General features: G+C 54.2%; 4 protein-coding genes across 10 annotated transcripts; 2 read left to right on the forward strand and 2 right to left on the reverse strand.

Moving 5' to 3' along the window:
• The first annotated feature begins 539 nt into the window (after positions 1 to 539).
• SET (SET nuclear proto-oncogene) lies at positions 540 to 7,747 on the forward strand. 2 transcript variants are annotated; one of them, XM_080819813.1, is made up of 8 exons: positions 540 to 1,005; positions 2,561 to 2,618; positions 3,307 to 3,449; positions 3,806 to 3,909; positions 4,015 to 4,128; positions 4,898 to 5,068; positions 5,157 to 5,303; positions 5,918 to 7,747. In XM_080819813.1, exons 1-8 carry the CDS (start codon positions 933 to 935, stop codon positions 5,939 to 5,941), a joined length of 834 nt encoding a protein of 277 aa, XP_080675939.1. In that variant the 5' UTR covers positions 540 to 932; the 3' UTR covers positions 5,942 to 7,747. The 2 variants fall into 2 exon arrangements, with proteins under 2 accessions (XP_080675939.1, XP_080675940.1); XM_080819814.1 differs by having other exon boundaries at positions 570 to 1,005; positions 5,157 to 5,262; positions 5,918 to 6,833.
• Positions 7,748 to 11,922: 4,175 nt separating this feature from the next.
• On the forward strand, positions 11,923 to 22,776 carry PKN3 (protein kinase N3). Its single transcript, XM_080820048.1, is given in 22 exon segments — positions 11,923 to 12,144; positions 14,308 to 14,548; positions 14,742 to 14,887; positions 15,366 to 15,505; positions 15,507 to 15,678; positions 15,894 to 16,077; positions 17,218 to 17,364; positions 17,448 to 17,557; positions 17,664 to 17,807; positions 18,196 to 18,271; positions 18,356 to 18,518; positions 18,712 to 18,814; positions 18,923 to 18,990; positions 19,280 to 19,343; positions 19,494 to 19,585; positions 19,872 to 20,048; positions 20,964 to 21,026; positions 21,117 to 21,193; positions 21,609 to 21,751; positions 21,838 to 21,945; positions 22,124 to 22,204; positions 22,308 to 22,776. Coding segments are annotated over 22 exon segments (2,922 nt in total). The 5' UTR covers positions 11,923 to 11,934; the 3' UTR covers positions 22,521 to 22,776.
• Positions 22,716 to 26,101, reverse strand: ZDHHC12 (zDHHC palmitoyltransferase 12). Of its 5 annotated transcripts, none has more exons than XM_080820050.1 (5): positions 25,973 to 26,101; positions 24,389 to 24,525; positions 23,934 to 24,011; positions 23,570 to 23,736; positions 22,716 to 23,381 (listed from the first exon to the last, which is right to left on the reverse strand). In XM_080820050.1, the coding sequence occupies exons 1-5, from the start codon at positions 26,070 to 26,072 to the stop codon at positions 23,051 to 23,053; spliced, it is 813 nt and encodes a 270-aa protein (XP_080676176.1). In that variant the 5' UTR covers positions 26,073 to 26,101; the 3' UTR covers positions 22,716 to 23,050. The 5 variants fall into 5 exon arrangements, with proteins under 5 accessions (XP_080676176.1, XP_080676177.1, XP_080676178.1 ...); XM_080820051.1 differs by having other exon boundaries at positions 22,717 to 23,381; positions 23,570 to 23,733; XM_080820052.1 differs by having other exon boundaries at positions 22,720 to 23,412.
• Positions 26,102 to 29,464: 3,363 nt separating this feature from the next.
• Positions 29,465 to 59,755, reverse strand: ZER1 (zyg-11 related cell cycle regulator). 2 transcript variants are annotated; one of them, XM_080819553.1, is made up of 16 exons: positions 59,627 to 59,755; positions 47,983 to 48,235; positions 45,476 to 45,626; positions 44,833 to 45,269; positions 44,352 to 44,528; positions 43,416 to 43,530; positions 43,103 to 43,249; positions 42,591 to 42,758; positions 38,388 to 38,603; positions 37,659 to 37,700; positions 37,378 to 37,497; positions 36,262 to 36,377; positions 35,753 to 35,941; positions 34,253 to 34,350; positions 32,405 to 32,507; positions 29,465 to 31,148 (listed from the first exon to the last, which is right to left on the reverse strand). In XM_080819553.1, the coding sequence occupies exons 2-16, from the start codon at positions 48,138 to 48,140 to the stop codon at positions 31,091 to 31,093; spliced, it is 2,295 nt and encodes a 764-aa protein (XP_080675679.1). In that variant the 5' UTR covers positions 48,141 to 48,235; positions 59,627 to 59,755; the 3' UTR covers positions 29,465 to 31,090. The 2 variants fall into 2 exon arrangements, with proteins under 2 accessions (XP_080675679.1, XP_080675678.1); XM_080819552.1 differs by having other exon boundaries at positions 42,585 to 42,758.
• Between the last annotated feature and the right edge of the window lie 1,193 nt (positions 59,756 to 60,948).

A 60,948-nucleotide genomic window follows, 5' to 3' on the forward strand; every position in this document is an offset into this window, starting at 1 on the left:
CGGGGTTTGCAGACAAGCTTGAGCGAATCCCAAGGGCAGCTTCCCCGTCTGGAAAATAGGATGGAGATGCCGTCTTCCTTCACCCACCAAGAGTGATGCCCCAGCAGTGTCCCAGGGCGCCGAGCCCGGGGTGCGTGTATTTCTGGGCCCCGGTGTGAAGCTAGGCTACAAGGCCTGCACTTCTGGGGGGCTGCAACACCCCAGTCCCCCGCGCTCCGCGCCACCCGGCGGAGAAGGGAAGCCGCTCCGCCACCACGTGATACGCCCGCCGGGGGGCCTGCGCGCAGCCCGGCGAGGCCCCGCCTCTCAGGCCGCCGCGCGCCCGTAGCGCGCAAATGTCCCGGGTCGGGCTGGAGAAGGGGAAAGCGGGGGAGGGGAGCGCGGCGCGGGGGGCCGGCCCCGTACGTCGCGGCGTTCCTTCCTCCCGCCTCTCGACCAGGCCCTGTGTCTCCTCGCCGTGGCTCCGCCCCCTCGTCCCGGCGCTCCAGCCAATGGCGGGGCGGCGCGAGCCTCTCCGGCCGGGGGCGGGGCGTGCGCGCGGGGCCTGGCGCGCCTGCGCCCTGCCGCCCGCCCCTCGCCGTGAGGAGGAGGTGGTGGAGGAGGCGGCTCGGGGAGAGCGAGCAGCGAGCTGGACCGCGGAGCGTGAGTGAGGGAGCCGAGCCGCCTGCCCGCCCGCCGCCGCCTCCCCTCCGTAAGCAGGAGCCCGGGCCGGGGCCCGGCACGCCGCCCCAGCCCCTCCCTCGCCGTCAGGCCGCGAGGGCAGCGCGCGCGAGCCAGGGGGAGGGAGAGCGAGCGAGCGAGCGAGCGCCGGGAGGAGGCGGCCGGACCGAGCGAGCGCCCGCGCGTGTGGCGTGAGGGGAAGCCGCTGCCCGCCCCCTTCGCCTTCCCTTCTCTCCCCCTCCCCGCTCCCCCCCCGACCGCGGAGCAGCACCATGTCGGCGCCGGCGGCCAAAGTCAGTAAAAAGGAGCTCAACTCCAACCACGACGGGGCCGACGAGACCTCAGGTGAGGAGCAGGCGAGGCGGGGGCCGGCCCGCGCCGCCATCTTCGCCGCCCGCCCGGCCCGGAGGCCGCCGGCGGGGCCCGGGGCGCGCGGGGGGCCCTGGGCCGACGGGCCGGCGCGCGCCTCGGCGCCCTTTTTTGTGCGCGCGGGGCCGGGGCCAGGGTGGCGCCGCGGCGGCGGACGGCGCTGCGAGGCGGGGGCGCTGCGGCCTGCTCGGCGCGGGCGGAGGAGACCCCCCCTTCCTCTCCCCCCTCCCTCGCTCTCCTCCCCCTCCCTCCCTCCCGAGAAGCCTCTCTTTATTGTGCTCCGCCATGATGCCTCGCTCCCATCAGCCGCCGCCGCCGCCACATGGTGCGGCCGGACGCGGCCCCACGGCCGGGCCTCCGCGCGGCTCCCCCTTCGCGCCCGGCCTGCGGGCGGCGCCCCCGCACCCGCACCCGGAGGCCGGCCCCGGCGCGGCCCTCCGCCTGGAGCTGGGGCGGGGTGGGGGCGCGGGGGAGCACGCGGCCGGCCGCGCACTGGGCCTGGGCCGCCCGGGAGGATGCTCTCGCCGGCCCCGGGCACACTTCCCACGTGGGGTAGCCACCCCGTCGCGGCAGAGCGCTGTGAAACCTGGCCCGGCGGCCAGCGTGTCGGAGGGGCTTTACAATGGCTCTCAGCAAACCTCCCAGCCTTGGCCGTAAAGGCTTTCTCGGCAGGGGGGCTGCAAAACCCGGGATGGTTACCGGAAATGAACCGCGCGATCGGGCCCCTTCACGCCCACTTAGCTTTGTAGGTTCTGCAGTCTTCGCCGGACAAAAGGCACCTCTTCTATAGCACACCCCTTTTCCTCCTCTGCCTTCTGTGGCTCATAGTTCTCAGACTTCATGCTTGTTCCCTCTGAGTGTGCTCCAGAATCGTGTGGGGCCGCATCTGAGATAAGCCCGCTTGAAATTGGGTTGGGGAGGGGAGAGAAAGGTCAGGGTGGAATCCCAGGGTTCCTATTCTAAGAAGGTAAAGTCCAGTGTTTACGATGGTCGGGTAGATTCAAGGGCCTTACCTGTCAGGCGTGTCTGATGTCTTAATTGTAATCGATGCGGAGCGGTATTTTCAACTTTGTGTAAGAAGTGATTCTACCAGTAAGATAGGTGGTGTCCCCATTTTCGCTATGGTCTTGGGTTAGTTTCCGTATTGGCGTTAACAGCTGGCATCCTTTCTGTTAGCAGGTATACAGTGTGATAAGTAACAGTAAGAATTTTTGAATAAGGCTTATTCCTTATCTTTCATAATAGAAACTTCGGTAACTGGTCTCGTTCTTGGAAGGGAAGTCTTGGAAAAGTGCTGCAGATATTTTGAGTAGCCTAGCAGATTGCATTTGTGAATAGTCTTTTAATTAAAAAGCAATTTGTCAGCTACAGGCATGAACACGTGGAGAGCATGCCTTGTAGTAGGCAGTTTGTTTTTGCAAAACTGCTTTATTGATATGTCACATCACAGACTCTGTTGACCTCAGGAAAACTGATTTTATATTTTAACTGGTATTGAGTCCTGTATATCTTTTTTTTTTTTTTTTTGCAGAAAAAGAACAGCAAGAAGCAATTGAACATATTGATGAAGTACAAAATGAAATAGACAGGTAAAGTTTTTTGTAGTTTACTTTGCAGAAGTAAAAGTTTTCTGAGATGCCGCTTACAGTCTGGTAATCATTGAAACTATGGTCAAATAAATCTGTATCCACTGCCTAAGTGGAGATAGTTATAACTTGGTTGGAAATATTTTGAAAGTTCAGTGTTAATTTCCTGTGAAATAGTTGTATGTGGACCAAAAAGTTTTTGAAGAAAGTACATTGACCTCCTAAAGCCTGGGTTTGCTTTCAAAGGCTACAAGTTATCTGAATTGCAGTGTCTGGACTTCTGATAGTTCAGCATTATGGCATCAGTGTTGCTCCCACTTGGGTTATAACTTTGTTACTTTACTGGCAACTTTTTTTTTTTTTTTTTTTTGTAAACAGTCTGCTTGAGGTTGAAACAGTTGAAGTTAGCCTGGTGATAGAGTTGGTGATGTAAATATACAATGTTGCCAAAATGCTCAGTTTGGGCACTTTGAGAACTGTTAATTATTGAGAATGTGTGTTGGGGAAGCCCATCCAATTGCCATCTTAGTTTTGACTTGTGTCTCTAACAACAAAAATATAGGTGTTTTGGTTATTATAAATAAGTACTTTGTATTCTTCTAAAGCTAATAAGTAAATATTCTGGAGTTTCAGCAGTTTTTGTGTTTGTCAGTAACCATCATCATCAACATGGTTTTTTCATTTGCTTCAGACTTAATGAACAAGCCAGTGAGGAGATTTTGAAAGTAGAACAGAAATATAACAAACTCCGCCAACCATTTTTTCAGAAGAGGTCGGAATTGATCGCCAAAATCCCCAATTTTTGGGTAACAACATTTGTCAACCATCCACAAGGTAAGTTGTATCAGAACATTTATTCTAGGGTATGGGATGTCTGTGCTTGTTAGAGTGGAGGGACTTGGCTGGAGAACTTAGCTGAACATGTTGGTTTCACAAAGAGATTAAAACACTCGAGAGGGGAGGCTTCCTTTTAATGCTTTCTCTATTTTAGAAGAGACTGTGTTATGATTTGAGATTCTCTTTAATTACTTGGTAAAAGATAGTGACGGCTCTGACACTGATCTGTCTGGTTTGCATTTAATGGGTTTATGAAATCAAAGATGCTCCTTTGGAAAATTTTTAAAGGCATCACTTGAATTGTTTGTTAATATTTGTTTAATACTCATTTGACCTATAATTTGGTCACCTAGTGTCTGCACTGCTTGGGGAGGAGGATGAAGAGGCGCTGCATTATTTGACAAGAGTTGAAGTGACAGAATTTGAAGATATTAAATCAGGTTACAGAATAGATTTTGTAAGTATCAGTAACTCTTCTTATTTGCCAGTGTGGAAATGAATTGGAGCTTTGGTTTGAAGACCTATTTGTATTGATTTCCAGTTCTCCCATCTTTTATTACAGTATTTTGATGAAAACCCTTACTTCGAAAATAAAGTTCTCTCCAAAGAATTTCATCTGAATGAGAGTGGTGATCCATCTTCAAAGTCCACTGAAATCAAATGGAAATCTGGAAAGGTATTTGAGGAATTGTTGGGTGAAGGTATCATTTTATGTATTTTGGTTTAGTTAAACCACTTAACCAATACTGCTGCTTTGGTAACGTGTGTGATACAAATCCTTAATATAAAAAAAGAAAGAAAGAAAGAAAAAACCTCTAGTGTGTAAAAGCCGAATACCATGGCTTGGAGCTGTTGTTACAAATTCTAGTGCAAGTCTTTAAAAAGAAACAGGCTACATTGTTTTGATTTTCATATTGGTGGTTGAGCTTTTTCAAATGGCTTGCTACTTCCCAAGCTGCATTTATGTCTGCATTTAAGTGGTGAACCCATTTCAAAAATTTTTAAAAGATTTTGTTTATATCAGAGAGGGTGGGGGGGAAAGGGCGAAGCAGACTCCTTGCTGAGCTGAGAGCCCTATTCGGGGTTCAGTCCCAGGATGCTGAGCCACCCAGGCGTGCCCTCCCCCCTCCCGTGTTAAGTTATTATACTGTGTTACGGTAGTGGTTGTCATAGTGGACCTAATTTTGTTAAAAAGCCAAATTTATATGGTACCTTTTCAGGAAAAGCTTATATAAACTTAACAAGTCTTTGCAGACATAGAATTCTAGGATTTCTTTTATTTACCTGCTATATGTTTTATAATTTGTTTTAGATAGCAAGTGCAGATAACATACAAGTATTACCCGCACCCCCCACCCTGCTTTTGGGTTAAAATCTTAATTTATAGGGAATTTAGGTGTTGTGGAGAACCTGTCTCAAAAGTTCTTCTATCTTCATTTATTTAGGATTTGACGAAACGTTCAAGTCAAACACAGAATAAAGCCAGCAGGAAGAGACAGCATGAGGAACCAGAGAGCTTCTTCACCTGGTTCACTGACCATTCTGATGCAGGCGCAGATGAGTTAGGAGAGGTCATCAAAGATGATATTTGGCCAAATCCATTACAGTACTACTTGGTGAGTTGAAAATGCGCTTTTTTCCCAAGTTGTATTTGTCTCCTTTGTTTGAAAATTAGTTCCTTAGGTAACTCTTGGTTTTTTTAAGGTTCCCGATATGGATGATGAAGAAGGGGAAGGAGAAGAAGATGATGATGATGATGAAGAAGAAGAAGGATTGGAAGATATTGATGAAGAAGGAGATGAGGATGAAGGTGAAGAAGATGAAGATGATGATGAGGGGGAGGAAGGAGAGGTAAAAGAAAATTTGGTTAAGTCCAAAAAACGATCATCTCAAAGAATTTACCTTGTCACTTTGTGGGTTTAAATGTATTGTATAATAGAACTGGCCAACTGATTATGGAAGGATTTGTAGGTGAGATAAGCTATTTTGTTGTCTGGGTTGGAAGAAGATTTTAATGAGGTCCTTGTATCCGTGATGTAACTATAACTAGTTCTGCCTATGTGGTTAGTATTCCATCCTGTCCTTCCCTGGCCAGTACTTAATGAAGGTGATATGGATAGTGCAGCTGGTCAAATTCTGAGAAATCTAAGTAACAGATTCGCATGTTTTGGGCAAACATTAAAATTCTGAGTGCAATTGAGATAGATTGGTTTTTGTTTTTATTATTTGATGTGAAAGAGGTGAGTGATTTTAGTGAGTGCTGAAAAGTTAACTAATTTATCTGAAACAACATCACTGTTTTTTTCAGTTGAGATTTGATAAAGACTGATTCGTAGGTTCGTAAAATTACGAGTACTGGTAATGTGGCAGTAGGTTCTGTGGAAGTCCGTAAGTGTTTGTGTGAATGTTGAGGAATGACTTTAGAATTAACCCTGAAGATTGACTGCCCACTTTTTTTCTTACAGGAGGATGAAGGAGAAGATGACTGATGGAACACTGATGGATTCCAACCTTCCTTTTTTAATTTTCTTCAGTCCCTGGGAGCAAGTTGCCGTCTTTTTTTTTTTTTCCTTTTTCTTTTTCTTTTCTCCTCTCGTGCTCATTCGCCCTGTTTTTTGAAGTCTCCTTTTTCTCTCCCTTTATACCATGGTTCTCAGCTTATTTTGGGGGGAAATACCTTGAGCAGAATACAGTGGGAAAAGAATCTCTACCCCTTTTTGTTCCAAATTCATTTTTGTCCCTTCCTGTCTCAACAAAAACAAAAACTTTATGGAATCAACACCACCGTGCTCTGTGGGAAAAAAGAAAAACCTTCTGCTCCCTTAGCTCTGCTGGAAGCTGGAGGGTGCTAGGCCCCTGTGTAGTAGTGCATAGAATTCTAGCTTTTTTCCTCCTTTCTCTGTATATTGGGCTCAGAGATTACACTGTGTCTCTATGTGAATATGGACAGTTAGCATTTACCAACATGTACCTGTCTACTTTCTCTTGTTTAAAAAAAAGAAAAAAAAACTTAAAAAAATGGGGTTATAGAAGGTCAGCAAAGGGTGGGTTTGAGATGTTTGGGTGGGTTAAGTGGGCATTTTGACAACATGGCTTCTCCTTTGGCATGTTTAATTGTGATGTTTAACGGACATCCTTGCAGTTTAAGATGACACTTTTAAAATAAAACTCTCTCCTAATGATGACTTGAGCCCTGCCACTCGATGGGAGAATCAGCAGAACTTGTAGGATCTTATTTGGAATTGACATTCTCTATTGTAATTTTGTTCCTGTTTATTTTTAAATTTTCTTTTTGTTTCACTGGAAAGGAAAGATGATGCTCAGTTTTAAACGTTAAAAGTGTACAAGTTGCTTTGTTACAATAAAACTAAATGTGTACACAAAGGATTTGATGCTTTTCTCTCAGAACAGGTGTATTTAATATGATTTTCCAAGTTTGACTTGTATAACGTATTGTCAAACTTTGTCACCCTGACTCCGTATTTTTTGATACACACTTTACAGGGTGACCTCAGGGCTGTGTGGACTGAGAAAGGGATCTGAATCAATGTATTAATGTCTCCAAAGCCAGGAACCATCGTGGGTACAGTTTGCCGTCAGTTTCTGAAATCTTCCACATCAATCGGGATACCAGATTGCTCAGAACTCAATTCCGATTATGTTGTGCCCTTGATTTGTGTCTCAAATTGGCATTTTTAAAAATGGGCCTTTATTTACCTGGATATAATAATAGTGCCTGCCACCACCATCAGACAGACCTGGTGCTCTAATGCCAAGTTACACACAGGGCAGTTACTGGCGCGTCTTCGTTGGTACTATGAAGTGTGGCCGAGAAGACAGACTCTCAGAGTAAGAAGTCCGTATTGGTGGTAAGAAACTCAGGAGTACTTTTGTCTCAAAGTACTAGCTATTTAGCATATAGCTCTCAAGCGAGGCCTGTCTGTGTGAATCCGGGTGAGATGACAGGCCCTGCTCTGCTAAATGCCGTTGTGCATAGGATACCATTTTGGGAAGCTACCTAATACATAAGCTTTTTAATGCTGTAAATTATAGTAGCTAAAATTAAATGCCACTTAACTTTTTCAGAGATGAATTAATGGACAGCCTGGTCAAATTCAAAGCTTTTTGATGTATAAAACTTTATAAATGGAACTATTCCATCGATAGGCAAAGTGTAATGAAAACCTGTCTAGATGGATAGTATGTAATTTCTGCACAGGTCATGTTTAGTAATACATTACTGTATACCGGTCAGGAATCTTGCTCCAATAAAGGAACATAAAGATTTTTTTTGACTGGGGTCATTCTCCTTGTTTTGTAGAGACATGTTAACTTGCTTTTGGATTGAGATAATAAGGACGTTTTTTCGTGTGACTTGCATTCATAGTGACTGGGGAAGGGGGGAACCACTCTTCAAATTGTACAGTATAGCAGAGAGAGCATCTGTACAAAAGGATAGATATAAAGGTCATGGAAAAGAAACTTGTTTGGAATGTAGTTCCTGAAGGGATTGAGTATTTTCCTATCGAAGTCTCAACATTTAAAGGACTCTTGGCTAGCCAAAAACAAGTAGTCGCTTGAATTACTCATTAAGTAGGCCTGTAATACTTGTTTCTCAAAGTTACAGCTTACTAAAACTGACAAATGGTGAGTTTGGAGCGCTATCAAGTTATAGGTCACAATTTAATCTTAAAATATTCCTTTCCTTTTGAGCAGGTGATTTAAGAAAATAGCCCTTAAAAGATAATTTCCTCCCTTAAGGCACTTGGGTGTCTCAGTGGGTTAAACCTCTGCCTTCCACTCAGGTCATGAACTCAGGGTCCTGGGATGGAGCTACACATAAGGCTCTGCTCAGCGGGAAGCCTGCTTCCCCCTCTCTTCTCTGCCTGCCTCTCTGCCTACTTGTGATCTCTTTCTCTGTCAAATAAATAAAATCTTTTTTCAAAAAAGATTATTTCCTCCCAACTATTGAGACTGCCCCATCCCTGCAAATCTGTGAAGGATCCTAGGCTGTGAGGCAGGCAGATGGCAATGTTAGTGTACTAGAAAGTGCTACAGAGTAGCAAGGGCGCTTTGTGCCCCATTGCAAGAGGAGTTCTCTGGCTGGCCCTTAGGCAGGTGTGTATCGGAAAGTGCCAAATTAGTGGCTTAAAACTCCTTTGGTACGACGACATTTCAGAAGAAAAAGGGCAAGTGTTGGCTGTTGAGGTGCTTTCTTTGGGAAGAGGACATCTTCCAAAGCTGTGCCAGACTCTGCTAAACTCTGAACTGGGGCACAGAGGATAATGTATCTATCTGGTAATGTATCCTTAGGTTTCATTTCAAACCTGAAGGAATATGTTATTTTAGACCATCCGCGCAGTTGAGGTGGTTTCTCCAAGGATCTTCTGATTTCTGAAAGACTGAACTGTTCCCTGACCTCTGTGATAGGCCCTGCAGTTTGACCCGGCTCTGGCTCTAGGATGTAGAGTTGTAAATGTCCGCAGAATCCTGCCGGTCTCGTTAGGTTGCCATTGGTTTTACACATGGCCTGTTTCACTTGTGTTAGCTGTCAGGCTGCCAAAAGTTAGATTTTTTGACTTGATGGATTTTGGGGGCCTTTTGGGCTTCAGAGGATTCCTAGCCAATTGTGTTTCTGAACTAATTTGGTAATTTTTATCATTACTGCTTTATAACAACTGGTTTCAGGGTTTCATTTGGTTCTAGAAACATAGGTTTAGTTTTTCTGACTTTTCCGTTAGGTTTTGGTATGAAGTCTTTCTGGCCATTTCAAGAATGGAATTCTGTTGCAAAGGGTGAAAACTCTCAGGGTTTCTGAAGATCAAGACAAGTTCTTTAGGAGATAAATGAATAGCCATTCCAATTGTTAAAAGAGGACATCTTACCCTTTGGAAGAGTACACCCCCCCAACCCCAGCAGTGACCATTCCCTTTTGAACATGTATCTGTGTTCACGAAGACTTACAAGTGTGATTAGAGCAAGAATAATGAGTGGAAGGTGTTGTCAAGTTGATTAGTTGGTGACATTGTGTACTCCTACTACCCAAGGGAGGCAAATCTAAACATAGATGGATTGACGTTTTCAATACCGGGGAGGAAAAAGTATAGAAAAGAAAACATTTTTAATGTACCCTGCTAGGGAGTTTTACATTTATTTTGGGTTGATGTTTATATAGTTTTTAACAGCCAGTTAGCTGGAGAGTTGTTTGTACCATTCACTCTCCACTGGATATTGAATGTGAAGTGAACTTCAATTTTCTCAAGAATTAGTTTCATGAAGTGCCATCAGACAGAATGAAGCTATCGGGTCTGACTCCTCCGTCAGCCTAGGATTTGGTTTCCTTGTGGGTTTGCCCAGCCTGAGGTTCATGCATTCTGCTACTTCTGACCACCTTTCCTTTATTGACCAGTTAGGCAGTGAAACACACGGCAACGTTGGAAAATCATTTTGAGTTTGTTCACATAATTCAGCTTTCTTCGCTGTAAAAGTAGATAAATGATGGGAGAGAGACACCTGCTGAAAAGAGGAGGTTGGGGCGCCTGGGCGGCTCAGTTGTTAAGCGTCTGCCTTCAGCTCAGGTGGTGATCCCAGGGTCTTGGGATCGAGCCCTGCATCGGGCTCTCTGCTCAGCGGGAAGCCTGCTTCTCCCTCTCCCACTCCCCCTGCTTGTGTTCCCTCTCTCTCTCTGTCAAATAAATAAAATCTTAAAAAATAAAAGAGGAGCTTAGCTTTCCCTCAATCCTATGACCTACAGTCAGGAACTGATAAGACTTTTTTGCTTTGAAATTATCCTTAATTAACATTCAGCTCAGTGCAACTTAATAATAACCCATTTAAAAGAGCCTACTATGTGCTGTTGTCTAAGCCCTCGGTAACTCTGATGTGCCCATGTGTAAAAGTGTCTCGACTTGCCTCTATGAAGTGTGGGCATGCCTCCCACTAAAACGAGTTGCCTTTGCATATGTTGGTGTCATTGGTTAATTTCCCATTGCAGGACAACCCAGGATTGTCCATGGCTTGTCAGTATCTCCTCGCTGCTGGGGAGGTGGAGAGAATGAAGAGGAACTCACATTTTCTTCAGTAAAAGCACTGGAGGGCGCCTATTCCAAGTCAGCAAATCAGCCATTCAATATTTGACCCCTACTCCCAGCCCCGTGGACCAGGCTCCGTCCAGTGAAGTCCTAGTCATAGTGCTGGTTAGCACAGGATCCTAGAATTCCCACACAGGCAAGCCACTGCCAGGTCGGTGGGTGCCCACGGGTTGGCTTTCCTGAAATTGGGGGTATTTCCTAAGATGTAAATGTGTCTTCTGTTTGAATGGGTTCTTTAGGGCAAGGGAAGAATGGTGGCTCTGGTTGACCCAGAAAGCTCCACTTTGGTTGAGTGGTGGGGGCCTGAGAGACGTTTGGTTTTATTTATTTATTTTTAAAGATTTTATTTATTCTTTAGAGAGAGAGCACAAGCAGGGGGAGAGGCAGAAGCAGACTCCCCTCTGAGCAGGGAGCCCAGCGTGGGGCTGGATTCCAGAACCCTGCGGTCATGACGGGAGCCAAAGGCAAATGCTTAACCATCTGAGCCACCCGGGTGCCCCGACATGTTTGGTATCTTCACCTGTCATTTGTAATTTGGCGTGATTTGGATGAAGCTTTACTTTTTTGAGACGCATACATTCTTTTTTTTTTTTTTTTAAGATTTTATTTATTTATTTGACAGAGATCACAAGTAAGCGGAGAGGCAAGCAGAGAGAGAGGAGGGGAAGGGAGCAGAGAGCCCGATATGGGACTCGATCCCAGAACCCTGGGATCACGACCTGAGCCGAACGCAGAGGCTTTAACTCACTGAGCCACCCAGGCGCCCGAGACGCATACATTCTTAGAGTAGTGACTCTACACAGGGCCAAGACTTCGTGGGGCGACAGGTTTAGGATTAGCCCGTTTGACACAAGGACCTAAGACGATGAGAAACTTTCCGGGCGGGAAGCAGGTGGTGGCGGGGCTCGGAGGTACGGGCTGAGCCTGCGGGGCTGAGCCTGCGGGGACCGGGCGGGCCTCACAGCAGGGTCCTGCGGCCGGCAGGCGGCGCTATCGCCGCCCGGCCACCCCTCAGGGCAGCTAGAGAACCCCGGCCGGGGAAATGTCCCTTCCTGCCCTTCTATCCCGGGGCGGGGGTCCGCGTCACACCGAGCGGGAACCGCGGCCTCAGGAAAGGGACGCTGGGCCCCAAAGTCCGCGGGCCGTGGGAGCCGGGGAGGCGCGGGGGCCCGGGGCTGGGGAGTAGGGTCCCGGGCGCTGACCTCTCGCGCCGAGAGGCGGCGCTGATCCCAGGTCCCGCGAGGGCCAGCGGACCTCGGGAGGGGGCGCCCGATCCCGCGGCACCGGCTCCGCTTCCCGGGAAGTTTCAAGTTTGAAAGTCCTGGCGGAGGGGCCGGGGCTTCCGGAACGGCAGTGGTCGAGAGGAGGGGCCGTGCGGCCGGAGCGGCGCCATGGAGGAGGGGGCGCCGCGGCAGGTGAACGGCGCCGGGAGAGGCCGGGCTGCGGGCGCGGGCCGAGGGGCTCGGGAAGTCTCATGCACGCCGCGGGCGCCCCGAGCTCCGGCCGCGGCCCCGAGACCCGACCCCCAGCCCCTGCCCGGTCCATCCTCAGCCCCGGCCCCGGGCTTCGCTACACCTCGCAGGGCAGAGCTGAGCATGGGGGTGAGTCGTTCAGGTCCCCTGAGAACGTCCCTAAATCACCCCCAAGTGACTCAGAGCCTCCAGTCAGGCCAGCGCATGAGCACGTCCGAATCCGCAGTCAGGGCCACCGGGATGGGCCCCAAAGTTTCCTAAAATCGGTTCTTCCCCATGGGACCGTAAGACCATGGGAATCTGTCTGGAAAGCAAAGGGGGGCCGTAGGGGCACATTGGGACCAGTCCTGGGGGGAGAGGAACGTGTGCGCGCGCAGGGGGAAGAGGCGCGGGGCGGGGGCCAGTCTCTGCGCACTTGTGGGGGTCCTTCCCGGATCACAAAGGCATGTGGGGATTGGACACGAAAATGCGGGGTTCTGGCCCAACATCTGGGAGGCAACCTTGGGTCCACAGAGGGTTCTAGTCCAAAGGGCATGGGCGGGGCAGGGGGGGCGCCGGCAGTAGGGGCTGGTGGACACAGCAGCCAAAGCTGTGTGTTTGTGTGTCAGTGGGCGGGGAGGGGGGGCGGTCCACCCAGAGCAAATGGGGTGGGGTCCCAGCTGTAGAGCTGAGAGGCGGCCTGTGTCCTTGGCAGGATGCCAGAGCAGACAGGACCATGGGGAATGCCAAGGGTAAAGTGTCCCCCACAAGACTCCTGGAGAACCCCCACCCAGTGTCTTAGGCAGCCTTAAGCACTCCCTCCGCCCCCTCCCACCCCCTTCCTCCGGAGGTCCCTGGCCTGTTTCAGCCGTGGCTTGTACACATTTTCCTATTTCCTGTGAACCTCCGCCCAACAGCGGCAGCTGGGTGACTCAGGACCCCGGTGGCCGGGCCCCCCGCTCCATGGGATCTTTGTTTGCTCAGGCCTTTGGCTCTGGCCCTCTGGCCTAGGGCCCTCAAAGGATTTCCTGAGTCCCGCCCCTGCCCTCTGACAGCCAGGCCAGCAGGCCAGCGGAGGCCTGGGGTCGGGTGGGGGGTGTCCCTGAGGCTGGGGTGGCTCCCCTAGCACTGGGCGCAAGAGATGGAGACCCGAGAGGTAAGGTGGAGGCCCCAAAGGAGTCCACGGGGAGTGGGGGGCATCGTGGGTCACCCTGGGCTGAGGTCAGCTTTGGCACTGGTTGGTTCCAAATGTTGGCTTCTGAGAAGGAGCCTTTCCTCTTCCTTGCTCCCACCTGGGGTGAAGTGTGAGAAAGCTTCTACTTCCTCTTAGTAGCTGAGCTGGGAATGGCCTCCGGAGCCCTCCTCTGCCCCTCTCTGTGCCTCTGCTTTGCTACCTGCTGGAACATTCCTGGCTCCTACTCAGGCCTCTGGCTGCCCTCTGTGTGTGACCTTGGGTGGTTCCCTAACCTCCTTTCTGGCCCCAGATCTCAGCTGGAATTGCAGCCTTAGAGAGGGCAGCCCGACGGGTTGGTGGGCAGAGGGTGGCCTCCCCTTCCTGGTTGCTGTGACCTCGGGCAAGTTACTCAGCCTCTCTGTGTCTCAGCTTCCCCATCTGTAAAATGGGGATAACAACTATACCTACCTCATGGGGTTGTTGTGAGGATTCGCAAATTAATGTCTGCAAAGCTCGGAACAGACCCCGACACCATGTACTGTTGTCCCTTGAACAACCCAGGGGTCCGGGGCACTGACCGGCCCCCCGCTCCCCGGGCAGTTGAAAATGCACGTATAACTTTTGACTCCCCCAGAACTTAACTCCTTATAGCCTACTGGCGACCAGAAGCCTTACCAATAACATCAACAGTTGACTAATACCTGTAACGTGCATCACGTGTACCCTGCACTGTATTCTTACAATAAAGGAAGCTAGAAAAAGAGGAAATGTTATTAAGAAAATCCTAAGGAAGAGAAAATACATTTACAGCTCTGGGCTGTATGTATCGAAAACAATTTGCTTGTAAGTGGACCCATGAGGTTCAAACCCGTGTCGTTCAAGAGCTGACTGTACGCAGGATGAATTTTTCCCTTTCCCTCTCCTCTCTCGTAGCAGAGGGCGGGAGCACGGGTAGGGGGCACAGCTTCGGGGTTTGCATCTGGCCCGGGGATACTAGCCGGAAGGTCAGAGATGCCTCCCGAGATCAGGGGCTCCATCCTGGCACACCAGGATGGCACCAGGCACACCTCCGTTTGGGGGGACCCGCGGCCGCTGGTGGCTGGGATGGGAGGGGGCGTTACTGCTCTGCCATTCCACAGCCTGGAGCCGACCAGCGACCCCCTGAGGATGAGAAAGAGGTGATCCGCCGGGCCATCCAGAAGGAGCTGAAAATCAAGGAGGGTGTAGAGAACCTGCGGAGGGTAGCCACGGACCGCCGCCACCTGGGCCACGTGCAGCAGCTCCTGCGTTCCTCCAACCGCCGCCTGGAGCAGCTGCACGGAGAGCTGAGGGCGCTGCACGCGCGCATCGTGCTGCCGGACCCCGGGCCGGGCCTGGCGGGTGAGTGGGGAGTCGGACCCTCGGGGGCGGGAGGTGCTTTGCCCACCCAGCTCCTTGACCTCGGCCCTGACCCCTCTCAGATCTCAGGTGTCGCCCTGGCCAGGAGGGCTGGGGAGGGGTGGAGAGAGTGAGGCCCCAGGGCAGGGGACTCTCGGGTCTGGGTCAGGGCTTAATGCCCCCACGCTGTGCACAGAGCCTGTGACCCCGGGCCCGCCGCCCCCAGCGGAGCAGCCCAGGGCTCGGCACCTAGAGGCTCTCCGGAGGCAGCTGCAGGTGGAGCTGAAGGTGAAACAGGGGGCGGAGAACATGACGCGCACGTGTGCCACCGGCACGCCAAAGGTAAGGCTCCTGGGGTCTGGGGGGGAGAGGTGTGGCTCTCAGATTGTTAGGGGAGGGGCTGCCCCAGCCCCTATTCTGAGAGGGAATGGAGCCGGGCCAGTGACCCTCTAAGGGAGACACAGTCTTAGCCATTAGTCTGATGGGGGAGGCATAGCCCTCAAATCTCAGGCAGGTATAGCTTGAAGTCCTAATCTAACAGAGGAGGCCCAACTCGGTCTAATGGGGAAACCCCAGGCCATGTTCCCAGTGTAGGAGGGAAGGCCCAGTCCTGGCCCCGACTCCTAGTGGGGAGCCCAGTCCTGATGTGATGGGGGAAGCTTGACCCCAGCTCTTGTCTGATGGAGGAGGCCTCCATCTGATGGCGGAGGCTCTGCCCCAGACCGAGGCTAACAAGAGAGGCTTGGCTTCAGCTTTGGTCCCACAGGGGAGGCCCCGGGCTGGCCCTGGATCAGTGGGGGCATATGTCGTGACCCTACAGGAGAGGAAGCTCCTGGCAGCGGCCCAGCAGATGCTGCGGGACAGCCAGCTGAAGGTGGCCCTGCTAAGGATGAAGATCAGCAGCCTGGAGGCCAGTGGGTCTCCGGAACCAGGTGAGGCTTGGAGAGGCGGGGCTGGGCAGGGTTGAGTGGGGCGTGGGCCCGAGGGCTGACCCCCTCCTCCCAGGTCCCGAGCTGCTGGCAGAGGAGCTGAGACACCGGCTGCGCATTGAGGCCGCTGTGGCCGAGGGTGCCAAGAATGTGGTGAAGCTGCTGGGTGGCCGGCGAACGCACGACCGGAAGGCACTGGCCGAGGTCAGACCGGGGTGCCCTCCCTTTGTGACCGCTCCTCTCTGAGTGTCTGCTTGTCCCCACGCCACCCTCTGCACCGTGGTCGGGCTGTGCCGGGCAGCAGTTAGGAAACCGGACACACGTTCTGTCTGGCCTTCGTTGCGGGCAGGTGGCCTGAGCCCCTGGCCCTGGCCACCGCGTTCATGGGCCTGTCCACCCTGCGTGTTTCTGCTCCGCAGGCTCAGGCCCAGCTCCAGGAGTCCTCCCAGAAGCTGGACCTCCTGCGGCTGGCCTTGGAACAGCTGCTGGAGGAACTTCCTCCCGCTCACCCTCTGCGTGGCCGAGTGGCGAGGGAGCTGCGGACCGCTGTGTCTGGGAAGCCCCAGCCCTTGGGGGTGCTTGTGAAGCCCACAGCCGTGACAGGTAGCCAGGAGTCCCTCCCACATCAGGGCTCCCCTTTTCCTCCAGCGAGGGCCCTGAAACACAGAAGGGGTAGAACTCTGGAGAAAGAGTTTCAATCCGGGTCCCACCACCCCCTAGCTGCGTGAGCTTGGGCAATGGACTTCTGCTCTCTGGACTCTTAGGTTTTGTTTTTGTTTTTGTTTTTTTTTAAAGATATTATTTATTTATTTGACAGAGAGAGAGATCACAAGTAGGCAGAGAGGCAGGCAGGGAGAGAGAAAGAGGCTCCCGGCTGAGCAGAGAGCCTGATGCGGGGCTTGATCCCAAGACCCTGAGACCATGACCTGAGCCGAAGGCAGAGGCTTTAATCCACTGAGCCACCTGGGTGCCCCTGGACCCTCAGTTTATGCTTCTCTGTCAAATGGGGATGACAGCTCCTACTTCATGGGGTTGCTGTGAAAGTCAGCGAGTTGTCGCATGGGAAGCGCTAGGCACAGTGTCGGCATTGTCCACACACTATTGGCGAAGCTGTTATTTACGTGAGTAACCATGACAGTGGTTAAAGCACCCATGTTCCGGGAGCTCATAGCCCTGGCGGCGGTGGTACCCAGTCCTGGGCAGTTTGGACTACTAGAAAGTTGTTTTTTATCCCTGAGCTGGATTTGTCTGAATTGTAGCTGAATTCTAATCAACAAATAATCCAAGCATACTGCCTTTGGAAACCCTGAACTTCCTACCCAGGACACAGGGCCAGCCAGAGAGCCCAGTACCTTCCCTGCTCAGAGCTGGTTCAGGGTTAGATAGGCCACATCCCATTGTGAATAGAGCTGAGAAGGGGAAGTACAGGGGCTGCATGGGCTCCCTCAACTGGCTTTGGGAATTCAAGGAATGCTTCCTGGAGGAGGTGGTATCTACACTTAGCCTTGAAGGACTTCTGGGAATTGGTCAAGTAGACGAGATGGGCAAGGCAGGACAGGGCATGGCTTGTTAAAAGGCCTAGAATTCATTTGGGTGCTTGGGGCCACCTTATATCCTGTCTCCTGGCTAAGCCCCCCCCCCCCGCTTAAGGTGGGAAAGATCTGGGTTCAGCCATCTTGGGGAGACCTGGGTGTGGCAGAGGGAGAATGACACTTCACGGTGTTCCCCGCACTCTCCCCACAGGGACGCTGGAGGTCCGCCTCCTGGGCTGTGAGCAGCTGCTGACAGCTGTGCCTGGACGGTCCCCCGCGGCCGCGCTGGCTGGGAGCCCCTCCCAGGGCTGGCTCCGGGGCAGGGCCAAGCCGCAGCGTGGTGGAGGAGACCTGGCCAGTGAGTAGGGGGCCACAGGGAGCTGGGGACAGCAGACAACCTCCACTCCTCGCCTGCCCTGAGCTCCCTGTCCGGCCCTGCAGGTGAGGTGCTGGCCGTGCTGAAGGTGGACAATCGTGTCGTGGGCCAGACTGGCTGGGGGCCGGTGGCCAAGCAGTCCTGGGACCAGACGTTTATTGTCCCCCTGGAGCGGGTGAGCCGTGGGGCAGGCAGGTGTGACCTCGGGCCATGGGGCAGAAGGCCAGCCAAGTAGGGGCACATGCCGTGCTCCACTCCTCAACCTGGCCTCCCCGACGTAGGCCCGGGAGCTGGAGATCGGGGTGCGCTGGCGGGACTGGCGGCAGCTGTGCGGCGTGGCCTTCCTGCGGCTGGAGGACTTCCTGGACAATGCCTGTCACCAGCTCTCCCTCAGTCTGGTGCCCCAGGGACTGCTCTTTGCCCAGGTGCCCCTACCCTGCCCTCTGACCTGACTAGAAGGGCCTTCAAGACTAGGTGACCCATCAGAGTGGAAATTGGGGCCCCGAGGGAGGTGGTCTCCAGGAACTAAGGATTCCCAGCCCCTGTCTGAGGACTGCAGGGGAGTCTAGAGGCCCGCATCTTGGTCCTGACTGCCTAGCCTCACATGCGACCCTGGACAAGTGCCTCTCTTCTCTGGACCTCAGTTTCCCCACTGGTACCAACGCAGACACTGAATCCCTCTTTCTGGGCCCCTTTGGCTCTTGCATCACTGATACTGGGGGCTCAGGCTGGGATCCTGGAGATCAGGAGGTTCCCTGGTGGCAGGTGGGGTGGGAGAAGACCGGTCTCCAGCCCTGCCCTCTGTCCCTGCAGGTGACTTTCTGTGACCCTGTCATTGAGAGGAGGCCCCGGCTGCAGAGGCAGAAACGCATTTTCTCCAAACGCCGAGGTGTGGATGGGGAAAGGGTTGTGCATTTAGGGGGCAGGGCAGGGGCCGTTGGGGGCCCTGGGCTGAGCCCCGCTTTTGTCCCAGGTCAGGACTTCCTGAGGGCTTCACAGATGAACCTCAGCATGGCGGCCTGGGGACGCTTGGTCATGAGCCTGCTGCCTCCCTGCAGCTCCCCAAGCACGATCAGCCCCCCCAAAGCGTGCCCCGAGACCCCGTCCACACCCCGGGCTGACCCTGCCTCGCCCAGGTGAGAAGCCGCCCCACCTCCGGGGCCTGCTTCTCTGCCGCATCCACCTCTCTCCAGGTGCAAATGCTGTCTCTCCGTTCCCGTCACTCCCCCTCCGACCCTCCATCTGTCTGTCTCTGGCGTTGCTGTGCATCCGTCCCCACCGCTCTTCCATCGGCCTGTGCCCCACCACGTGTCTGCTCTCTCCATGTAGTCATTTCCCACCCAAGAAGAGCCCCTTGGGAGAAGAGACAAGGCCCCCGCCCAAGCCCCCACGCCTCTACCTGCCCCGGGAGCCGACCCCCGAGGAGATCCCGGTGAGGGGGTGCTGATGGCCCCGGGGGGCTGCTGGGTCAGGGGTGGTGGGGCTGGGGGGAAAGAGGGCGGGAAGCCCGGCTCTGTTCTGAGCCCCTCTGCCCTCACAGCGCACCAAACGTCCCCACATGGAGCCTAGGACACGTCTCGGGCCGCCGCCTCCTGCCTCAGCCACCAGGTACCCCCGTCGGGGTCACTTTTATGCTTAAATTTTGTACCTACTCACTTGGGGTGTCCATTCAGACACCATCTGATGCTCCTTGCTGTCAGGTTCTTACTCACTAAAGCCATATTACTGAGCTCCAGCTGCATTCCAGACTCTAGGAAACCGCTGTCCCCGGAACCCCCTACCCCCACCCCCAGGCTGTCCAGCCTCATTGGTGGGGACAGCCCAGGACTGGACATGGAGGGTTTGGAGCAGCTCTTCATGGAGGCCCAGCTCTTGTCCTGTGTCCTCTCTCTTGCAGGAGAGCCCCCCGGCTTCAGGACTTTCGCTGCTTGGCCGTGCTGGGCCGGGGACACTTTGGGAAGGTAGTGGGCCGAGGAGGGGACCATGGGAGGAGGTGGGCAGGCCCCAGCACCTGAGCTGGGAGGACGCTGTGATCCATGGGGCCGTGGGTGGGGGAAGCAAAGGCTGCCCTGTGCCGTCCACCTGGAGCCTGAGCTCTCTCTGGTCCCCAGGTCCTCCTGGTCCAGTTCAAGGGCACGGGGAAATATTACGCCATCAAAGCGCTCAAGAAGCAGGAGGTGCTGAGCCGGGATGAGATGGAGAGGTGTGTAGTCAGGCCCGTGGGCGTCCGGCCCTGGAGGGGATCCTGGATGGCTGGCCTGGGCCGGGGGCACCAGAAGGCGCTAAGTGCTCCTGGGGCCAGTCAGTCCTGGCTTCTCTTTCTAGCACCCACAGCAGTTAACTGGGTGCCCTTGGGCAGGTCCTGTCTTCTCTTGGCCTGATATGTAGAAACCATCATTCTACCACCTGACACTTGGAAACGCCAGAGGGCCAGGGCTCAGTCAGCAGGGGTCTTCCTTCCCTCCAAACACCCCCTCCCCCCATCACAGCCTTTATTGCGAGAAACGCATCCTGGAGGCCGTGGGCCGCACGGGGCACCCCTTCCTGCTCTCCCTCCTTGCCTGCTTCCAGACCTCCAGCCACGCCTGCTTCGTGACCGAGTTTGCAGCTGGTGGCGACCTCATGATGCAGATCCATGAGGATGTCTTCCCTGAGCCCCAGGCCCGGTGGGTGCCCACCCTTCTTGTCTGCCTCTCCCAGCAAGCCTTTCCTGGTCCACTCTGCCCCGCTCCCTTCACCCTGCTTCCCCCAGGGTGCCCAGCAGCAGAACAGTGTGGAGTCGGGGAAGCCTTGGTTCAAACCCTGGTTGTCGCTCTCGTCAGCTCTCACAGCACCTCTGACCTTGGGCCTCAGTTTATGGAGCTGTGAATGGGGCACATGAGAACTAGGTCATAGGCTTGTTGGGTAGATGAACCCAATGTTTATAAAGTATGGAGCACGGGAACCTGTGACTAGTAAGGGACTGGCAGCTGGAGTTATTTCTGTTTTCTTTTTTTCTTAAAGATTTTATTTATTTGTCAAAGTGAGAGAGAGAGCGCACAAGTAGGGGAAGCAGCAGGGAGAGGGAGAAGCAGACTCCCCGCTGAGCAGGGAGCCCGATGCGGGGCTCGATCCCAGGACCCTGAGATCATGACCTGAGCTGAAGGCAGACACTTAACCGACTGAGCCACCCAGGCACCCCTGGAATTATTTCTTGAGTAGCAGAGTGCTGGTTCTGGAGTATGGGTCTGCCACTAGCTGTGTGACCCCAGGGGCATCCCTGATCTGAGTCTCAGATCCTCCTTTGAAAAACAGATGTGATGAGTATCAGCGGTGCATGGCTGGGAGGATGTGGCAGAGTAAGGCGTGAGGACATGTGGCATCATTCCTGGCACAATCTCAGAGCCCAGAGCGGGCAGCAACCTTGGGGCCACTGTCTGGAGAAGCACCTACTCTCCCCGCCCCCTCCCCCTGGCATCTGACTCTGGCTGGGACATTCAGGGCTGCCTGGGTTGGGGCCATCCTGGTGTCTCCCCACCCTGCCCACCGCAGTCTTGGGCCTGAACTCCCTCCGCCACCCCCGCCCCCCATGCCACTCACAGGTTCTACCTGGCCTGTGTGGTCCTCGGGCTGCAGTTCTTACATGAGAAGAAGATCATTTACAGGTAACTTGCCGCAGAGGTGTGGGGGCGGGGGCCACTGCCCTCCTCCTGCAATGCTCCAGGGCCCCTTTGATCTGCCCCCCTTACCCTCAGGGACCTGAAGTTGGATAACCTGCTGCTGGATGCCCAGGGTTTCCTGAAGATCGCAGACTTTGGGCTGTGTAAGGAAGGTGGGTCCCTGCTGCCCAGGATTCACTGTCCTCCAGCGCTGCTCCCCCAGCCCAGGCCAGCAGGGTTGTGGCCCCCCATCCCCACCCCGGCCCTCATTCCAGGGACCAGCCGGAGACACCGGTTTTTCCTTCCCAGCCTGAGAGGCTCTTGAAGAGCCCCAGCCTGCCCTCAGCCAGAGGGAGAGGGCACCAGGTTCTCCTTTTCCTTCGTGACCTTGGCATATGAACTTGACTGAGGCTCCGCTTTCTCCTGTCAGATGGCGTAAAAACTGCTCCCCCTCCTAGGGTATGGGGCAGGGCTTGGCATGGGTCTCGGTACCTGGGGTCATGAGGGTTGGCTGTTGATTCTTGCGCCCACTGAGGCTGTGTGGATGAGACATGTCGGGCCAGCACCAGTGTGGATGCTGGTTTGCAGGGATCGGCTTTGGAGACCGGACGAGCACATTCTGCGGCACCCCAGAGTTCCTGGCCCCGGAGGTGCTGACCCAGGAGGCCTACACACGGGCCGTGGACTGGTGGGGCTTGGGTGTGCTGCTCTATGAGATGCTGGTGGGTGAGGTAAGCACTGGACCTGGGCTGCTGGGGCTGCTAGGTGGGGGCGGGGGGTGTATTTAGGCACCCTGGTGAGCCCCCTTTCCCTCTAGTGCCCATTCCCCGGAGACACGGAAGAGGAGGTGTTTGACTGCATCGTCAATGCGGATGCCCCATATCCCCGCTTTCTGTCGGTGCAAGGTCTCGAGCTCATTCAGAAGGTGATCACCCCTGGGGGGCTGGGCAGGGCTGGGCTGGACAGTGGCCATGGCTCACGGCTGCCCCGTCACCACCCATTCTCTTGGGGGTCCCGCGGCCCAGCTCACTTGGGGAACATGGGCAGGTAGGCAGTGCCTGGGGCCAAGTGCCCTCTGTGAGCCCCCCCGTCGTCTGGCCCAGCTCCTGCAGAAGTGCCCGGAGCAGCGCCTGGGGGCAGGTGAGCAGGACGCGGAGGAGATCAAAACCCAGCCCTTCTTCAGGGTGAGTGGTGCCCGGTGCCGGGTGCCTGGCACAGGGGGAAGGCTGGCGTGGCCGCGCGGGCCGCCGTTCGTCGTCTCAGGCAGCTCTCCCCTTGCCCCCCCAGACCACGGACTGGCAGGCCCTGCTCGCCCGCACCGTCCAGCCCCCGTTCCTGCCCACACTCTGCGGCCCTACAGACCTGCGCTACTTCGAGGGCGAGTTCACGGGGCTGCCGCCAGCCCTGACCCCGCCCGACCCCCGCTGCCCCCTGACCGCCCGCCAGCAGGCCGCCTTCCGAGACTTCGACTTTGTGTCCGAGAGATTCCTGGGGCCCTGAGGGCCTCTCGGGTGCGTCCGCCCTGTCTCCCCAGCTGCGTGCCCTGCCCTGGAGGCCTGGGCCTCCCTGGGTTATTTGTGGGTCTTGGGCCTTGAAGTGGCAGCTGTGGGGCTGCTGTGGGGGGCTGTCCGCTCCCTGCCACCGCCACCCCCCCCCCGCCCAGGAGACCTGGACCAGAAAGGGCAGCACAACAAAGAGCAGTTGGTTTTTTTAATACTTGACTTGCTTTATAGATTATTAAACTTATAAAACTGTGCACCGGAGGCATCCTGGCGTGGGGGGCAGGGCAGAGGTCTCCGAAGCCCGGGTCTCTGGTGCCTGAGGCCCCCCCCCCCCCACGTCCTGTGCCTCCATTCTTCCTTTACAGGGCACCTGCCCACTGACACAGGGTTCTGTCGTTCGGCTCCGCTCCGAGGCCTCGGAGGAGTGGGCAGGAGCCAAGGACCTCAGGGCCCTCTGAGGGCCGGCCCCAGCGGGCTGCGTCCCCTCTGGTTTTCAGGCACAAGATGGCGGCCTTGCCTCCCGTGACCCTAAACAGCCTGGCTTCTGCCTTCCTCCTCCTCCTCCTCTCCCTCGGCCCAGAGGGTCTCCCAGGACCCTGAGGGCCACCCGCAGAAGAAGTGGGCCAGGTTGCGGGTCAGGCCGCGGTCGAAGGGGTTGCTGGGGCGCTGGCGGAGATAGGCAATGCGGTGCGAGGAGATGAACTCCCAGGTGGTGGTGTTGCTGGCCACCAGGTAGAGGTGCGAGGCGAGGAGCAGGCTGGCCACCAAGGAGAAGAGGGAGAGCAGCAGGAAGGTGGCGAACAGCAGCCCGCTGGAGCGCAGCCAGAGCCCCCAAGGCCGGAAGAAATGGAGGCCAGACCTGCAGGGCAGGAGACAGATGGGGAGTAAGGCTGGGGGAAGGCAGGGGTACCCCCAGGGAGCCCCGGTGGGCAGGCTGCGTGGGAGGAGGTCCGAGGGCACGGAGAGGGAGTCCCGGCTCTCCCCCCACCTTGCGGACGGATGCTGCGGCCCTCCATCCCCCGTAGCCAGGGCAGTAGTGGAACCCACCAGGCCAGGTAGAGGCCCCACAGAAGCACCACCAGCTGCAGCGCCAAGTAGGCCACGAAGAGCGGGTGGTTGCGCTCCCCCACGCAGTTCTCCATCCAGGGGCAGTGGTGGTCGTAGCGGCGCACGCAGCGCCGGCACTCGCGGCAGTGCCGGGCCCGCAGGGGCTGCTGTGGGCAGGGAGGGAGGCAGGCTCAAGGCCAGCTCCCCTCTGGGCCCAAGACGGAGGGGAGTGGTGAAGTCAGGAGGCTGGGGCCTCCATCAGGGAGGCCTTCCTGGAGGGGGGAGGCCAAGGCACAGGGGGCAGGAGGTCAGGGAGTCTCCACCTTGCCCCCACGCCCTCCCGTGGAGGTCCCTGGTCACCCACCAGCACCAGGCAGTATCTGCAGCGCCGTAGGGGGATGGCTTGGGGAACCATGGCCGTCTGCTCCTCCTTCACCTCCTCCTGAAAGTGGGAGAGGGGTATGAGATCGGGTCCCCTTGGGAGGCAGAAGGTACCGGTCGACATTTCCCTTGGGGGCTAGCTTAGCTCCGGGTCTGCGCAGTTGGGGGCCCATCCCCTGTGTCTTGGAGGGGGTCTGGAGGGGCAGAATGCTCTCTCTGAGTGAAGCGAAGCTGTGTGACCTCTACCCGTTGTTTTCCCTCGCTGGGCCTTGGTGATTTCCTCTTTGTAGGATGGGGTTCTAGGGCTGCTAAGAGGATTCACTGAGGCACCTCCAGCAGAGCCGCTCTGCACAGATCCTGGCATGAGACTGTTACAGAGGCCTCGCGTGTCCTGTTGCGGGGAGAGAGGGTTCAGGCCCCCAGGGGCCCCCTGGTTACCTGGGGCTGGGGCTGGACATTCACATATCCCGGGTCCATGAGCGACACAGCCAGGTAGAGCAGCAGGGAACCCAGCACGAGGAGCAGGAAGGTAAGGGGCAGGAGCAGCTCCCCCTGCTCTTCCCACTGCCGCAGAGCTGGAGAGGCCAGAGGAGGACAGTGAGGCTGAGGCCCGAGCTGAACAGGAGAAGGCTGCGTGTTGGGGGGTGTAGTTGAAGGTGGGGAGTCTGTCCCTGGCTGAACAAAAGCCTGGAGATGGGGTTTAATGAGCGGTCAAGTCTGCAAGTGTTGCCACTGCATAGGGTACAGGAGGGAGAAGTTGCGGTGGGGCGGGGGGGGAGGCAGTTCATCTGCCTTTTATCTGGAAGGCGAAGGGCAGTAGGGAGCCATGGAAGCTTATAGGGTCAGAACTGTTTCTGAAAACCCTCCTGCTGGAGAAAGATGGATGAGGGAGCAGGAGGAAGCCTGGAGGCAGAGAGCTTATCCAGGAGGGAGAGGAGGGTAGCCAGACAAGGGCACTGGCAGGAAGAGTGCAGACAAAAGGATGGACAGATAAGGGGGAAGGGGGTGAAGGGGCCAGACTTGACTAGATGCGTGGGAGAGGGAGGAGGGGTCCCTGCTGTCAGCTCCATGATGGGGAGACCAGCCAGGTCTGATATGCCCATGAGATAGAGACAGAGGAGGGGCTGGCCAGGGACGGTCCAACTCATGGGGGTGAATGAGGATTTGGGGGGGAGCAGGGGTGAGGAGTGAGGTGCATGGGACATGTAGATGACAGTGTGTGGACAGCTCAGGGGTCCCTTGGTTATGAAAAGGAGCAGAGAAGGAAAGGTGGGTTGGGGGGCTCCTTTTTGATGGGGAGACTGAGCACAGTTTTAGGCTTAAGGGTGAGGACCATGGAGGAGGCTTGAGAAGGTCTTGGGAGGAAAGTGACAACAGCCCTAGTCCAGGGGCTGAGGCTGGAGTAAGGAAGGGGGAGTGGGGCTACCCTAGCTGGCAGGGAGGGAGGGTGGGTAAGAACTTGGGTTGGAAGTAGCCTGGCAGATAAAGAGGGAAAGGATGTTAGCGGGATTAGGGACCTCAGGGCAAGAAGTGAGGGCGGCGAAGTGAGGGGCGGGCCACTCCCCTCGGTGTCTTCTTGACCTACAGCGTGGGGAGCGTGGACTTGGGCAGCTAGTGGCCACGGAAACGGGTGGGGTGCCAGTTCTTGATCTACTTGATCCTCGGAATCTTACGGAGGGACGGTTGGGAGTCAGTTCCTGGGAAGGACCGGGTGGGTCCCGGGATCAGGGGAGATGGGGGCTCAGGTCGGACGTCAGATCTGGAGGGGACCGGATGGGTCCTGGGATGCACAGGGCATCTGGCAGGGATCAGGAAGATGCCGGGATTATTAGGGATCAACTGGGTATTAGGCAGAAGGCAGGTGGCTCTTGGAATGATAGATGGGGAAGAGGCTCAGGAGCTAGCGGAAATGGGGTGAATCCCAGGATTTCTGGGGCTTCAGCTGGAGACCCAGTGAAACCCAAACGTCTGGGGAACCACGCGGGATTGGGTGGGTCCGGGGTCGCGCGGGGTCCGGCTCACCGGTATCGTGCAGGAAGAGCACCAGCGTGATCCCCCAGGTCAGCACAGTGTGCCCGGTCCGCACCAGGACCCCTGGGCTGAGAAGCGCCCACGGCGCCATCTCCTCGGCCCGGGGCCCCACCCGGAAGAAGCGCCCGGAGGGGCGGGCCCTTCGAAGGAGAGGGGCCGCGGCCACCCGGGGATTGGCGGATCTTGGAGGTAGGCGGGGCCTTATTGGGCCGGGGAGGCTGTCTATTGGATAGCAGCTGCGGCCGCGTAGGCCCTCGAGCCAACAGGTGCCTGAAGAGGCTGAGGGCGGGGCCGGCGCGCGCGCAGCTGGTAACTCCCTCAGCCCCAGCCCCCACCAGCCAGGTAACTTTTGAAAGCCGAAGAGCAGGCGCGAGTCTCGACCCCACCCCCTTGGGCTCCCATCCAGCCATCCCCAACCCCACGGCGTCGCGCATGCGTATAGTTCTCCGGGCGCTTCCATGTTCAAGGTGTTTGGTGTGACTCCAGGTTGTGGACATGTGCCGGTTTCTAGGGTGTGATGCCTGAGGTCTCTAGGGGGGCAGGACTCGCCCTCGGATGCTTCGTGGTGACACCCTTACCTCCTCGCTATTCATTTTTAGATACTGCGAACAGGATGAGAGCAAAGTGGTCGTCCCGGGTGCAGATCCTGGGTACGAGGGGCTCAAGTGGAGTCAGTCAGAAATACCAGCACTGCCCCTTCCTATCTGTGTGAGCTCGGGCAAGTTACTGAACCACTCTGAGCTCTGTTTTCTGTCTATATAGTGAAGACTGATGATACCATCCCCCTGACAGGGGGTTGGGAGGATTAAATAATGCAAGGACAGTGTCTAGTACGGGACTGTCATCTTCCCCACTGTAAGCCAACACCTCACCCTGCCCGAAGGACTTGCCCAACTTGAGGCTTCGGGATATTCTAAAATGAAACCTCATCATCATTCACTGTTCACATTCCTTTAACTGTGTCCCCAGGGCACTCCCCATTCAGCTCTGCCTTTCCACCCACACTTCCCACTGATAGCAACATCCACCTTCTTTCTCCAACAGATTGGCCCTTCAGGCCCCTTCAGTACACTCTTCTCGCGTCTGTTGTTTTGTCAGCTCAGCATACCCTTTTCTGTTGGGAAACTGACTTTTCCCCACCCCATGTGGCTCTGGAGGAAATCTGTCCCTCACTCTACCGGGTGGCAGGAGACAAGATGTGGTCATGTGACTCTACAGGGCCAAACCCGGGTCCCCATATCAATGTCTCCGGTGATTGGTCCTAGGTGGTGGACATGTGACTCAGCAGAGCCAATTAGAACAGTCTATAAGAGTACTGTATAAATGCTGAGAGGGAAAGGGGCTCTCTGGATCTCAAGCATAAGGAATAGGAAGTAAGGGCAACTGGCAGCTGTCTTTACACCACGAGGAGGGAGACTGTGCCAAGAGAGAATGAAGCCAACTTATAGAGTCACAGAGATAAGCAACACTGAAAGAAGGAGTGAGAGAGTCTTAGCAATGTTGTCTCCGCCCCTAGACCCAGCTATTCCTGAAGCTGATATTAATCTCTAGGTTCCCTTAATGAATTTCCTCCCACCTCTGACCAGCCTGGCTGGGTATTTGAGTTGAGTGACTGTCACTTGCAACTCAATCTTGGTTACTGCAATGGGTGGCTTAGTGTGCTGAATGGAAACACTTAAATCACGCCAAAGCTTCCATGAGTCATGCCCTGTGCTGGTGTGAAAGATAGACAAAGTCAAACACTAGTTAAAGTGGTAAGGACAGATTTTCATCAGTAACATGCTATTGCAATGTAAATTGAATGCAACTCTCATTTGTACAGAGGTGACTGGGTGTTTTAAAGGAACCAGGAGGGAGTGGAAAAAGAGAACAGCGGTGGCTTGAACAGACTCAGGGAAGTGAAAAATTTTAAAGGGTTGGTCAATGTAAATGCTGAGGAGGCCAGCTGTGTATGCGAGCTGGCAATAGCTGAAGTTAGGTGCCTGTCCTCCCACAGGGACTAGGAGATGGAGGCCTGATCCTCCCTGAGCACTGCTCTTTGAAGGAATGGCTTTCAGGTCTCCTGAGTTGCAGAAGACGCAAATACATTTCAAAGGGACAGAGGAAGGATTCCCAACCGTAAGCCCTTTTTAGCAAATCCTAAGACAGGGTGGTGTGGGGGGGGGGGTGAGGTGGGGCTCGGGTCAGGTGGTGGCTGAAACAGTAAGTTCTTTTGGCAGCTTGGAGGCAGGCCCTTTAAGGGGGTCTGGGGTCATTCTAGGGCTGCGACCTTGAGCTGTGAGAAACTACCTTAGTGGTTTAGTGTTTTAAGGTAGGGGAGGGAGATGGACAAAATCACTTGTGGTAAGAGCCGGTAGTAGGGCTCTTAGAGGCCCAGGTTGAGGTGTAGTTGAAAACAGGGCTCAGGGGAGCCTGACTAGAGTCTGGCCAAGGAGTGAGTCTTTGTCTCTGGGCACTGGCCACACACGTGGCCTTTGACTGGCCACCAGCATCTAGACTGTTCTTTGGGGAACAGCTCTCCTCAATTGGGTGCAGCCTTGCTGGTGCCTCAGGAGCACGGAGGGCACTGTCAGCAGTTCCACAAGGTCAAAGCCGGATGCCCAGCTGCTTCTCCAGGTCCTCCTGCTCATGCCCTTGTTCCTTCGCTCTGCTGTGGCTGCAGGGCCGGCTTCGTGGCTCTCCCTGTAAGGCCCCTGTAGCAGGCCCCTCTGTCTGCGGTGCTCTTTCTGTGGCTGTCACAGCCAGGTCGGGCAGCACCCCCCCCACACCCCTTTTTAAAAGATTTATTTATTTATTTTAGAGGAGGGAGGGGCAGAGGGAGAGGGGGAGAGAGAGAATCCCCATCAAGTGGGGATCCCAACCCAGGGCTCGATCCCACGGCTCTTGAGATCATAACCTGAGCTGAAATCAAGAGTCGGACACTTAACCGACTGAGCCCCCCGGCACCCCGCGGCAGCCTTGTCTTTCGCTGGATTCGGCTCACACGTCTCCTCTCGTGAGAAGCCTCCGTGCCTGCTTGGGGACACCATGTTGTCTCTTACCTCCACGCTGAAGGTGCTCTTTCCCTCGCTGAACCATGGCTGCCCAGCTAACCCGTCTCCCCGGGCCCTCCCCTCCACTCCTGCCAGCGCACGGGAGGCGCCCTCTCTGTGCCCCCTGCTCGCTGCACACGGGGTCGTAATCTCACACAGAACATCGTCTCTACCATCAGCCTGGACCACCCTGGGCAGAGGGCCTGCTGCCAGCTGCATCCCGGTGTCCGGGCATGGGGGTGTGGGGAGAATGGGAGGCGGCTCGGACTTCAGGCCAATCCGCCACCTGTGTCCAGGCTGCAGTTCACTGGCCCTCCAGGCTGGGCACGCAAATTGGCCCGAGGCACCCTCCCTGCTGCAGGTCCCCTCATTCACGGCCAAGTGCCCAAACTGGTTCCAGCCCCTCTCCTGACCCCATCCCTTCTGCAAAAAAAGACACCCTGTTCCTTCCACTTTGCACAAAAATGTATTTCTGTGACATCCCAAAGTACAGACATTTACCCAGGCCCCAGGTGGTAAAGCAACGCGATGTGAACTCTGCCCAGGGTCTGGGCAGGGAAGGGAGGGGCAGGTGTGGCCTGTCCGCCACGTTCAGGAAGCGCAGGGCAGCCACCCCCTTCCCGGGGCTGGCAGGGACAGACTTTTGGGGGAAAAGGCCTGGTGCCTCTCCCCTAGGCTGCTCATCCAGCCTGTTCTGCCTTGAGGCAGAAATGCTAGGAGAATCCAAAAACAGGCCCAGGAAGGAGGAAGGAAAAAAGGTCATCCCCTCGGGGATGCCTGCAGAGCTGGCCCTGCTCCCCCAGAGCCTTGTTCTGGAAAGGCCTCCTCGCCGCCGCCTGTCTCCAGAGAGCAATGCAGAGTTACATCAAGGGAGGACCACAAGATATTTCAAGATACATTTGCAGCTCACACTTCTCTGAAACACAGCACAGAGGTTCCCAAGGTAAAGCCTGGGGGCAGGGAGGAGGGGCTCAGAAGGGCCACGTGGGGCCACTGCAGGCTGTGCCCAGTGCTGGTCTGGAAGCAGCTACCTGTTGGCTGCGGGTCCGGCTGGAGTGGGGACCGCCTGCCTCACCGAGAGGCATGTGGGGTCCTCCGGGCAGCGGGGCATGTGTGTGTGTGTGTGTGTGTGTGTGTGTGGTGGGGGGTAAAAGAGGCCGGCTCAGTTCTGCTGGTGGGGTGCCTGGGCACCTTGGGTGCTGCGGGCAGGGGAAGGGGTGGGGAGTGAGGAGCAAGCCCCAGGCCCCAGCGGTGCTGGCTCCCAGGGCTGGGGCGGGGGCTGAATATGTTTGGCAGAAGGGGCAGTGGAATCTGCCTGAGTTCTGACCAGCCCTGGGCTGGGGCCTTCAGTAGCCTGGGACCTGGTGGGAGACCAGCAGGCAGCCTCTATAGCAGCGTGGCCTCAGGCAGGTCTGGCCAGAGAACTGGCAGGGGGCCATCGGGAGCCCCACTCCTGAGGGTCCCCGGGGGCTGGGGCCGCCTAAGCACTCACTTCCTTGCCCCGGATGCCCGACGGCTGGGAGCACCAAGGCATTCGGGAGACCCAGTGGGGCTAGTTTTCCTCCCAAACCCCATCAGCCACACCCAGGAGCCCAGATGGGGTTCTCAGCCTTTGGTGGCTGCGTTAGGGTGCGGGAGTGGGCTTTTAGAAGCCCGCTGCCTCTCCTAATGGGAAGCGAGGCCAGGGTCTGAGGTCACTGGGAAAGGACCGGACTCTCATGACGTTTGAGGCATTGAGTCTTAGAGGGGTGGGAGTGAGTGGCAGCAATGAAGGCCTGGAGTTGGGGCTTGAGAGCGGCCGAGGGAGCTGCGGGGACTCAAGGAGTGTTCTTTTGTTTTTGTACAGAAATCATACACACAAAACTTCACACTTCCTAACCAAAAAAAATAATATATATATATATATATAATATATATATATCTCACTAATGTTAAGGAAAAGCGTCGGTTGTGCAAAAGTCCCCGTGTCCCTTCATCCAGCACGAGGCTACCCGGAGATGGTCGCCCGCTGGGCTGCTTGAGAGCTTCCTCCCCTCCTTGTGGTCCAGAGCAGTGGCGGCCGTGGGGGCGGAGGCCTCTATCTGGACGTGTCCATGTTCTCCTCTTTAAAGTTACTGCAGTGCCCAATCACCTTGCTGGAGACCATGGGAGAGAGGATCAGAGGGCGGCCTTGGGTCAGGTGGGGTTGGCTCCTCCCGGCAGGGGAGGCCACTGGATTTGGCAGCCAGTGTCAGCAGTGATGCTGATGTGAGCGAGGAGGTGTGCTCGGGGGTTGGGGAGCGGGGGGTGGGGGGGCTGGCATGTGCTGAGTGCCCAGAAAATGGCACCTGAGCACACCAATACGATCAGCCCCCTGGTCCCCCTCCTTCCTCCCTAGGCCCCTCCCCTTCCCTACCTCTCAACCCTGGGGTCTCTCTGGTTAGGGGCTCCCCTGAATTGGCTCACACCTGACCTTCCCAACCCTCTCTGCTCCTTTCTTGAGCACCACCTGCCTTCTTCACTTTCTCCCTGCCTACTGGGGCGGCAGACTCGTGGTCCCCAAATTGCCTGCGGGCCAGATTCCCCCAGAGAGCCTGAGCCCACGGCCGTCTGGGTGGGGCCAGGGCAGCTGTGCCAGCACGAGGGCCCTTGACACCCTCCAGCAGCCAGGGGGCCAGTGCCGCGGTCTCAGGAACCGCCACTGGTGCTCAGAGCCCCAGTCTCGTGCCCCCTCTGGACTGACCCTTGAGAACCGCTGGCCCACTGCAATCAGGTGTCACTGGGGACCTCGGATGGCCTTCCTGTTCGACACTACGCCTTTGGGTTGGTAGGGAGCAGGGGGTGGTACTCACTGCAGCCTCCATGTGCTAAAGAGGAGCCTACTGCCTCTTAGGAAATAGGGGGTGTCCAGAGTGGGCCGGGAGTGGGATAGGCGGAGTGACTTCTCAGCTCCCTCTTAGTGTCACTCACACCTGCTTCAGACAGGCTGGCTGGCTCAGATATGCATCTCAGGTCTTACAGAGATGTTCAAAGGGACTGTGGTAGACGTTCAAAGGGACTGGCGGCTCTACCATGTGCATGGCCTTCACACCTTCACGTGTGCAAACCCATTCGCACTCGCCGGCCAGTTCTCTCGAATATTCTTTACCACGTGGTGTCCTCTCTTGTTGGAAGGTCTTTGGCAAAAAATGATGAATTCTGACCTGACTTGCTAAGGGCCAGGGAGGAGAGGGTGGAATTTGTTGGGAGTAAGAGATGAAGCTTACAGAGGAGGGCAGTGACGCCCTGTGCAGGCTGGACAATCTAGTTTCTGGCCACACTTTGGCCAAAATGACACTCAGGGAGGGCCCTGACACCGTTCCCCTGCTCCCCCACACCGAGGCTGCAAGCAGAAACACTGCCCATCTCTTACCGGGCCATTTCCTTTGTCTCCTGCCGGGCAGTGGCCATCTTGATCATGTCCCTCAGCAGGGGCAGCCCCCCTTCTTTGATCAGCAGGGGGCAGTACTTGTCAGCTGCGGGAGGGGCAGACAGCAGGTGATCAGCTCAGACTTCCAGCAGCCCGTGGCCCAGAACCCACCCTTGCTGTGAGGGTCACCCTCCTTGAGGGGTGGGGGGAGTAGAGACGCAGGCCTGGGGGCAGGCGCTGCTGCTCCCGGGAGCCAGCCGACTCGGGGAGCAAGGGGTGAGTCCTTGGAAAAGGCTACTTTGGGACGCGGCCATGACTCTTTCCACAGCTCACCCCATGGGAAATAACACCCAAACCAGTGGCTTCTTTTCTCAGAGATTTTATAGAAATAAAGATTCCTAAGCCCTGCCTTTGGGTATTCTGAGTCAACTGACACAGGAACCTGTATTTATTTGTATTTTTAACAATAAACTACCAGCTGATGCTGGTGGTCAGCCAGGCTGGAAACAGCATTCCTTCCTATGATTGGGTGGTTCACAGTCTATAGCAATGAATATTCTAGGAGCACCTGGGTGGCTCAGTGGGTTAAAGCCTCAGGTCATGATCCCAGGGTCCTGGGATCGAGCCCCACATTGGGCTCTCTGCTCGGCAAGAAGCCTGCTTCCTCCTCTCTCTCTGCCTGCCTCTGTGTCTACTTGTGATTTCTGCCAAATAAATAAATAAAATTTAAAAAAAAAAAAAGAATATTCTAGTGCTTAGGATCCTAGGGCTTTAGGCTCCATGGAGAACACAGGCACTTGAGTGGACCCTCCCCACCCCTCTACCCCTACCCCCTCCAAGCGGCTCTGTGTAGTCAGAGTCACTTTTATGCTCTGCTTTTATAGATGAAAGAATGGAGGTTCAGAGGGAGGAAACAATTCATCCAAAGTCACTCTGGAAGTTTGTCTGAAGGAGTCCCAGCTCAGGGCTCTTCCCTCTGGACTACACTGCCTCTCCAAGGTCAGGGGCTACCTCAAGTAGTAATGAAAACGGCTGAGCATTATCGAAGAGCTGGTATGGACCAAGCACTGTTCCAAGCGCTTTTCATGCCTTACTTCACAGCAATCCTATTTTTGTTCCATTTTAAAGAAGAGATCATTGAGGCACAGACAGGTTGAGAAACCTGCCCCAAATAACACAGCCACAGCAAGTGGGAGAGCCAGGGTTCAAAGCCAGATGTCGGCCCCCAGAGCCCGCACTCCGATCCACTCTGCTAGTTAACAGCATTGAGCTAGTTAACAGGATCCAGGCACTGGCCTGGGCACTTCATGCTGGTTCTCTTTTCACATCAATCTTATGAGGTAGGCATTATCGCTGTCCCCATTCCACAGGGGAGGAAACTGAGGCCCAGACAGCTTAAATAACCAGGGTCAAACCTGGTGTCATCAAGGTCTCTTCCCCCCAAAGCCACCCAGCAGATGGGACACTCTCCGAGGAATCAAGTCAGAATCGTTTTAAATTTCTCTCCCGTTCCTGTGGGAGTCTGTTTCCTCGGCTCTTAGTTCTTTGTTTGGGTTGGTCTTACTCTATCCCGCAGAAGGCACGGAGATTTTTGACTCTTCACTTCTGGGGAAGCAGGAAGCATTAAGCAGGCTATCTGGGAACTCTAGATGGCCCGTCGGGCCTGCCAGACTCATTTCTGGTGATGAGGCAGGGCCAGCCATTATGCTGGGTGTCCCACAGATGCTGGAAAGTGGAGGGCTGTGCTCCCGGGTACAGACTCTGCACCCTAGTTACAAGCTCCCGGGGCCAAGCGTGCTTGAAGCCCAGTGAGCAGCCCCGTGTCTGAACAAAGGGCGAGTGGATACTCACGGTAGACAGACACGAGGTTGTACAGGGCCCAGGTGGCCCAGTGCTGGCTGACAGGGGAGATGCCCTGGGGAAGGAGGCGAAGAATTGGCTCAAATGACCTGTAGAAAGAGAGGTCAGGGTCACTTCTGCTGCCAGGGGTTGGGGGAGTGCCTCTTGCCTGCCGGAGAGCTCTTCTGCCTGGAGGGTCCTACACACAGCCCGAGAGCAGGCTAGTAGGTTGCACTGGAGGCGGAGGCATCAGGCCCTTCAGGCTCCACGAAGGGAGCTCACTCAGGAGAGAGGTCAAGGGCAGGGGCATGCAAGGGTGGCAGGAGGGAAACAGATCAGGTGGAGAAGAAACAGGGGACCTTGGCAAGGAGGAGAGAGCCGGTCTTGGGGAGGCAGGGAGAAGTGCCCTGAGAAACAGAAATGACACCGTACTTCTTATAATGTAAGACAGGCCATCTGGAGTCATGGCCCCAGAGCCTGAAAAATGTACGTGCAAACCCCCTGGGCCAGTGTTTCCACCTCACGTCTCCTTGGGAACGGCAGTCACCGGAGCACAGACAAAGCCACAAGCACGAGCCTGCTCCTCCCAATATGGGATTTCTTTTCCTTTTTTTTTTTTTTTTTAAGATTTTATTCACTTGTCGGAGAAAGAGCGTGCACAAGCACGGGGAACGGCAGGGAGAGGGAGAAGCAGGTTCCCTGCTGAGCAAGGAGCCCAATGCAGGACTTGATCCTAGGACCCTGGGATCATGACCTGAGCCAAAGGCAGACACCTAACTGACTGAGCCACCCAGGCATCCCCCAGTATGGGTTTTCGAGGTCAGGGTCAATCAGTACAAGATGGCCCATCCGCACCCAGAAAGTGACCCAGTCACGACGTGAGGAGGGAGACCCATACCTTGTGGCTGCAAATCCAGCCCCAAGACAGGAAGACGTGACGCCCACTGCACTGCCAAGAATGAAGTCGGTGCAGAGGGTAACTCCTGGGAGGGGAGGCGCCAGACTGTGAGGAGAGGTTCTTTGGCGGAGTGAGCTCAAGAATGGTTTTTGTGGAAGTCCCGCCTGCGTGGCTCTGTCATTAAGCGCCTGCCTTTGGCTCAGGTCATGATCCCAGGGTCCTGGGATCGAGCCCAGTGTCCGGTTCCCCGCTCGGTGGGAAACCTGCTTCTCCCTCTCCCACTCCCCCTGCCTGTGTTCCCTCTCTCGCTGTGTCTCTGTCAAATAAATAAATAAAACCTTAAAAAAAAAAAAAAAAAAGAATGGTTTTGTCTGGTTCCCTGCTGCGTGTTGGTATTTTCCTCAAACCGTCTCGAATGCTTGTAAACGGCTTCGGGTACACACGGGTATGGATGTGCAGGAAAGGTGCAGCTGGCTTTCCGGGTGAGGTGTGTGCGATGCGGGGACTGTCCCTCAGGGAGAGTGACAGGGGATGAGAGGAAAGGCCTTGCCAGGAACGAGCATCCCCCCTTGGACCCCTCTCACGCACCCCTCCCTCCCAGCCCCGCTCCGCACCTGTAATTGATGTTTCTCCGAGAGTTGATGTCCCAGCTCTGGATGGCGGCCCACATGCGCTCCTCCACCTCCTCCCGCTGGGGCTCGCAGATGCCCCACGCCTCAGGCCCATCGAACATGATGTGGGAGAGGACGCCGCAGGCGTTGTACGAAACTTCGATCCCGTCAGCCTTGCTCTCCAGCAGGTTGCTGCCAAGGGGAGAGAACACTCCCTCCAAGTCCCTCTTCAGACACCAGCTGCTGGGCCCCAGCTTACAAACTGGATGCCAGAGGTATTGCTGACTTATCGCCTAGTATCCGTACCCAGCGATTATTCTAAAGATCTGAGGTTGCCGAAGACACAGCTACAAGAGGACCATTTATGGAGGCTTGAGGGAAACCACTTGCAGACAGAAGGCGACATGTCTAACAGAGATCTAGGCAGAGAGTGGTTGCTGCAACTGAACACAGACTACAGCCCTGAGCATCCTGGCAGCCAAGGCAAAAAGGGAAAGGGAAGAAATACCAACCTGAAGACACCGATGAACTGGGAAGTCATTAGCTGCGGCCGTAGCTCCTTCACCTCGGCCACGTTCCCCAAGAGTCCTAGCATGTTCCGATGCAGTTCCTGCTTCTCTGGGAATTCCTGGCAAAATGAGAGCCATTGGGGCCACGTCAATTAGTACTTAATTAGTGGCTGGTACGGTTTTGTGTTGAAGTGTCTGGTACTGCTAACCTAGAAACTTTACAGGTATCTGGCCATTGCACCTAGACAAAGAGGGGGAGCAACATGCTGTCCTCACACCTTCTACCGCACCGAGTACAGTGTGGGGTATGTACCGTATGGGATTAAAAAGGGTGGGGATCCCTTGCTACCAAATCAAAGGCTGAGTGGAGATCTGACCTATAAAACTCCAAAGAGGATAAACACGGTTCTATTTGCCAAAAGCTCAAACATGAATTGAAGGGAAACTTCGTAGAAACTAGAGCAAGAAAATGAAGGATGAGTTTTATCTATTTTTTACAATTGCTACCATTTATTTATTTTTTATTTACTTATTTATTTAAAGAAAGCTCTATGCCCAACGTGGGGCTTGAACTCACGACCCTGAGATCAAGAGTCAGTCATGTAAGTGCTCTCCCGACAGCCAGCCAGGTGCCCCAAGGATGACTTTTAAAAGACCATCCTAGGGGCGCCTGGGTGGCTCAGTGGGTTAAAGCCTCTGCCTTCAGCTCAGGTCATGATCCCAGAGTCCCGGGATCGAGCCCCGCATCAGGCTCTCTGCTCAGCCGGGAGCCTGCTTCCCCTCCTCTCTCTCTCTGCCTGCCTCTCCACCTACTTGTGATCTCTGTCTGTCAAATAAATAAATAAAATTTTAAAATAAAATAAAAGACCATCCTACTGGACAGAATCCTATCCAGCTGACATCCCAGGGAACCCCAGCCAGACTGCGGGCAGCCCGAGAATCGCTGGGAAGGATGGGACTGGGCCTTCCCTCGGAGGCAGGGCTCTAAGACAGGCGTGGGCCTGTGAGTCGGCCCCCGCTGCCCTTCTGTGGGAACCACGGGGGGGAGGGACGCCTGGGGGCAGAAGAGTGGCCGTGTGAGTGGTCAAGGAGGCTGCCGCCGCTGGAGACGGGCGGTACCTTCAGGCAGTCCAGGAAGAGCTTCATGCCATTGAAGTTGAGGAACATCTCACAGTTGTCGGGAGTCTCGTCCGTGATGTTCCACAGGGCGCTCCAGGAGAACTCCATCACCTGGTCGCACTGAAGGGAAAGGACGCCTCAGCACAGCTGGCCTGGAGGGCCCGCAGGCTCCGGGCACCCGTGAGGGCGCCCCCTCACAAAACGTGGGTATCCTCCAGGGGCAGACCAGCCCCTCTCGGGCTAGGGGAGGGGCAGAGGGGCATCATGAAGGCTCAACTTACTATCTTGTCCAGCAGCTTCTTCTGAATCAGCTTCAGCATGGTCTGTGGGCAGAGAAGAGAACTTGCGGGGGGGCAGGGCTCAAGAGGTACTGTGTCCCCCAAGACCAAGACAGAAGAGGGGAGCCAGCCCTTTGACTCCTGGCTAACGCATCCTGACAAGACCGAATATACCTATCTGGTCTGGGGGGCCTGCAACCCACAGACGGGGTCCCTAGCCTCGGGAGGCCTGGGTGCTGGTCCAGCTCGAGCCTGGCTCCCTGTGTAGCGCTGGGCCTGGCCCTCCCCTCTGTGGGCTCCAGCCTCTCCACCCAGTGCGAAAGAGGAGGAGACCAGACGCTCCTTCCTCACTCTTCCCTGCCACCTTGTGCCAGGCCCCACTCTCGAAAGTGCTGGGGAGGTCATGATGGAAGAAGGACCAAGCATAGTGTCTTTCCCTGCAGAACTCGCAACCCAGTGGGGAGGCCGACATTAAACAAACTCCCTCAGACACTTATTTAACCCCAATGAGAAAGACCTAATAGGGGACCTGGTCTGAGGAGCCAGGAGGGGCTTGAACGATGGGACCAAATGGGCGGCCGCAGCGGCCGGGAGAGGATGCCAAAGTGTTCTGAGCGGAGCAAATCTACGGGCATGTAAGCTCCATTCACGGTGAGATTTTTCCTCTCGTCTAGCCTAAATCCGTCATGGGGCAGGGGGGCTCTGGAGAAGAGGCAGCCCGAGGGCACGCACCACAACAAAGCCCATCTTGCCCACGGCCTCCTTGTGGTCGTTGTCCACTTGGCAGACCAGGGCGTTGCACAGGTGCACGGCGATGCGCTGGATCGACTCGTCCTGCCGCGTGGGGTTGAGGATGCTGAGCAGGAGCTCGTTAACTCTGCGGTACTGGAACTCCAGCTCCTCGGGGATGCTGAAGTTACAGAGGGTCAGACAGCAGTTCCGCTGGACCTGGGCGGGACGGGAGACAAGGGGAACACAGTCAGGGTTGGACTCGGGAGCTGGACTCCAGGGGCGCCCTAGAGGCGTGAGATCATCTGGAGCTGTGGTGGTCCAGGAAGGCTTTCTGGAAGAGGAGACTCCAAGGCTTTTTTTTTTTTTTTTAACATTAAAAAAAAAGTGAAATATAATCTTCATACAGAAGAGGGCATAAAACACAAACGTATGCTTTTACGAGCATTTATGAAGCAAAAAAACCTTTTTTGGCAACCATGGAACCCCTACCTGGGTCAGGAAATGGAACACTGCCGGCACCCGGAAAGCCCCGCAGGTCCCTTCCTGGCCCTCAGCCCCTCTCCCCACTAGAGAGAACCACCGTCCCTGCGAGTCCCCATGGAAGATTCTCCAGCATCTTGCTTACTCTCGTTTACCACAGGTTTGTAAGAGCAACTATGTCGTCATGAGCAGCTGAAAAGCATTCATTTGTTCACTGTATCACGGTCCTTGAATTTACTGGCCTATCCCACCGTTGGTGGACATCCGAGGGGGCTTCAGGGTGTGGTAACGTCAAACGATGTCTCATGCCTCCATCCTGGCGTCCACGCCCAGCGGCTTCTGGGTCACACGCGGCATGCAAGTCTTCAACTTGACCAGGTGACACCAGACCGTCTGCCGAAGTGGCTGCAGGGTCTACAGTCCCGACGGGCAGAGCGGGAGGCCTCACGCTGCTCGACAGCTTCAATTTCTTTTTGTGTTGTCTGTGGGCTTTTTTTTTTTTTTTAAAGTATTCTTGGAGCATTTGCCTGTAATTTAATTTCTTTCCACCCTTTCTCAGATTTTGGCAGATCACTGTACTTCATTAATTATGTAATTTAGAGGGTGTATCACCTTAGTTAGCTCTTTTTTCCCCTCAAATACACATACATTTTTTCAATCTGAGAAAAAATTTATTTTAAATTACAAGAGACAATATTTACTCACCGTAAAAAGTTCAAATAGTAGTATTTGAGAGAAAACTTAAAGTCTCTCACTTTATTCCCCAGAAGTAATCGCTGTTAAAAGTTTGGTGCATGTCCTTCTAGATTTTTCTAACATGCAAATACAAATATATATTTGGGGGAGAGGTGAGGCAAAAAAGATATTATACACACTGCTCTAAAATCTTTCACTTATCAACATGGAGTGGACATCTTTCCACATTAGGGATGCGTAGATTTGCCATAATATCCGATTGTGGGGGTATGTTACTTTTCCAGGTCCCTATTGCTAAAACATTCTGGTTTCCTCTAATTTATTTTTATTTTTATTTATTTATTTTTAAAATTTTATTTATTTTTTTGACAGAGAGAGACACGGCGAGAGAGAAAACAGAAGCAGGGAGCGTGGGAGAGGGAAAAGCAGGCTTCCTGCGGAGCAGGGAGCCCGATGCAGGGCTCGATCCCAGGACGCTGGGATCAAGACCTGAGCCGAAGGCAGACGCTCAACGACTGAGCCACCCAGGCGCCCCTCCTCTATTTACTTTTAATTAAAAAGAAAAGATGTGATCGTTTTCCTCTAAAAAACATTTGAATCATAGAATACATAGGCCCAAAGATTAACGCATTTACAGTTTTGGCAAATTCTGCCAGTTGGCCTCCAAAAAGGTGGTACAATTCCTACCTCAGCAGGGAGAAGTATGCAAAAGTCATCTCCCTGACCTCTGTCAATGTTGGGGATCCTCCGTCTCTTGAGATGAAATGTGGTACCTCATCATTTTAATTTCCATTTCTTTGATAGAGTTTATGAATTTGTTTGGGAGTCTTCAACTAGCAATTTTGTAAAAAAAAACCAAAAAAACCCCACCCCTTTTACCTGATAATAAAATCAATCTCAAGGTAGAAAATCTCAAGGTAGAAAAAGGTTGCTCTAAAGTCTGGAGTTGGCAGGCAGGGAGAAAGCAGGCTTTCTCACCCCTGCAGAGACTGTATCTCTACCATAGCCTTTCTGGAGGATAATTCGAGACTATGTCCCAAATGCTTTAAAAATACACCTACCCATTCACGGCCCCGGCAATGGCAATTTTAGTCACGTATTTTAAGGATTATCAATTGAGTAGAGTCAGGAAAGCCTTCTTTGAAATAGCAAACAAGAAAAAAGTCACCTAAATGTTTGACCATGGGGGGCCAACTCCATGACTGCCAGCTGGGCCTGTGGGGCAGCCTGGCCTGCTACTCTGTGGGGAAAGGGCCTGGCCACGGCGTCCCAGCTCCAGCACACGGTTGGCGCCCCAGTGGCTTTTCCTGGATAAGGATACTGAGCATTATGCTGACAACTCACTTTGTAGTTAACACATTTTCTCTTTCCTTTTTTTTTCTTTAAGATTTTTTTTATTTATTTATTTGAAAGATCAGAAGACCATAAGCAGGGAGAACAGCAGGCAGGGGGAGAGGGAGAGGCAGACCCGGGCTGAGCAGGTAGCCCAAGGCAGGGCTCCATCCCAGGACTCTGGGATCATGACCTGAGCCCAAAGCAGATGCTTAACCGAGTGAGCCACTCAGGCGCCCTGACACATTTCTGTATCATGGTCGACCATCAGACAACCTGAGGGTTAGGGGCTCCAATCTCCTCTGCACCTGCCGCCAAGCGGCTGAAAAATCTACCGGTAACTTCTGACTCCTCCCAGAACTTCACCACGGAGAGCCTACCTTTGACTGGAAGGAACCCCTCCTGATAACGTCTATAAGTCAATTAACATGTTTTGCACGTGATATGTGTTACATATCATAGTCTTGCGATAAAGTAAGCTAGAGCAAAGACAACGTAAGGAAATCATTAGGAGGAGAAAATACACTGATGGTGTATTCTGTATTTGTCAAATAAAATCTGATCCAGGGGCGTCTGGGGGTGCTCAGTCGGTTAAGCGTCCAACTCTTGATTTTGCCTTAAGTCATGATCTCAGGGTCGTGAGATCGAGCCCTGTGCTGGGCTCGGTGCTGGTGGTGGAGCCTGCCTAAGATTCTCTCACTCTTTCCTTCTGCCCCTCCCCCCACTCCTACTTGCTCTCTCTCTCTTAAATAAAAAACTAAATCTTTTTTTTTTTTTTTTTTTTTAAAGGAGCACCTGGGTGGCTCAGTCAGTTGAGCATCTGACTCTTGATTTTGGCTCAAGTCATGATCACAGAGTCATGGGATCGAGCCCTGCATTCGGTTCCTAAATAAATAAATACATACATATATAAAATATTTAGAGAAGAATTCTGCATCTGAGTTGAAACCCATGTGGTTCAAGGGTCAATGGTGCTTGAATTTGTTTGTTTTCTAAGCATTAGATGTCTTACTTTTGTAATCAGAAAAGAGACATTATTTTAGAAGTTCTGTTGCAGAAATGTTTGTTGATCTGGGAGATGTTCACATTCATAAGACACTGTTGTAATAAAAACCCACATCATGCAAAGAGTAAGTGCGGAATGAACCCATCTACTAAATAAACATGCATAGGCGAAATCCAAACCAACAGGTGTCCAACACCAACAGTGGCTCTCTGCGTGGAGGGATTATGAGTGGTTTTTTTTTTTCTTTCTATCTGTAATTACAGTTTTTCTAAGGTCAAAATTTTTGTAACTTTTACAATAAAAGCAGCTATTGGAAAACAATCCCCCGCCGGCAGAGTGTTACTGGGCGGAAGGGCCAAGGAGTCCGCATGAGCAGAGGCCCAGAGGCAGGAGAACAGGGTCCCTGGGCAGGGGGGAGTGGCCATGGGGGAGGGACTGGTCAAGTGGGGCCAGGTTACAGGGTCCTGAATGCCAGGTCCCAGAGACTGGGAGGGATGCCATGGGTAAGGGGGGAGGTGACTGCAGCAGGGGTGGAGGGGGGCTGCAGTTCAGAGCTAGGTGGAAAAGGTGCAAACAAGCACGGCCCCCTGAGGGCCCAGGTCAGTGAGGCTGGCACACAGGGTGCAGAGGGAGAGGAGGGGCTGGGCCCGAGCATGCAGGGCTGGCACGGGTAGGGGGCTCACCGTCACCTCCTGGTAGGATTCCATGCCATTCAGCACCACCTGGATGACCTGCCGGCGCAGCTTGACACTCTGCTCGGAGCGGTACTCGGAATTGGTCAGGTAGAAGAGCGCAGCGCTGCCCGTGACCTGGATGTTCTTGTCATACTTGTGGCACTTGAGGGCTGTGATGACGAGCTGTGGGAAGACAGGGGTGGGTCTGGGTTGGCCAGTCCTGTTCAAGCCATGCCAGGCCAGGCCTCGGGTTCTGCCAGGGGGCTGGGACAGTTGCTTTGGGGCTCAGCTTACCCTGATCCTGTTCCCCGAGAGCAGAAGTGCGGGTTGGAGGGCGGAAGCTAGATGGGGCCACAGGTCTGCGGTAAGGCCAGTGCTGGGACAAGCTAGGCCTGGGGCTCGGGGGTAATGCTGCTGGGGGCCTGGGGATGAGGAGGAGGTGGAGAGGAGGGACACGCCTCAACCAAGTCCAGCGCCTGCCAGCTGGGGATGGGCAGGAGGCTGAGGCCCCCGGGGTTGAGGCTGACCTTCAAGGCCCGAAGCAGCTGGTTGCAGCGCTCGATGCGTGCGATGTCAAAAAGCAGGTTGATGGCCCGCGAGGTGATCTCAGGCCTGTGCTCCGTGTAGGCCTCTATGGCATTCAGCACCTGCTCCTCGTTTTTGTCACCACTTACCTGGGAATGGAACATGCTCAGAAGCACATGGAAAAGGCCAAGCGGTGGGATCCCCAGACCCCAGTGCCATCTCTACGCCCAGGGCAGACACCGTGGGGCCCCCAGCCGACCCCCTTCCCTTGTCTCAGGGCCCCCAATTCCTCCCCTCCCTGACTCCCTCTCTCACTTTGTAGGCAGGAATGTGTGTGAGGCGGCACAGGGAGGTCTCAAAGAGCCCGAGGAACTGCAGTGGCCTCTTCAGGGCCCGGAAAGGCATGATGCTGCTCTTGGAAGGCTCAATGCTGGGAACAGAGGGTGTTGGGGTCAGTGGCCTGTGGACTGGGGCTGTCCTGGGTTCAGGAGGGGTTCTCCCTGGGGGTGGCTAGGCATTTACTTGGGGCCCTCTTCTAGGCCTTCCTGTCTCATCTTTTGGGACACAGACCCCCAGCTCTTGACGGAGAGGTGGCAAGGTCACACTGTATAACATGGGGGATGGGAGTTACTGGTGCACCCATCTTTGGAAAATACTATGTGCCCTTCTAGTGAGGACTTGTCACCTTTGTGTAAAGTCCTAACCAATGATCGTCAAGGGACATGCCCATCAACCTAGCCCTGTGAATGCACAGCTGGGGATAGGGCCCATGCCAATTACAGTTGGATCGGTTTGAAACCGATCTCGATCTCTCAACCAACCAGGCCAGGAAGCAACCTATCTGCCGGGATACCTAAAGCAAGGGAGATGCTGCTGGCCATCCTACCGCCACCACCGTCGCTAGCCAGGCTGAGCGTCCTAATTCTCCGCTCACCCCTCAAGCTTACACCTTCCAGCCTTTGCTGTATGCTGTCCCCTTGGCTGGAACACCTCTCCTCTGGCAAACTCAGGAGCTTTCAGGATAACCTGGATGCTGTTCCTCCTCCTTCTTGATCCTCAGGGCAATCCCACAGTCCTGCACCTCCCCTACCACCGTCCTGAGAAGGACTCCTCTGTCCCCACCAGCTCGAACAGACTCAACAGGGCAGGGCCTGGTTGGGTTCTTTATCTCTGGCACCCAGCACCGGCCCTGGCTTGGTAAATGCTTGTGGAATGACACCCTGCTGGCAACCACGGTGGGTGGGTCCCCACCTAGTCTGCCCCGCCTCCTCGTCCATCTTGGAGATGCTGCAGTTCTCCAGGATCATGTGGCCAGAGATGTCCAGGGACATCAGGTTCCCCAGCTTTTGCACAAAGAGGCTCAGCACCTTGCGAGTCAGCTTGAACTTGTAGTAGCTGGAGAGGCGGTCTCGGGAGATGTCCAGGTGTCTGGAGATTGGAGCGGGGGCCACAGGTCAGGAGCTGGACACGGGCTGGGGCTGCCTCAGAGAGCCCTGCTCCTTCAGGCCATGGCAGGGAGGGGAGAGCCCCTCCTTCCCACAGCTGCTCCAGGGCATTCTGGGGAAGAGCCTGCTGGCTCCCCAAGGCCCTGAACAGCCCAGATGCAGCCAAAACACTGGGCTTAAGAAAGGGGACTGTCTCTTCCAAACCCATCTGTGCCCGGCCAGGGGCTTGCAGACTGGCGACTCCCACCCTCTCCCCGCCCCGAGTGAGCTCTGGGCCAGCAGCTCACCGCAGCTTGTGCAGCTGGACGATGACCCGGATGTGGTCGTCTGACAGGTCCATGTTGTAGAGCACGAGGGACACCAGGCTGTCTTTCCACTGGGTTAGGAAGGCCGCGTCGCTCGTCTGGATGCCCGAGAGGTCCAGGGCAGCCAGGGAGCTGAGTGGCCGCAGCAGCGACTCCACAGGGACCCCGTCGATCATGCGACCCAAGTTGAGGAAGCGGAGGCGGCTAAAGCCCTCGAACGTAAAGTCCTTGACCAGCACCTGGCAGGTGGGGTTGACGAGGCACTCGTCTTCACAGCCCCCTGGGTTCTCCTCCTCATAGAAAATGTTGGCACAGCCGAAGAGGCTCAAGGACACCAGGGTGTGGCTAAAGCTCCTCAGCGTCTGCAGACTCTTGGCGGACAGCTTCTCGCAGTTGGTCAGGTACAGCTCCACCAGGTCCTGGGAGCAGGCACAGCTCCGTCACCACCATAGCCCGCCAACCCCACCTCTGGCGACCCCCAGGCCCGAGCCCAGACCACAGGTGGGCTTCAGGAGGAGTGTGTGCAAGGCGCGGGCATGCTGGATTCTTGTCCCGGAGGGGTCACTGACGCTCTCCGGCCGGCCTCCCCATGGCCGTCCCCACAGGCTGGTGACGTAGGTCTCACCTGCTTGCGGATGGCCTCCAAGTCCTGGTCCTGCACCAGGTCCTCTCGAAGGTGGATCCGGGTGAGGCGGGTGCTGCGGGGGTCCGAGAAAAGGCTGAAGAAGCTCTCATGCGGCTCAAAGTTGCAGGCGGCATTGACCAGCTCCACGTACCTGGCGGGGGAGAGAAGCCTCGGTAGCGGGAGGGGCTCAGGGGCCTTCGTCCTCTCTCAAGGCTCTGCACTAGCCCTCCTGTCCCTGAAACCTTCCCTTGCCACCCATCAGCAACTCCCATCTCTTCCAACCCCTGTCCCTCTTTCTAACAGCATCTGCTTGGATCCTGACCGCCCTGCAGGTGACATGAAGATGCTCCCCCAGGCACCAGGACAGCAAAGATAACAAAGCGGTCTCTAATCAATAGCAAATCCCAAACGCTTCCTCCCAAAACCCGAACGCATCTGTAACAAACACAGGCGTCCGCACTCCTCATCTTTCAGCCGGCTTCTGTTCCTGATCGGCCCCTCCAGGGACCCTTTCCAACAGGAAGATTAAGCCAAGGGGTTTGACACTCCCAGCTGGGTCCAGGCTAAGCACTGAATAAAACCCTGTTTGAGGGGCACCTGGGTGGCTCAGTGGGTTAAAGCCTCTGCCTTCGGCTTGGGTCATGATCTCAGGGTCCTGGGATCGAGCCCCACATCAGGCTCTCAGCTCAGCGGGGAGCCTGCTTCCCCCTCTCTCTCTGCCTGCCTCTCTGCCTACTTGTGATCTCTGTCTGTCAAATAAATAAATAAAATCTTTAAAAAAAAAAAACCCAAAAAACCCTGTTTGAGATCCCAGTTGATACAAGAATCCTGGTCTGGTGGAAGAGGCTTGGGAGTCAAACACTGGGCTCTGAATCCTGGCTTGGCTGTTTACTACTTGGGCAATTTCACACGAGTAATGGAACTTTGCCAGAATTTAGTTTCTTCATCTGTAAAATGGACATAACTCAGGTCTGCAAAGGGTCCAAGCGAGTGCCTGAGCCACATCAAATGCCCAGAACATGATTACAAGTTGGGCTTCGTCCTGGGGTCACACACAAGTTCCCACTCTTTCTTCTTTTTTTCAGATTTTATGTTTAAGATTTATTTATTTGAGAGAGAGTGCGAGAGAGCAGAGGAGGTGCAGAGGGAGAGGGAGAGAAAGAAGGAGACTCCCTGCTGAGTGTGGAGTCCAATGTGGGGCTTGATCTCATGGCCCTGAGATCATGACCTGAGCCGAAATCAAAAGTCAGCCACTCAACCAACTGAGCCACCCAGGCGCCCCCTATTTTATTTTATTTTTAATTATTTTATTTTTAGGGGCACCCGGGTGGCTCAGTTGGTTGAGCAGCTGACTCTTGATTTCGGCTCAGGTCATGATCTCAGGGTCCTGGGATAGAGCCCTGTGTCAGGCTCTGTGCTCAGCAGGGAGTCTGCTTGGGGTTCTCTCCCTCCCTCTGCCTCTGCCCCTCCCGACTGTGTGCTCTCTCTCTCAAATAAATAATCTTAAGGAAAAAAAAGATAATATTTTTAAATAGTCTTCACAGCCGACGTGGAGTTCAACCTCACAACCCCAAGATCAAGAGTCGCATTCTCCACGGACTGAGCCAGCCGGGGGCCCCACAAGTTCCCACTTTTATAAGCAACTGTTTGGTCTAACAATTTCCCTTCTGGGGATCTGGACTGACCTCCCTGAGGTGAGTGAATGCATATCCTATTGCCAGGAGCCTCTCATAGTGGGGAGTTCCTTGGAGGGCCCAAATACAGATTTTCTGAATGATTCGATCCCTGGTCATGGGTCCATTCTTTACAGTGCACCAGTGAACGAACGTGTGTGTGTGGCTCTGTGCACACACAGACACGTGTTTGTAGGCAAAGGCATGTGCACATATGCACACAGAACAGTCAGAATTCCTTTGTTTATGTGCAGGTTTCTTTAAGATTTTATTTATTGAATCGCTTCTCGGCCTTTTGGCTAAGATCAAGTGAAGATTTTATTTATTGAGAGAGAGAGTAGAATGAGAGAGAGAGAGAGCATGAGTGGGGGGAGCGGCAGGCAGAGGGGGAGAGAGAAGCAGACTCCCACCTCAGCAGGGAGCCCGATGTGGGCCTTGATCCCAAGACCCTGGGCTCATGACCTGAGCCGAAGACAGACGCTTAACTTACTGAGCCACCCAGGAGCCCCCTACATGCAGGCTTCTATACCTTCTCATAGATGTAATGCACACTTGCAGTCACACACTCAAACATACCCCATGCTGCAGAAACCCATGTGTATACATAAGCCCATTCCTTCACATGCACACCCTTCCACACACATACCAATGTGCATACATGTAGCTTTATGGTTACGAATATACCAGTGTTCTCCGTACCCACAGACATTCAAGTCCATGCACACCCCCCCCACCACGTGTGTATCCATAACCACATTCCTGCATGGTGCACACCACAGTCCCAGAGCTCATGCTAAGACTCAAGACCATGCCCCAGCCCCCTTGCCCGCTCACTCATTGACGAGCCGGTCACAGATCTCGCTGGGCAGGAAGATGTCTGGGTGGAGCCGCAGAGTCTCCTTGTCCAGCAGGTAGCCCAACGTGCCATCCAGGTTGCGCAGGCAGAAGTCAGTGCAGAGGGCCATCAGGGACTCAGGGGTGTCGGACGCCATGCTGGGGGGCAGGCGGGTGGGCCAATCCAGGACAGGAGCCCCTAGGGGCAGCAGTGACTCCCCAGCACTCACAGGGTCATTGGCAGAACCACAGCCTGGGGAACAGGAAGAAGCTAAGTGAGCCACAACCACCAGCTACACTATGCCCACTCTCTGAGTAGGGAAACTGAGGCCCCAAATGTCACACTCAATTGGACAGCTTAGCAGAAACATGCCCCAGGGCTCCTGCTCCCTTTCCTGGTCCTCTCTGCTCCACCACGAAGAGCAGGGGCCTTGTCCAGGCATTTTTCTGCCTTCCCAGTATCCATGGGCAGACATGCATGTGTTGGGGACTCAATGCTTGGGTGAGGATAACGGGGCTTTCATTAACAGCTACACTGGGGCATCCCTTACTGTGTAACCTAACCCGTAAATAGTAGTCACCGTGTGAACATTCCGTATATGCCAGGCCTCCATTGACATGCTGTCATTGAATCTCACTGTGTATGATTAAGAATGATTAATCATTTCTCCCAAGGGAAGTGAAAATATACGTCCACATAAAAATCACACATTCATGTTCACAGCGGTACTATTCGTAATAGTCAGGAAGTAGAAATTACTTTCCACCAACTGATGCCCGGATAAACAAAAATGGTCTATCCATACAACGGAATGTTATTCAGCCATAAAAGGAATGAGGTATTGACACGTGCTACAGCATGGATACCTTGAAACCGTTATGCTAAGTGAGAGAAACCAGGCACAAAAGGCCATATGTTGTACGGATCCATTTACACGCAGTGTGTAGCCAGAAGAGGAAACCCGTAGAGACAGAAGTAGATTAGAGGTGGCCCAGGGCTGAGGGCTGTGAGGAAGAGGCAGTGACTGCTAACACTATGAGGCTTCTTCCAGGGTGATAAAAATGTTCTAAAATTGATGACGGTGACAGTCACAGAACTCTGAATATACTAAAAACCAATGAATTGTCTATGTTAAATAGCTATAGCATATGGTTTAGGAGTTGTAGCTCAATAAAACGGTTATTAAAAAACTAAAGTCAGGGGGCAGGTGCCTGGCTGTCTGTCAGAAGGGCATGTGACACTTGATCTCGGAGCTATGAGTTTGAGCCGCACCTCGGGCATAGAGCCTAAACAAACAAACAAACAAATAGGTAAATAAAGTTGGGGCCCTTGGCTGGCTCAGTTGGTAGAGCATGTGACTCTTGGGGTCATGAATAGAGATCACTAAAAACAAAATAAAGAAAAACTTAAAAAAAAAACAACCCTAAAGTCTCCTACTACCTTCATGACCTTGAAGTAGGTAAAGATTCCTTAAATAACACTCTTGAGGGAAAAATGATAATCCAGTCTGCACTGAAGAAACTTCCGTTCATATATACACAAAAATTAATCTAAGATGTGGGCGCCTGGGTGGCTCAGTGGGTTAAGCCTCTGCCTTCTGCTCAGGTCATGGTCTCGAGGTCCTGGGATCGAGCCCTGCATCGGGCTCTCTGCTCAGTAGGGAGCCTGCTTCCCCCTCTCTCTCTGCCTACTTCTGATCTCTCTCTCTCTCTGTCAAATGAATAAAAAAAATTAATCTAAGATGGACCACAGACCTATATGTGAAGGGTAAAACAACAAGATTTCTAGAAGAAAACACAGGAGTCTATCTTGTGACTTTAGAGTAGGCAATCATTTCTTAAACAGTTCACCAAAAAACCCCGAAACCATAAAGAGAAAAAAATTGTACTGCCTTAAAATGTACATCATTCATCAAAAGATATAATTAAGAAAGAGAAAGGATAAGCCATTGACTAGAAAATATTTCCAATAATATATCCAACAAACGACTCATATTCAGAATATATAAACTCCTTCTACAAATCATTCTTTTTTGAGATTTAGCAATTTTGAACTGGATGGTTCAGTCGGTTAAGCAATTGTCTTCAGCTCAGGTCATGATCCTGGGTCCTGGGATCGAGCCCTGCATTGGGCTCCCGGCTCAGCAGGGAGCCTGCTTCTCCCTCTCTCTCTGCTGCTCCCCCACTTGTGCTCTCTCTCTCTCTCTCTCTCTCTCACACACACATACATACATACATACACATTTTAGCAATGTCTACACCCAGGGACTTGAACTCACAACCCTGAGATCCAGAGCTATATGCATGCACCACTGACTGAACCAGCCAGGCACTCCCAAATTGATTTTTTAAGATTTATTTATGTGCAAGCGAGCAGGGTGAGGGTCACCAGGAGAGGAGAATCCCCAGAAGACTCCCCACTGAGCATCAAGCCCCACACAGGGCTTGATCTCCCAACCCCAAGATCCCGACCTGAGCTGAAATCAAGAATCAGACACTTAACTGATTGAACCACTCAGGCAACACCCCCAAACTCGTTTTTTAAAAAAATTTTGTTAATTATTTTTATTAACATATAATGTATTATTTGCCCCAGGGGTACAGGTCTGTGAATCTTCCGGCTTACATATTTCACAGCACTCACCATAGCACATACCTTCCCCAATGCCCATAATCCAATCACCCTCTCCATACCCCCTCCTCCCAGCAACCCTCAGTTTGTTTTGTGAGATTAAGAGTCTCTTAAGGTTTGTCTCCCTCCTGATCCCACCTTTCATTTTTTCCTTCCCTACCCCCCAAACTCCCCACTTTACCCCTCAAATTCCTCTTATCAGAGAGATCATATGATAATTGTCTTTCTCTGATTGACTTATTTCACTCTGCATAATACCCTCTAGTTCCACCCACGTCATTGCAAATGGCAAGATTTCATTTCTTTTGATGGCTTCATAATATTCCATGGTGTGTGTGTATGTATGTATGTATATGTATGTATGTATATATATATACCACATCTTCTTTATCCATTCATCTGACTCCCAAACTGTTTTTAAAAGGACATAGCATCCTACTAAAAAATGGGCAAAAGACTTGAATGGGCATTTCATAAAGGATAGAGAATATATGAAAACATATGGAAAAGGGCTCAGCTTCGTTAGTATCCATGAAACCACAATGAGATCCCATTTTCCATCCACCAGAACAGCTCAGCTGGAAACAATCCAGGCAATACACCAAGCTTGGGCCGTGGTGACAATGGAACAACAGGGTGTCACCCACGCTGTGGGTGGGAGTATCCATTGGTGCGAACTGAGAGTTTAACGGGATACTGTCCGACACTATCTACTCAAGCTGAGTATGCACACGTGCTCCACGTTCAGCAACCCCACTCCTAGGCACACACCCAACAGAGACGCACGGATACATGTTCCCCTAAAGACGCAGACCAGAATGTTCACAGCAGCATTATTCAGAACAGCCAAAACCAGAAACGAACCTGAACGTCCCGGACACTAGCATGAGTAAGTTCGGTACACTCACCTCTGAACTATTAAGGGCAATGAAAACACACAAACTCCTGTTAACACAACAGCTTGGATGAACCTCCCGAGTTTGGTGAAAGGAGTCAGACAGAAAAGAGCATATAGCCTATCATGGATCGAATGAATCCAATCACGTTTTATTCCATTAAGTTAAAACAAACAAAACAAAAACAACAACAACAACAAAAACCAAACAATCTGATCTATGGTGGTAGAAGTCAGGACTAAGGTTACTTTGAGGATCTGGCCAGGTGCCGAGAAGCTTCTAGTCCCGCATCTGAGTGCTGGGTATACAGGTGTGTTCACTTTGCGAATATTCGGGAGTTGTATACCATGGTGTGCGATTTTTAAAAAATGTATATTATAATTCGGTAAAAGTTAAGAAAATGGCCTAGACACCAAATGGGGTCCACATTTGGAGGGGACTGGGGTTCAGTTAAGTGATGCTCTGACAGTGTAGGTCCTCAGCGACAAGTGGCTGAGACAGAATGAAAATGGAACCTTCACATTCAAATTGAATGACCAAGATAGAAAACAATCAACCATTTATAGAACCGAGGAAAGTCGGGAATGAACCCCAGACCATCTTCCTACCAGAGTCTGTACTGGAAAGGGGGGGGAATAGGCAAAAGGCACCCATGGTGTTAGAAGTCAGGGTAGTGATTCCCTTTGCAGTGACACAGTGATGAGAAAGCGGCAGCAGGGCCTCGGGGACAGGTGTGTTCACCTGTAGACATTTATCACGCTGTCCCCTCATGCCTTCCAGGCCTTTCCCTAGCTACGTTATACTTCAATAGCTTCTTTTCTTTTTCTTTCTTTTTAACTGCAGGCTCTGTTGTCAGATAGATCAACCCAGTTCTACAATTCACTGTAAATTACTTAACCTCTCTGGACCCGTTTCCTCATCTGGAAAATGGGGATAATAATTCCCACCTCATGGGGCTGCCGGAGTAAATGAGATGTCAGGAAATTCTTGGTCTCAGGCTTGATGAGACTGAGTACGCAAGAAATGCTGGTTATGATCCCATCTTGCAGATGAGAAAACTCAAGCCCAGAGAGGCTCCTCTGTCCAAAGTGGGATTTGAACCTGGTCTCTCGGACTCCATCATATGACCCCTTGGAGAGCTTTGAAGGAGTTTGGGACCCAGCACTACCCCTGGCTTCCTGGAGCCCCCACATCCATATCTGAGCCTTCAGGGCCGCTCTGGAAATCCGATGGGCAGCCCCAGAGCCCCGTGCCTTCTAGAATCACAAGGACTAAGTTCCGGCACCACCACTCACTGGCGCCAGTGCTCTGGGAGGTCTGGAGTCAGGACCACCCAGCCTCCAGGCCCAGCCCTGCTGCTTCAGGGCAGGTGAACTTGGGCAAGTGTCTTCAACTCTCTGTGCCTCGGTTTCTTCTCTAAAACAGGGAGCACTGTGTGAGGATAACACGGAGTATGCGAAGAGCTTAGCCTGGCACCTGGTTGGTGGTAACTGCCCCAGAAAAAGCAGCTACTGTTACAATCACGATGACCACCATTGCCACCATCATCGCCTTCTCTGCCTCACCTGCTCTGGTCTCCAACAGAGCACCGTCTGCTCCTGGCCAGTTGCAGGCCTATGCTCCCCAGGCCTGTGATGCCTGCTGTCCCACTGGCTGTGGGCCATCCTTGATGGAAGACACAATAAACAAGCAGCCTGGGCGCTGGGCACGGCCTTCCTTTACCTTCGTTCACTTCCAGATCTTCCCCAGGCAACAGGAGCCCAGGGAGCACCACTGGCAGGGAGGGGCACCCCGCTGGCAACCGAGTCCCCTCTCTTCCAGCGGTCACTCAAGGCCTCCTGAACCGCAGCCAGCCTTCTGGCCCACTGGGTGCCCACTGGGCCCTACAGCAGCCGGCCTGGCCTCCTTCGTGGTACTGGCAACAGGCCCGAAGCACAGGGTCACCTTCAGACCTTTGCTCAATCTGTTTTCTCTCAACCGGGAGCATCCCGATTCAACGAATTATGCCACTTTCTATTCTCAACACTACTCCTGCCGCCCCCAAAACACATCTGCGTCCCTCTTCCAGAAGGCATCCCCGCCCACACACGCGCCAGCCCACACCACCTCTGAACGCCGCTTCACTAGCTGCTCCCCGTACATCTCCGGCCTCAGTATCAACATCGCTTCCTCTGGGAGCCTTCCCTGACCCGCCAGGGTGCTCCTCCCTGTGTGCGCCCATGGCCCCACTGTGACAACTAACACTCTGAACTAATGCTGGTTTAGTGATCAGGCTTCCTGGCCAGATGGCCAGTTCCATGAAGGCAGGAACCGGGCTGTCTTGAGGGGCATCGCCCTGCGCTGAGCCCCGGTCACTTCTTTACCCACTCAGCAGCTGTCTATCGAGCACTGCGGGTTCAGTGGTGAGCGAAACCGACAAGGTCCTTGTCCTTATGGAGCAAACTGACTCCGAGGGAGACAGACATCCAACCTAAGCAGCACACAAACCCCACACCACGTCACTGGGACCAGGGTTCTGAAGGAGAAGGAGGTTCCTGGGGCTCTGGGTGCCTCTGCCAGGGGCCCTGCCCTGGACTGGGGAGTCGTGGGCAAGCTTCCTTGGAAGTGACATTTCAGCTGCAACTTGAAAGATGAGTCATAGTTAACTCTGGCGGTGGGGAGAGAAGGGAAAGGCATCCCAGGAGGAAGGAACAGATGTGCACAGACTGAAAGTCCAGAGGGTATGGGATGCTGGTGCCACAGGCCCAATTCCACGACAATTTGCTGGACAAAGGAAGTGATGAACCCCTGTGCGGGCCTGCTACATTGTAGGGTTTCCACACATGGCCTGGGGAAGGGGCGAGAGGGGCTCGCAGGTTGAGGCAGAAGTGGCAGGCACCCGGGGGACAAGGCGCACCCTTGTACCCTCCCTGTCCACTGTGCCAGGATGGTAGGAGGCCCCAGTGGCCACAGACGAACCCTCACCACTCTGAGCAAGAGAGCAATGCCATGGGTCTGCCTTTTCTGCAGGACTCAGTCCAGCTACCCAGCCACCCACCACGCCCTGACCCTGCTCCCCAGGGGGAAGAAATACCACCCTTTCGGCCACTAAGGTCACCCAAAGACAAACCGGGCTGATAGTACCATCTGCTAACCATCCTCGGACAGTGGGACCCTGCTTTTTGGGCCTAGGGTGAGCTGGAGGAGGAAGGGGCCATCCTCATCTTGGCACAGAGGTGGAGAGGCCTGGGGCACCCTGCCTCTGGCACCCCCATGCAGTTGCCATCTCTACCCTCCCCACGCCCACCCCCGAGGGCCCCTCACTCCTGCAGCAAGCACCGGCCATCTGGGATTCTGGCAACCGGGGACAGAGGGAACGCTGTCTCACTGCACGGTAAGAACTCTGTGTCTTCCTCCCTCCCTTCTCTAGCAGGTTCTTTACACTGGATCCATCTTGAGCTCTGACATGGGGGCGGGGCAGGGGGGAGGGGGGCAGGGAGCAGAGGGGAGAAGGCAGAAAACAGAAGCAGTGACCGCAGCCTCCACTCCGGACCTGGGGAGCACTGAGCCCCTCGAGCTTTAGTGCATACAGTTCCTTATTTAACCAACAAACCACATTCCCCAGGATCTGGTACTTGAAGCTAACTGACATTTGTATAACAATTGCCGATCACCCTTCCCACAACCCTGTAAGCTCCGGGAGGATGGGAACCCAGCCTGCTTGCAGGCTCCGGGATCCTCTGTGCCAGCCTGTGCCTGGCACGCATCAGAATAAAGGTTTGCCTTTGCCCTGACCTCACTGTAGCAGCTGAGGTATTGACTACTGACTGTTACCCCATTTGCTGATGATGACACTGAGGGTTGCCTGAAATCACACAACGGATGACAGGAGACACGATCCGAAACCAAACCCGTGCACCTCACCGCACCATTGGGTCTTCTGTCCATGCAGCCCAAGGACTGGGGGGTGGGGGTGGGGGACAAGGGACTATGGTCCACAGGGAGCATGGGACCCCCACAGGCGACCTGACACCCCGCCAACAGAGGCTGGGGGGAGCCAGAAGCTTCAGTCTCAGAGCAGTGCCCACCTCGTGAGATATTAACCCAAGAGCCGGTGGAGGGGGGGAACCCAAACAAATACCCTATTCACAGAAGCTGGAAGCTTTCCAGGAAGGAGCAGATCCCAGGCCAGATATTAGGGGGTGGGAAGCTGCTGGGAGGGGAGTCAGGGCAAGTGCCAGGGTCTCCCAGGGGCCAGGGTGCAGGCCAGGGGCAGAAAGCATCCTAAAGGGTCGCCCGCCTGGTTGCTGGCCTATCCAGCCTACGGCGCCTAATCCGCAGAGTGGGTGACATTAAGAAGATGCAGAAATGGAAGGAGGGAGGGACGCACCTCCCTGCTCCCTGGTGCCACCTGGAGGCAGAGGGGCGTTGCAAAATACCTGGGTTCCCAGCTTGCAACCAAACTTAACGATCACACCCAGACTGAGCACCATATTCCAAGAATTCTAAGTACTTGATATCCATTAGGCCATTTAATTCCCTCAGCAACCACATGGAGAAGGAGTTACTAGAATCTACAACATGCAGGGGCGCCTGGGTGGCTCAGTGGGTTAAAGCCCCTGCCTTCGGCTCAGGTCATGATCTCAGGGTCCTGGGATCGAGCCCCGCATCGGGCTCTCTGCTTGGCAGGGAGCCTGCTTCCCTCTCTCTCTCTCTGCCTGCCTCTCTGCCTGCTTGTGATCTCTCTCTGTGTGTCAAATAAATAAAATCTTTAAAAAAAAAAAAAAGAATCTACAACATGCAGATAGGCAGCGGAGGAGTGGCAAAGTAATCTGCCATGGACTATGTACGGGTTCAAGGGTCTATCCGTACCTAGAGACACACAAACAGGTACACCTTAGTTCCAGACCCAAAGTGCCAAGCTTTTCATGCATGTTCTCACCAGAAGCACAAACAACTTAGGAGGGACACGTTATTTTGTTTTCCAAATGAACAAACTGTGGTTCAAAGATGTGTGAGGACCTGCCCGAGGTCCCCCAGCAAGTGCCTGGCTCTCTTCCCCACGACACTATGGGGCAGGAACACTTTCCCTCCACCTCAGATCTTGTTTCTGCCCAGGAGGCTCCACTGACTCCTTAAAACTCTACGTGTCCTCAGGCACCAAGCACAGATGATCTCTTACCGCTGGTAACTGTGCTATAAGCATGTGTCATTTTGGCCACATGACTCGAAGCGTCTTGGCGGGGACCTTGTGTGATCCATGGAGCCTCCACGACACAATGAGCCTATGGCTGGTTGGTGGCAGAAGAAGGAGCCTCAGCTGTACGAGATCCCCAAGCGATATTTACCAGCCTCCGTATTCATCAGGGTCCTTATCAGTCAACGTGTGGCGAACAGCACCTACCTTGCGGGGTTGCTGGGGAGATATGCCATGAAATAATGGCAAGAAGGTGGTGAGCAATCATTATGGAGTGATCTCCCAGGAATCATGCCTGGGGAGAGCCTTCTGTTCATTCTGGCAGGTTTCCACCTGCCAACCAACAGTTTTAGTGATTGAGCCAGATAAAGAATGACGGTCCCCAAACCGATGACCCAACAGGGGGCCCTGAAGTGGCATTTCAGGAGTCAAGAACAGCTGAGACACGCTGACGACGGCAATAATAACAAGAATCGTTTTTTGCCTTTGTAGAGAGCTTCAAAGTGCACCCAGTGCTTTCACGACCGGGGTCTCGTTTCATCCTTCAACAGCCTTCAGCGTTAGAACACAGATAGGAAAACTGAGGACCACATAGGCGATGGAACTTGCCCAAGTTCACAGTGAGCCAGACGCAGAGCTGGGGCTTGAACCCAAATCCCCAGGTGGCTGATCTAGCCACGATAGCTGCTCCAGTAGGCTGGCTCTCGGCATCCAAGCGCTCTGACTTTTCATTTTTAAATCATCTGGCCCAGTCACCCTGTTCAGCTTATGACCCAGGCCTGATGATATAGTCCAGGCTTGGGGGGTGAGGAGAGAGATCAACCGTTGTTCCGCTCCCTATAAGGCAGGCTGCAAAGTCTCAGCCTCTGCTGGGTACTTCTTGGATTAACATCCCCCATCAGCAGATCAGCCACACACACCCCAACTGCATGTCTGAGGCCAACACAGACTGCCCTTCCCAACCTGTCCTCATGTCACATTTATGTCAACACCATCATTTTGTCAATTTTACGTGGTAGAATGGGGATTTGCTTTGCTCTTTTTAAAAAGCCATCATCTTCTAGTGGCACCAAGACCAAGCTACCATCCTCCCTGTAGGATATGCAAACATTGTTGCGACTGAGGGGGTGACAGTAAGTGTCCACTGTGTCTCCCCCCACCCCCACTGTTCTCCAAAATTCTACTAGCTCAGGGAGGAAGCCAGAGCTGGTGGCACCACCAGCTGGTGCTAAAAAGAAAGGCTTTGAGGTAGACACATGTAAACAGTTCCTCCTCATGGCCACTGCCATCATCACAACTGTTAGATACCGAGCACTTAATCCATGCTAAACAGTGCACTAAGCACTTCAGTGTGTGATGTCCCTCATTAAGCCCAACAGCCCTATTTTATAGATGAGGACACCGAGGTGGTCCCTTGTCCAAGTTCTTACAACCAGGGAGCAGTTGCAAGACCTGATTTACCTATAGTGCTCTATGGCTGTCCTTTTTGTCTTAATTCCACCAGCGGTCATCACAAAGCTGGAAGAAGATCACTTATAACACCAGGCCAGAGCATAATGGCTATTTGTCATCTGAAACAACTCTATATTTTCTCTGACTACCATGTTTGTACAGATCTGAAAGGGTGTTCCTTTAGATACTCTGGGATTCTGCATCACAGGGACAGCCCCTGACATTCTCCCCACCATTATCTGGTTCCCACTCTTCCCCTCCTCCAGTCCTATTGTCTCCTTGTTGTTTCTTAAAACCATCAAGTATATTACCTCATGACCTTTGCACTTGCTATTGAATGCTCTGCCCAAAGACAGATGCATGGCTTGCTCCCTCCCTCCCTTCAGGACTTTGCTCAGATATCACCATATTAGAGACCTTCTCCGATCAACGTCTCCACAAAGGTGACTCCACTCTCTGGCCCTTGCCATGGCCCTTCCTGCTTTATTTTTCTCCATGACACCCTACATATGTTTCTTATTTTCTGAATGAAGCAATGAACAGAAACAGAGACCCCCTCACCACTGCAACCACCTCCTGCTCTAAGCATAGCCTCTTGTTACTCTTCTTAAAGCTGCCTTCAAAGCTCATTCTAACCATTTTGAACCCTGAAGAAAAACATTCTGTGGGAAAGATGAAAGGGGGTGTTTTTCCCTGTGGAGGCACTAGGCCTTCCTCCCTCCCTTAAAAACCAAGCGCGCTGACAGGCACAGGCAAAGACTGGAAATCTTGGATCCCTGGTCCAAAGAGCTGCCAAGTCAATTTCCACACACAGAACTATAGTAGCCAGCAGTCAGTTTCACTTTTAACTCACCTATCAGGCTCCCTTGGCCCTCAGGTTTGCAACCCCAACCCATCCCTTTCCCATCCTGTTGGATTTCCTGCACCTTGTCATCCCTTTTGGGAGCCGTTCCAGAATCCACGCCGTCCCCGAGCTTTCAAGCATTGCTTTGGAGGAACTTAAGCTCGTCCAACAGGTAGGAGGGGCAGAGGCCGGCCCTTTTAGCCCTATATCGATCCCCCATTTTGTAGGGGCATCCGACAGGGCGTCATTTTCTTTCTGGCGGAAGGGAGCTCAATTTTAAAGGCACGTTTCTCAAACCTGGCAGCTGGGGCAGAGAAGGGAGCCCTCCACCACTGGCCGAAATGGACCTGTGCAAGAGGTTGCAGCGGCGATGCCTAGGCGCCTGAGACAGAAGGGAAGGGGGGAGGACGCGGATAAATACCCTGGGCACCGGGAGCCGACAGGATGCTTGCTTCCTCTGCGAGGAAAGCCGGGGATGTGACCTGGAGGAATCGGGGGCCAGAGCGCCAGGGAGACAGGGAATCTCGCCAGGCTAGGGCCAGGGTCTCCGGGAGACGGGGGTCGGCGGGGCGGAGCTTGGGATCCCGGGGACTGGAGCCCCGCGCAGGAGGGGGTCGCGGCGGGGGAGACCCCGCGGCCGTTACCTTGCCCTTAGGGCTGCGGGCGGGGCTGAGGGCCGCCGGGTGCTGGCTCCGGGGCCCGGCCCCTCCCCCGATCCGGCTCCTGAGGCTCGGAGCCTGCAGCCGCCGCCGCCTCCGCTGTCAACAAACCCCGGGCGCGTCACTTCCGGGGCCGCCCCTTAGCAACAGCGAACGGGTTCCCCCGACGGGTCCCGCGGCGAACGAGGGCGGCGGCGGCCGAAGGTTCCGGGGCGCGTGGCGGCTCCTCTCCCGCGGGGCCTGGTCTGCGGGCGGCGGAGTGCGGGCGGGCCCCACCGGGCCTCGAGCACGCTGCTCCGGGTGCTCCCTGGCTGCGGGGAGCCCCACCGTGTGACCCCGGCTTTGGGACCCGCTCTGGCCCGCGGGCCGGCAGAGCCCGGCCAGTGGTGACGGGCGGGACGGACTCCACCTCTCGCGTCACACCGACGTCTCTCTGCACGCCGCCCCCCGCCCCCGCCCCAAGCCCATTGAACGTCCCCCGCCGGGGCTCCGCAGGTAGCGCTCTCCCACGCGGCCAGACGCGCGCCGGCTTCGCCCGCCACTTAACAGGCCGCCACGTGGGGGAGTGGGAGTCGGCCTCGGCCCCTGCCTTGCCCTCAGCTCTGGTTTCTGTCGCCCAGTCCCCACGATCGCGCAGACCAGCGTCTCTCCTCCCCACCCCCACCCCCACCCCCACCCCCCCGTAGTGCGCGGATGCGTCCACCAGCATCTCCTCCACGCATCCCCGCGGCAGCCTCCTCACGCGCCCTCCCCTCCAGCTGTTCACCGTCCCGGAGGGGATTTTCCTGAACTTGGAGATCAGCGCACTCCCCTGCTTACAGCCCTTAACAGAGACGACTGGGATCACCTCTCCAGCCTCTTGTCGTCCTCCTCTCTCTTGGCCTCCCTTCCGTTCTCCAATCAACTCAGCTTAAAGCATCTTTGGTTCTTGGAATGATCCCCTTCTCTACTGTAGGCTCAAATAGTTTCTTCCCAACTGAACGCTCTTCTTGCTATATCCATATCCAACACACTTCTTGCTATATCTCTATGCAACACGCATATAGATATGTATATAGATACATATATTGCATATATATTAAATATAATATATTTATAGTCCTTTACAAACTTTAGTCCTTTATTATACATGTATATGTATATAATATGCATGTGTAGCTAAGAGCTAAAACTATAAAACTTTGAGGACAAAATATAGGAGTAAGTCTTGGTGCCTGGGTTAGGCAATGGTTTCTTACATGACAGCAGAAGTATCAGTGACAAAATATAAACAAATTGGATTTCATCAAAATTAAAAACTTTTGGGG

This window comes from Martes martes (genome assembly GCF_963455335.1).
Source record: "Martes martes genome assembly, chromosome: 12".
Taxonomy (NCBI): Eukaryota; Metazoa; Chordata; class Mammalia; order Carnivora; family Mustelidae; genus Martes; species Martes martes.

Excerpts from the sequence above, each read along its gene's own strand:
- ZER1 (XM_080819552.1), bottom strand. The coding sequence starts at position 48,140 with ATGGCGTCCGACACCCCTGAGTCCCTGATGGCCCTCTGCACTGACTTC. Across the intron at positions 44,529-44,832 it reads GTCCAGCTGCACAAGCTGCG|ACACCTGGACATCTCCCGAG; the intron begins GTGAGCTGCTGG and ends TCCAATCTCCAG. Across the intron at positions 31,149-32,404 it reads GAGACAAAGGAAATGGCCCG|CAAGGTGATTGGGCACTGCA; the intron begins GTAAGAGATGGG and ends CATGGTCTCCAG.
- SET (XM_080819813.1), top strand. The coding sequence starts at position 933 with ATGTCGGCGCCGGCGGCCAAAGTCAGTAAAAAGGAGCTCAACTCCAAC. Across the intron at positions 2,619-3,306 it reads GTACAAAATGAAATAGACAG|ACTTAATGAACAAGCCAGTG; the intron begins GTAAAGTTTTTT and ends CATTTGCTTCAG. Across the intron at positions 5,069-5,156 it reads ATCCATTACAGTACTACTTG|GTTCCCGATATGGATGATGA; the intron begins GTGAGTTGAAAA and ends GGTTTTTTTAAG.
- ZDHHC12 (XM_080820049.1), bottom strand. The coding sequence starts at position 26,072 with ATGGCGCCGTGGGCGCTTCTCAGCCCAGGGGTCCTGGTGCGGACCGGG. Across the intron at positions 24,012-24,388 it reads ATGTCCAGCCCCAGCCCCAG|GAGGAGGTGAAGGAGGAGCA; the intron begins GTAACCAGGGGG and ends TCCCACTTTCAG. Across the intron at positions 23,382-23,569 it reads TGGGGCCTCTACCTGGCCTG|GTCTGGCCTCCATTTCTTCC; the intron begins GTGGGTTCCACT and ends CCTGCCCTGCAG.